Source organism: Grampus griseus (genome assembly GCF_964374135.1).
Source record: "Grampus griseus genome assembly, chromosome: 10".
In the NCBI taxonomy this organism is placed as follows: Eukaryota; Metazoa; Chordata; class Mammalia; order Artiodactyla; family Delphinidae; genus Grampus; species Grampus griseus.
The window spans coordinates 31103465-31174496 of NC_139004.1; the positions used below are offsets into that span (position 1 = coordinate 31103465).

At 53.1% G+C, this 71032-nt stretch overlaps 1 protein-coding gene across 1 annotated transcript; it reads right to left on the bottom strand.

The window, feature by feature from the left end:
• Positions 1-35309: 35309 nt before the first annotated feature.
• On the bottom strand, positions 35310-53181 carry VEGFA (vascular endothelial growth factor A; the record flags this gene model as incomplete). Its single annotated transcript, XM_082663485.1, has 9 exons — positions 35310-37250; positions 39395-39526; positions 40649-40720; positions 42578-42607; positions 42982-43058; positions 43877-44073; positions 47250-47298; positions 50309-51085; positions 53173-53181. The coding sequence occupies 9 exons, from the start codon at positions 53179-53181 to the stop codon at positions 37229-37231; spliced, it is 1365 nt and encodes a 454-aa protein (XP_082519611.1). The 3' UTR covers positions 35310-37228.
• Positions 53182-71032: the final 17851 nt, after the last annotated feature.

The following is a 71032-nucleotide window of genomic DNA, read 5'->3' on the forward strand; positions in this document are numbered from 1 at the left end:
CAGTCAATAGCTCAGGTGTGATGCTCAGGTGTGACGCTGACCAGACTGACCTTCAGGCCCCTCGCCTGGGTGGGGGTAACCACCCGTAGCCCCACTTGCTGTGAGGAAGGTGACAGCCTAGGTAATGGCCCAGCATACAGCAAGTGCTCAATAAGTGAGTGCTTATTGTTGGGGGGGGGGTTAAAGGAGAAATCATCTGAATTCAATCTGTTCCCTTACATTGGGCTAAGCTGGGCTTGTGGGCAAGTGGATTTGGAGAGAAGAGCTCTCCAAGTAAAGAGGACGGGGAGGGAGGGGGGACTGAGAAGTGGGGTGAGGCCAGCACAGATGTGGAGCAAGCGGCACTTCTGAGGTCTGTGGGTTCTGAGAATCTCCCCACCAGGCATCCTGGTCCTGGAACAGAAGTCATGCCCGTGTTTCCCTGGTAGCTCGGGCCCAGCAGCCTCGGAGGCCGGGTCTAAAGCCCTATCTAAGGTACACAGCGTTATCTCCATTCCCCTCGCCCGGGGAGCCCAGGCCTCCCAGTGGTCCTGGCTCCCACTGCTTCGTTAACGTTTACCGTCACTGGAGATCGGCAGGCACGCACAGAGCGGGCGCCCCCCCCCGCCCCCACCTGGAAACGAACGCATCCCTGTGAGCCCCTCCCACAGCCAGGCGGGCACCAACGGCAAGCCCCTGCACCCCCCGCTGGCAGCCCCGGCTCCTTCAAGCACAGGGAGGGACAGTGAGACAGATCACCCAGATCTCACTGTCCAGCCCCCACGTGGCTGGTGCAAATCAAGACGCGCTGTAATAGGTGTAGAATGCGTTCAGATTGTGAAGGCTTAGCCTGAAAAACTAACATTGATTATCTCAATTAGTTTTCATCTATTGATTACCTGTCGATAATATTTGGGGATATATGAGGTTCAATCAATACATATAAGTATATAAAAGCTATTATTAAAATTAATTTCACCTGTTCATTTTACTTTTTTAATGTGGCTACTAGAAAAATTCAAAACACAGACATGACTCATTACAATTCTATTAAACAGTGCTGACCAAGAGCATTACAGGAAATATATCTTGGAGGCTGTACCCTTTCCCTCCTGTCAGAACCGGCATAGGGTCACACCACCTCTTCCGGCCCCTAGAGCCTGTCCCGCCTCCTGCCATCAGATTGGGGTCCTCTGAGGTCAGGGGCCAGGTCTCTGCTCTCTCCTCCTAGCTGTGCCTAGACAGCTGGGAGGAGCGCAAGGTGGCAACGTGGGAGCCGGCCATCCACACCCTCGGCCAAGTCAGTGAGGGCGTGGCCCAGGGAAGGCCCTGCCCCCAGCCCTGTGGCCTGCCATAATCACAAGTCGCTCATCTCATTCCGCTGGTCTTAAGAGGAGGCATCATTTTCCCAAGACTTTGGATGCAGTCATTCAGCAAGTTGTGGAACACACTTGGCTTAGAAACGGCTTGGAATGTTCACAAATGGCAAAATGTCACGGGGAATCCACAGATAAATGTAGGAGAGGTCATGGCACACAGTCTGTCTCCTTTCAGCCTCATTCCACCATTTTTTGACACACAAACCCTTCCCAGGAGGGCTCTTCTCGGAATGGATGATGTCCCCATGTCCACTCTCTCCCAAGCTCAACAGTTTAGCTCTTTACCCTCACAAAGCCTCTTTTCCAGGTCCTCACCCTCTATGCGCCCCCTGCACACGCTCACCATGTCTCCCCCTCCACCCTCCCCAGCTGAATCTGATTCACTTCGTGTGCTGTGCTCAGCGGGTCAGTCACCTCCCTCGCGCTGAATATGTCCATTAACCCAACCTATAACTGCCTTGCTTTTCAATCACTACACGTTACTGTTGACACATCATGAGTTGTCAACAAGTCTCCAAGTCTTTTCCACTAAGTCCCTCTGCTGCCTCCCACTTAGACAGTTGGTGTTGGGGACCCCAGTACAGGGCCTGGAAGATGCCATCTTGTACCACTGGATGCCTCGTGGCCACCTGCTGCGGCCCTTCTGGGTCCTGATTCCCTCACTGGTGCTTCACTGCTCTGGTCAATTCTAAGGTGAATCCTTCAGCCCGGTTGACTTCTCAGTACCATTTGGCACAGTTGGTCACCCTCTTATGAAAACCTTTTTTTCACTTGATTTTCCAGCCGTCACACTCTCCTGGTTTTCCTCCTTCTCCCCTGGCTGCACCTTCTCAGCCTCCTCCACTGGCTCTTTCTCAGCTTCCCAGCTCTGTAACGTTGGAATTCCCCACGGCTATTCTTTGAACCCCTTCTCGCTTCTCGTCCTTATTTTCACACACTCCCCTGGTGAACTCATCTGGATCAGAAGCTTTAAATATTATTTATAAATTAATGCCTCCCAAATTTAAATCTCCTGCCCAGACCTCTCCTCTGAATCCCAGACTCACACATCCATCTGTACATTGTCATCTCCACCCGATGTCTAAGGGGCATCTCAGACTTAGCATTCCATACCTGACCTTCTGATCGCCCCACTCCCACCAACATGGCCACCCACAGGCCGCACCATCTCAGAATTTCGGTCCCGTCAACTCCATCCTTCCAATGGCTCAGACCAAAATCCTTGCAGTTACATTCAACTCCTCTCTCTCTCTCCCATCCCTATCCAATTTGGCAGCAAATCCTGTTGGCTCTATATTGAAAACGTATCCAAATCCAACCATTTCTCTGTCACTTCCAATCTGGTTCAACCCACTATCATTTCTCGCTCGGATTTTTGCAAGAGCCTCATGACTTTTGCCCCCGCTCTTTGGATTACTACAGTTTCCCTGCTCTGCCCTCCCCCACTACAGTCTGTTCTCAACCCAGCAGCCAGAATCATCCTATTAAAATCTAATTCAGGGCTTCCCTGGTGGCGCAGTGGTTGAGAGTCCGCCTGCCGATGCAGGGGACACGGGCTCGTGCCCCGGTCCGGGAGGATCCCACATGCCGCGGAGCGGCTGGGCCCGTGAGCCATGGCCGCTGAGCCTGCGCGTCTGGAGCCTGTGCTCCGCAACGGGAGAGGCCACAACAGTGAGAGGCCCCCGTACCGCCAAGAAAAAAAAAAATCTAATTCAGATTCTAGCCCTCCTCTGCTCAGACACTTCAAGGGCTCCTGCCTCACTTGGAGTAGACGCTGAAGGTCCTCACAGGGGCCCCCAGGCCCTACAGGACCCAGCTTCCCTTTCCGTTTCCTCCCCATCCCCTCCACACTCCCCCTCATTCTCTCTGCTGCAGCCATGCTGGCTACTTGCAGCTCCTCCAACACCTGAGCTTGCTTCAGCTTCCAGGGCTTTGCGACCGCCTCCCTCTCTGGATAGCCTCACGCTCCCTCCCTCCTTCAGCTCTCCGCTCAAATGTCACCTTCTGAGGCCTCCCCTGACCACCGCATCTGGAACTGCCACCCCAGCCTCTGGCACTGTTTATCGTTCCTTCTCACTTAATTTTTCTCCCTAGCACATTTTTTTCTTTCTAATATACTATATACATTTCTTATTTTGTTACTGTCAGTCTCCTACCACTAGAATATAAGCTTCAGTGGCGCAGGGGTTTTTGTCTGTTTTGTTCACAGCTGTATCCTTGACTCCTAAAAGAAAACCTGGCACATACTACATGTTCAATCAATATTTGTTGAATGAACAAGACAGGACTAATAACAGATTCCCCTGCCCCGGTTGGCATCCATTGGAAACTGAAAACTGTCCTCTTCTAGACCTATGTGGGTTCATTAAGCAATACCCTTGGCATACGGCCTTCTAACACACTACATAATTCACTTAATTTTTCTGGTTTTCATTTATTGTTCATCTTTCCCTGTTGAACATAATCTCCGTGAAGGATTTTTTTTTTTTTTGGTCTGTTTTCTTCATTGATGTATACCAGTGTCTTAGAGGAAAGCCCAGCAAATAGTAGGCCCTCCAAGAATGTCTGCTGAATGAATGGATGACCATTTATCCAGCCACTGATCTGTAAAACCACTTCAGGATCCAGCTCTACTTCCCCATCTTGACCCTCAAAGTACTTGAGAGGCTTTATCAAGAACTCTGCGGAGGGGCTTCCCTGGTGGCGCAGTGGTTGAGAGTCTGCCTGCCGATGCAGGGGACACGGGTTCGTGCCCCGGTCCGGGAAGATCCCACATGCCGCAGAGCGGCTGGGCCCGTGAGCCATGGTCACTGGGCCTGCGCGTCCGGAGCCGGTGCGCCGCAACAGTGAGAGGCCCGCGTACTGCAAAAAAAAAAAAAAAAAAAAAAAAGAACTCTGTGGAGTTCCCATACTTCCCACAATTCCCACATCTTCCAGTCTCCAATCTTCCTGAGAGTCAGAAAGTCCATTAGTCAGAAATCTTAATATGAGAAAAGTCTATGAAAACTAGAGTTTTCTTCTCTCTGATTACCCAACACCAGTAAGACCTGAATGTTTGAAAACACACTGTTAGCCAAAACACGGGGCAATAGACCCTCTCATATGTTCAAGATGGGGACACAAATCGGCACAACTCCTATGGAATTTGACAACTTGATGATATCTATCAAAAGTAAACATGCACGTATTCTTTGACCCAGCAATTCTACCTCTGAGTGTTCATTCTATAGAAACACATATGTATCACATATATCAAACATTCAGGAAGTGACATATATGCAAGGTTATTTGTTGTAGAGATGTTGACGAGAGAGAAAGTCTGGGGACTGTGGGGGACTGACTGAATAGATGATGGGGCATTTGGACCATGGTTACCCCCAGGGCGTTAAAAAAATGAGGTAGCTCCGTATGCACGGCTGTGTAAAAATCTCCAAGATATATTGTTAGAGGAAGAGAAAGATTTAAAAATGACAAGTGAAATATGCTACAATTTGTCTTTTTAAAAGGTTAAGTAGGTAGGTAGGTGGATGGATGGATACATACATGGATAGATAGATAGATAGGTGAATAGATAGATAGATCGATAGATAGGTGAATAGATAGATAGATCGATAGGTAGGTGAATAGATAGATAGATAGGTGATAGATGGATAGATAATATGTATCACCAATGGTAACACTGGTTGCCTTTGAGGATGGGAACTGGGAGGCTAGGAGTCAGGGGTAAGAGAGAGACTTTTCACTGTATACCCTTTGGTACTTTTTGAATTTTATTCCATTTTATTCTGATCTATTTCTCAACACTCTTGTGTGGTTTTTTAAAATTTATTTATTTATTTTTGGCTGCATTGGGTCCTTGCTGCTGTGCGCGGGCTCTCTCCAGTTGTCGCGAGCGAGGGCCACCCTGTGCTGCGGTGCGCGGGCCCCTCACCACGGTGGCCCCTCTTGCTGTAGAGCACGGGCTCCAGGCACACGGGCCTCAGCAGTTGCGGCACGCGGTCCCAGCAGCTGTGCCTTGCGGGCTCTAGAGCGCAGGCTCAGTAGTTGTGGTGCATGGGCCCAGCCACTCCACCGCATGTGGGACCCTCCTGGACCAGGGCCCGAACCCGTGTCCCCTGCATCGACAGGCAGACTCCCAACCACTGCGCCACCAGGGAAGCCCAACACTCTTGTTTTTAATTGGCCTGACACACTAGTCACGGTGAGCCCATGCTGGCTCCTGGAGACCCCTTCCTTTTCTAAGTGCCCGCAGACCATTTATTTCCCAGTCTACAAGGATCCTGGCCCAGGACTGCCCTCCGCTGTGTAGCTGCATGTTCTGACCTCCTCCTCTTTTTGAAACTCAGAACCACATTTCCTCTTTACTGCATACCCATGCCTTAAACTTCTTCCGAAGGGGCCAAATGGACCCAGCAGTCCCGTTCACAAGCTTCCTTTGTGCCTGAAATGACATTTTATGCGGGGAGACCTCCGACACATCCCAGGAGAAGCTGGTAGGAAGAGCTTGTCCTGCCTCCAGGGCCCGCTGGCCTTCTCTTTCCTCTCCCAGTGTGTGATCCTGTCCTCTGGGTCTGAAGGCAGGTCTCCTGGTCTCTGGAAGAGGAGCAAAGCCCAGGAGCGCCACCCTCTAGCCACACCCCGCCCACATTCTGCCACCAGGCCCAGCTGCAGCCTCTTTCTCTCTTGGTCTCCCCCAGGCTCTGGTCCTGGCCAAAAAAGCTTGAGTGGCCCCTAGTATCTTTCACAAAGTTCTGCCAGTTCTTGTCTTCCAGGCACCAGCTTTACAGGCCTGCAGTCCTGTCTCATATGTGCCCTTGTCTTTTCTGCTCAAGCCTTCCCCAAACAGGAATGTGGCAAAGCCCATGCTGCCCGCTGTCTCTTTGGCCACGTCTCCTCTTCCTTCATCAGTGGAACATAAACCAGCCTGTGTGTGATTGCACCGTCTGATGTACATTTTTGGGAGCTTCCAAGCCCTCTTGAGATATCTTTCCCTCCCAGAGATTCATGCCATGGGATCCTGCCTATCTCATCGCTGAAATATTGTCAGGCTGACTTTGGAAAGTCTTACTACAGGCCCTCAGCAGCTCTCATCAGGATGTTTGCAAGAACGTTCTTGTTTCAGTCTGAGCTCCTCCCAATGTCTCTCATCCATTCTCCGCACCGGCACTGGGTGACCTTTCTGATGCACAGCTAACCAAGCCCCTCCACTGCTGAAAGCCATTCAAGACCCTATGGGATAAAATCCAAGGTTGCCGCATGACTTACAAAGCCCAGCATGGTGTGGTTTCTGGTCACCTCTCCACCTGCACCTCCCACCTCTCTCTCTCTCTCTAACTCCATCCTTTAACTAAATATTTAATTGTGCACACTTTCCTGGACTCACTATGTTATTTCACATCTTTACGCTTCTTCTCCTGCTGTCCCTTCAAAAGAGGATGACCTTCCAACTGTTCTCGATAGGGGTGCTCAAGACCTCGCTCAGGGGCCACCTTTTCCAGGGAACTTTCCCTGACCCTCCCCTCTCCAGGTAGGGCTAATGCTGCTCCTCTGGTTTCTCTTTGCTTCCTGGGCTTGAACTTGGCTCTTGTTACACATAGAAGACACTGCTCATTCTCCCTAACAGCCATACCCCCTACCCCTTCCTCCTTGCCACCAGAGCCCATACCTTTTCAGGTGACGATGTATCCAGGCCCAGAGGATGAATCAAGCTTCATCTAAACTATCATGAGCATCTTGTTCCCAGCCACCTGACCTTCACTTTCCCCGCCTCCCTTGCAGCATCCCCTCTCACTCCCAGCCAATGAGTCATGAGAGGTCGTTTTCTAAGGGGGCTTCTGGGGAACACTTTTCTTCCCTGATAAGAATACAGCCTCATTACCTAGAGATTGTCATACTGAGTGAAGTAAGTCAGACAAAGACAAATATCATAAGATATCTCTTATATGTGGAATCTAAAAACAAAAAGGTACAAATGAACTTATTTACAAAACAGAAATAGAGTCACAGATGTAGAAAACAAACCTATGGTTACTGGGGGGGAAGCAGGGGGGTGGGGGGGAAGAGGGATAAATTGGGAGACTGGGATTGACATATACACACTACTATACAGAAAACAGATAACTGATAAGGACCTACTGTATAGCACAGGGAACTCTTCTCAATACTGTGTAATGACCTATATGGGAATAGAATCTAAAAAAGAGTGGATATGTGTATACACATAAATGATTCACTTTGCTGTACAGCAGAAACTAGCACAACATTGTAAATCAACTATACTCCAAAAACAAATTTTTTAAAGAAGAATAAACCCTATTTTCTCCTTGGTCTTTTTTTCTGCTTTGAATGTAAATGTAAGAGGCACCATAGCCACCAACTTGCAAACATGAAGCAACAAGCATGTGGACAAAAAGTTAACATGTTGAGGACGGCAGAGCAGAAAGAAAAAGACAGAGGTTTTTTTTGGTTTTTGTTTTATTTATTTATTTATTTTTGGCTACGTTGGGTCTTTGTTGCTGTGTGCGGGCTTTCTCTGGTTGCAGCGAGCGGGGGGCTACTCTTCGTTGTGGTGTGCGGGTTTCTCATTGCGGTGGCTTCTCTTGTTGCGGGGCATGGGCTCTAGGTGCTCGGGCTTCAGTAGTTGTGGCACACAGGTTCAGTAGTTGTGGCTCGTGGTCTCTAGAGCACAGGCTCAGTCGTTGTGGCGCACGGGCTTAGTTGCTCCGTGGCATGTGGAATCTTCCCGGACCAGGGCTCAAACCCGTGTCCCCTACACTGGCAGGCGGATTCTTAACCACTGCGCCACCAGAGAAGTCCAAAGCCGGAGTTTTTTATAACATGGTTGAGTCCTTCCATCATGCCTGAAGTCACCTGCCCCCAGACTTCCTGCTGTGTGAGACTGATAAATGTCTTTTTTGCTCAAGTCACTATCCATTGTGAATTCTATTACTTGAGATCAAATGCACTCCAAACTGCTATAACATGGTATATGAAAATGCTCTTGTTGGACCCTGTCTCCATGACTAGATGGTATGCTTTTTTTTTTTAACATCTTTATTGGAGTATAATTGCTTTACAAGATGGTATGATTTTGAGGGCAGGAATGGTGTCTTATTCCTCTTGGTGTTCCCAGAGCCTAACACAATGACTCAAGAAATGATGGTTCAACTAAACTGAACCAACTTCCCTTCCCTATTAGGAGTAAGGGACAGGCTCACCTTTATCCCACATTTCCCGTGTCGCTGTCACTATGCCAACCCACTCTGTCAACCAATCCTCCTGCCCCCATTCACCTCCCCCAACCCTCTGAGAGATGAAATGGTCCCCAACACCCGTTAAGAGCTAGTCAGATGCCTGGCGAGTCCTGGCAGATGAGGTCCCCCTACCCCTGTGTCCCGCCCTGGGCCAGGTGGGCGCTGTGCATCAAGAAAGCACCATCGGGGCTTCCCTGGTGGCGCAGTGGTTGAGAGTCCGCCTGCCGATGCAGGGGACGCGGGTTCGTGCCCCGGTCTGGGAGGATCCCACGTGCCGCGGAGCGGCTGGGCCCGTGAGCCATGGCCGCTGAGCCTGCGCGTCCGGAGCCTGTGCTCCGCAATGGGAGAAGCCACGGCAGTGAGAGGCCCGGGTACCGCCAGAAAAAAAAAAAAAAAAAAGAAAGCACCATCCCATCCCTGTCCTTCTGCTGCCCCAGAAGCCCCACGGGCAGAACACACCCTGTTAGCCCAACCAGAAGGTTCCTCCTTCCCAGTGTCTGGATCCAGATTCCTACTGCTTCGGGGTATCTCACCTTCACTCTCTTTAGGAATAGACGTTCCTCAAAGGCAGAAACTTGGCCTTCAGGATGGAGCCCAGCCTAGCCAAGTACAGTAGACACCTCAGTAAAAAAGAGGGCACTGCATCAGCCACTCCCAGCGGAACTACCTACTGCTGCCTTTCCCAGGGCTTGGCGTGGGAAGATGAGACGTTCCAGAATGAAATGCCAGCCTTGCCAGCTCATTATTAACAGAGGCACAAAACATACCTTTTAAACCTAATCGTGCCGAGCATTTAAACCACTGATGGCATTTCATATTGATTTCCAAGGGCTCGAAATATGTGTATCCAATACTGAACACAGAATTTACCTTCCGGTTAAAGGTAACAGAGCGTCACCCTGGGGACAGCTCTCCCCCTTGCCCACATTCTCACCTGGTGACCAACCTCACCTGGGGCCTCAGCCGATAACCCTGCACGGCCTCCGTGAAGCCTGCAGACTGATGATGCCCATGGCAGGGAGGGCCCGAGACAGCCCCCCCGCCCCGACCCTGGGGGAGCTCTCCAACATGCCCATCCCTTTCTGCTCCCACCAGCCAAGCCACATGTGTCCCAAGAACCGTTTTGTTAGTCCCTAAATCTGTCTGCCAGTTGTGCTTGTTATTGTAATTATGTAATTTAATCAACTATGACACAAAACAATGAAATATGACTGTGAAAAGAAAGAGTTTTCTTTTTTTATTAAAAAAATACAAGTTGAATGCTTTGGAAGTTTTGGTAATAGCAAACCACTGAAAAAATAGCCATTGAGTCAAATGGGAAAAAGACAGACTGTAAAGAGTGGGACTGGCAGGCTGGGAGGGAGTGGGGGGGAGTGGGGGGGGGTCCAAACATCTGGAAGAATCCTGCCCTTGATTGGTTCTTTTTTTTTTTTTTTTTTTTTTTAAGATGTGGACCATTTTTCAAGTCTATTGAATTTGTTACAATACTGCTTCTGTTGTTTATGGTTTTTTTAAGTTTATTTCTGCCACAAGGCATGTGGGATCTTAATTCCCTGACCAGGGATCGAACCCACACCCCCTGCATTGGAAGGCAAAGTCTTAACCACTGGACCGCCAGGGAAGTCCCCTTGATTGGTTCTTAAGAGGTATGAAGTTCTCGCTCTACTTTAAATAAACCAGAACTGGAGCTCAGAGAAGACAAGAGTGTCAGGGGTAGTTTATGCAAGAAAGGCCATTCAGCACTCAGGAGAGCCTGGGCCCAGGGGAGGGGGCCTCAGCCACACACCTGAACGCAGGCAAATGTTAGCGCATCCATGAGTCTCCAGTTAAAATGACATATTTACCCTTCATACATCTAATTATTTTATGATCCCCGTGCTAACCAGCCAACTGCAAGCCTTGATGTTATTAGATAGGAGGGCTTCATTGTTCCAAGTATAAACCCTACAGCAGAGGGCTTATCACTCTGCACCTCCATTTCCTCATGGATTATATTTGACCTGTCTCGGAGGGCTGTGAAGATTAATTGGGAGAGTGAAATAGTTAGCAAATCGCCCAACACATAGGAAGCACTCAACTCACCAGCCAACCAATTAAGCAAGTCAGAAACTTTGTAACCACTTCCAGCACCTCCCTCTCCCTCACCTCCCAACTCCTTCTACCCAGCCCATCGTCGTAACCCTGCCAAGTCCACTGCTAAAAATCTCCTGAGTCTGTCCTAGGAGCTCCAGCCTCATGGCAACCACCCCAGGCCAAGTCACCACCTTGCTAGAGGACAGCACCAGGTCCCTACCTAGTCCCGCTGCTTGACCTCTCATCCCAACCCAGAGTCCAGCCTCCTCCAGCAATGAGGGATGTTTTAAAAACACAAATCCGGGGCTTCCCCGGTGGCACAGTGGTTGAGAGTCCGCCTGCCGATGCAGGGGACACGGGTTCGTGCCCTGGTCCGGGAAGATCCCACGTGCCGCGGAGCGGCTGGGCCCGTGACCCATGGCCGCTGAGCCTGCGCGTCCAGAGCCTGTGCTCCGCAACAGGAGAGGACACGACAGTGAGAGGACCCCGTACCGCAAAAAAAAAAAAAAAAAAAAAAAATCCCACACATCCGATCATGTCACTCCTTTGCTTAAAACTCTTCAACAACTTTTCAAATTCCTTCAAATGGCTGAAAAACCCCTATACACACACACACACACACACACACACACACACACACATGCATGCACTCAGAGCATTCCAACTGTGCAAGCCACCTGTCAGCTCCTCAGAATGCACTCTGCCCCGCCTGTCTCAGGACCTTTGTACATACTGTGCCTGCCACCTAGAACAGTCCTTACCCCTTCTTGGCCTGGTAAATGGCTCCTCACCCTTCAGGCCTCTTAAATGCCATTTTCTCAGTAATGCTTTCCCTTTCACTTATACAAAACTTATTTATTCGGTACCTTCTACATGCCAGGCACAGTTCTAGAAACTGGGAATACAACAGCAAGCAAGACAGAGAAAATCCCTGCCCTCCTCAAGATTATATTCTAGTGGGAGAGAAAGATAATATACAATTAAATACTATTTTCAGTTGGTGGTAATAAAAGCATCTAATCAAAATACAATTCATTTTATTATCAGAAGAAATAAATGATTAGAAGACATGATTTACATTTTTAATTGTTTAAGAAAATTGTTTCAATAAGGCATTTATTTTGATATATATCAAATATATGATACATACATGTATACATATATATAACAGGGACTGTTAAAATTTAGTTCTAGAATGTTTTTTGTTTGTGTAATTTGGAAAGTATATGACCCCAGCATGTTCCCTCAATCAAAAGATAAAGTAAAATACGATGGCACTGCTCATGGCTATACACACATGAACACACATTCCTAAAAACTGAGATACAGAGCCCGTTACAGGACACAGGCTCACACAGGTACATACACAAAGATACACCAGACTTGAAACAACACACACACACACAAACTGACAGTCATAAACACACAGAGACCAGCCCCCAAATGCCAGCCCTGCCTGCTGGAGGTGTGATTACCAAGGGTGACAAATTTCCCCCCCTCCTAAGTCATCATCATTCAGATGCTAATCAGCAGCTGGGGTGGCAACGGGAGGCCCTAAATTCTACCCCCATTCCCAACAGTTACCCAGAAACCCGACTCCCAGGCAGAGGCTGAGGTTAAATTAAAATGAAGAGAGATCAAGGTACCTTGTAATTTTGTGGTCACTCTCTACACTGACCTCTGCTCAGCCCCCAAGCCCAGCATCAATACCAGTCCCGTTCCCAACACAGACCACCCCACTCAAGGCACAGGCACCCATGAGCACACACTCTACCCACACTTCACACCATCCCCGTCCTCACGTCCCTGCACACACACTTACAAACCACACACTCCTACACAAGCCCATCCCACTCATATGGAGATGCAGGTCAGCCACCAGGCTTCTCGGAAGATGGGAACATCTGGGGTGTGAACCCAGGCTCCACGCCCTCACATACCCGGTGCCCATGACCTGCCTTCTCTCCTCACCATTGCCTGAAAGTTGTGACTCACTGCTCTTACACCCAGAGCCACCCAGGCAGGGCCCAAGCCAGTCTCCAAGCCTCCCCATCGTCCACTGGCACCTGACCCACCAGCCACACTGCTCGCGAGCATCAGAGGAAAGGCCAAAGTCTTCAGGGACAAGGTCCCTCCTGAGTGGGTCGGGGCAAATCACAGGATCTGAGGTGACGTCAGGGGATTCGGGACATCAGGAGCCCAGGGAGGGCTGATCCCTGGGCAGAGGGCACAGCTGACTGCCCAGGTCCAAGTGGGCCTGGCACCCTGGGGCTCAGCTGGCCGTGACAGCAGGGCCCAGTGAATAGACGGCAGTGGGGCAGCCCACAGAGAAGCCTGTCCGATTGCCACTGGGGAATCATCAGGGATGTCCCTCCACCCTCGCACTAGGGCTTGGCTCCCAGGTGCCTCTGGAAGTAACAACAGTGCCAAGGAGATGACCGCAAGAGTCACCTCTTAGAGTCTCTGGAAGGAGACAAGACCAACACCCTTTCAGAACGTCTTCTCTCTGATTCCCTGGTTCCAAGAGAGAACCAGGCAGCTGGGAAGCCATAAGGAGAACAGGCACAGAATGGTTCAGGCCCTTCCATGGGAATAGAACAGCCCTGAGACTCTGATTCCAGGACTTGGGGCAGGGGATACAGAGGAGAAAGAAAATGGGGAGAAGCAGCCCTCTTCCAGCTCCCACTCTCCTGAACTGTCACCTATCCCACCCAGCCCCTGTGCCAGCCCAGCCCCAGGCTCCCCTTTAGGAAGTACTGAGAACCAGTAGTTTTCCTTCCTAGGGGTCCTTTCCAGAGCGACAGGAGACCAAGACCCAGCTGTACAGCAGGACAATGGAGAACAGGACCAAAAGTGTCAGGAAGATGCAGCAGGAGAAACTAAGGTCGGAGTAAGGAAGGACTGCCTGGTTGACAAAAGACAATTTAATTCAGTTAATAAATACTATACGAGCAACAGCTCTGCATCGGGCACTGTGCGAGGTGCTGGGGCCACAGTGATGTAGGGAGTGTGTTCTCTGCCCTCAAAGAACTGAGACTATAGTGAAGTAATAAGAACATCCAGCACCTATATAATGTGTATGATAGGCTAAGCGCTATTCTCAGGGTTTTTACACATCATATGACTCTCATAACCAGTCTTCTAAACTAGATACTATTTTTACTCCCATTTCAAAGATGGCAAAGAGGGGCTTCCCTGGTGGCGCAGTGGTTGAGAGTCCGCCTGCCGATGCAGGGGACACGGGTTCGTGCCCCGGTCTGGGAAGATCCCACATGCCGCAGAGCGGCTGGTCCCGTGAGCCATGGCCGCTGAGCCTGCGCGTCTGGAGCCTGTGCTCCGCAATGGGAGAGGCCACGACAGTGAGAGGCCCGCGTACCACCAAAAAAAAAAAAAGATGGCAAAGAAACTGAAGCATAGAAGGGTTAAGTAACTTGCCCAAGGCTGCACAGGATTCGAACTGGGCACCCTGGCTCCAGGGTCTGTGCTCCTCGCCGTCTTGCTCTCCTCCTCCTGTTGGCAGTAGCAGGCTGTCTTGTGCCCATTTCCCCATAGTACTGGGGCCCCTCATCTTTCCCAACCCCACCCCAGCCTGAATCATCTGTCATCACACTTAGGTCATCTTCACCCAATCACCAAACACACACTGAGCACCTGCTAGGTGCCAGGCCTCGTGCTGGTGCTGGGAATGCAGCCCTCAACCAGGCTGGAGTCTGGCCCCGGGGAGCTCTCTGTCCCTGGGTGAGGTCAGCCAGGTAAACAGAGCATCAATGTGGGAAGACAGGTCTAGAGGCAGCGTAGATATGGGCCACTCTGGAACCCCATGTGAAGGAACCACAATGACAGCAGCAAGAACTACCAGCATTTGTGGAAGTTTAAAATCCTTTGTGTATCAAAAGATACTATCAACAGAGTAAAAAGGTGACCCACAGAATGGGAAAAGATATCTGCAAGTCATATATCTGAGAAGGGATTAATACCCAGAATATATATACAGAACTCCCAAAACTCAACAACAACAACAAAAACAAACAACGCAATTAAAAAATGAGCGAAGGACTTGAACAGATATTTTTCTTCAAAGAAGATATACAAATGGCCAATAAGCACATGAAAAAGTGCTCAACATCACAGATCATTAGAGAAACACAGATCAAAACTACAATAAGATACCACCTCATACCCATTAGGATGGCTGCTATCCAAAAACCCCAGATCATAAGTGTTGGGGAGGATGTGGAGAAACTGGAAATTTCGTGCACCGTTGGTGAGAATGTAATATGGTGTAGCTGCTGTGGAAAGCAGTTTGGCGGTTCCTCAAAATGTTTTAAAAAAAGAATTACCATACGATCCAGCAATCGCACTTCTGTGTATATACCCAAAAGAATTGAAAGCAGGGTCTTCAAGAGATATTTGTACACCCATGTTCATAGCAACACTATTCATAAGAGCTAAATCATGGAGGCAACCCAAGTGTACACGGATGGATGAATAGATAAGCAAAATGTGGTCTATACATACAATGGAATATTATTCAGCCTTAAAACGAAAGGAAGTTCTAACATATGCTACAACAGGGATACACCTTGAGGACATTTTATTAAGTGAAATAAGCTAGTCACAAAAAGACAAACGCTGTATGATTCTACTGACTTGAGGTATTCAGCATAGTAAAAATCATAGAGATAGAAAGTAGAATGGTAGTTGCCAGGGGCTGGGGGAGGGGTAATGGAGAGTCGTTCATAGGGTCCTGAGTTTCAGTTGGAACAGATGAAAAGTTCTATAGATAGATGGGGGTGATAGTTGCGCAGCAATATGAACGTTCTTCATACCACTGAACTGTACACTTGAAAATGGTTAAGACAGTAAATTTTATGTACGTGTATCTTACCACAATAAAAATAATTAAGTAAAAGAACTAGAGGCAAACCATAACTGCAATGCCAGCCGGTCCGAGGTAAGAAAGTTTGCCCGAGGCATGGACAGGAGAGAGGCCACGGAAAAAGCAGCCAGAGGGAAACCTGGGTGTGGGTTAGGGCAGAGCTGGCCTCTGCCACCAAACCTCATTATGTCCTGTCACTTACTCGCTCGAGGGCTGTTTCCTCATCTGTCTAATGGGATTGAAAGAAACCTGCTCTGCTGAACCCATAGGAGATCGCATGTGCAAAGGGCTTGGGAAAGGATAAACAGGCAGCTTGCTGTATTTGAGACAGGGGACAACCGTTGAAAGCCACAGCCGGGGATCTAGTGGAAGGCATTAGATTTATACACCTGGAGAAAGCATTCCTGAAGAACTCTGTGAATAAATGTAGGACAGGAGCGCGAGCTTGAGACAGAGCCTTCCCAGAGGCAGGGACAGGCCTTTGCACAGAGGGCTTTCCCGTGAGGGTCTTCTTGTCCATCCCTCTGCCTCCTCCAGGCCTGTCCTAATCTACAAGCCCCTCAGAGCCCCTGCCCCTGCCCCTGGGGAGCCCCCGGGGCTGCAAGGAGGCCACAGTCACTTGCAGCCATGGAGCCCAAGGCAGTGACAGGAGGATCCAGCCAGGCTGAGCGCAGGGTTCCCCCCCCCTCCCCCCCCGCCCCGGGGAGGACAAGAAGGAGAGACATGAGCTGGATGGGTAAATCTCGAAAGCTTTCCGGAAGCCTGGCTGAGCCAGCCTGGCGAGGAAATAGCAGGGCCACAGCCCATCACCCACAGTGGCAAAAAGCATGGAACGTTGACACAACCCAGGCCAGGGGTCAAGCCCCACTCTGCTCCTTGCTCTCTGTGCTATCTTAAGCTTTCTAGTTTTCATTTTCTACTCTGGTAAAAACGGGGGTGACATTTGTACCCTTCTCACGGGATTGTTGTAAGGAATACAGATGAATCTATATACTGTCCCCAGGGCCCCATGAAGTTATCATTATTATTACTTGTACGCTGCTTCCCAAGGCTGGGGGGTGGGGTGGAACAGAGATGAGAACGGAAGGACTTAGGGTGTTGCTGGGTCAGGACTGGGCGATGCTGGGGCACCTTCAAGTGTCTGCGGGTGAGGGTGAGGGGACCAGGGGCCTGCTCAGCTAAGGCCTGACCTCCTAAGTCCCAGACATGCCCCTCCCACCTATGGGAATCCCAAGCCCGGCATGTTTTTTCCTCTCCCCAAAAATTGCTCTCCTGTCAGTGCCGAGGGGCAGCACCCTGGACTTTACCCTCCCTTCGGGGCTTACAAGTTCCCTGGGCTGTTTGCCCTTAAAGACCCAGGTCCCTCCTCATGGCCCATGGCCAGCCAGGAAAGGAAGCAGCCCCAAGAGGAGGCATTCAAAGGAGCCATCACCTTCCTCTTTGGGTCTCTTCTTAGCCCCGCCCTGGGCCACCCCTCGGTCCCCACCTCCTACTCAACCCCACACATCTGGGTCTGTTGGTGACCCAACAGGTAATCATTAACCTCAGGGAGAAGTGCTGGCCCTTTAAGGCTGCCCTGGGAAGAGATGACAAAATCACCCCACTGGACTTTGTGCCCTGAGGCGGCTGTAGAAAACAAGGCCTGGGAGCTACGTGCAGCCTGCCCAGGCAGGCCCACAGCCGGGCAGTCCAGCCTGGAGAGCGGCTTTTCCTGGCCCCTTTCCCTTTCCCTCTCTCTCCCCCTGATAAGCTTGCCCTGCCAGTGAATAATGGAGCCAGGCTGTGCACTCGGGTCTCCAGGACTCATACTCTTGGAGATGGGCATCCCTCTGCCCGAATTGTGAGGCTTGGTTCATATCCCACCTTCTTCCAATAGGTGTCTCAGCCTGGATCACCCTTTTGATGTCCATCTGTCACTGTGCGAGAAGGGGAGCCCTGGTAAGGGCCACCCATCTGTGCCCAGCACCCAGCCCAGAGCCCAATGTGCCGACCCAGCAAAGGCACCGGCCTAGCGAAGACAAGGGCAGGTGGTGATCTGTGGGGGAGGAGCCAGGACCCTTGGGTTCTGGACCCAGCTCTGCCCTGAGCCATCAGGGGCCTCGGGAGTGTCTCTGCCCATCTCTGAGCCCAGTGTGTCTGCCTGCAGGCGTTGGGACTTCTCATTGCCAGCCAGTGGCCGTGGCTCTGCAGCCCTCGGGTGGCGATGATGGAGCAGGTGGTGCTGATGCAGGGGATGGCCTCCACCCTCCTCTTCCCTGTGAACCAGGACCACAGGTGGGTCACAGGCATATCTTGGGCTAAACAAGATGGGCAAAAGCTCTCTTAAATGGCTTACACCAGATGTATGGTTGTGTAAGAATCTTTCAGACTTCAGGGAAACTTTCTCTGACAGCCCCAGCATTCGGCCCCAACGCTGAGGCACTGCTCCGGTAAATATCTCACCTCCGTGAATGCTTTGTACCTCCTTGAGGCCGGGAACTGTATCACCTCTGACTCTGAGAGCCAGAGTAAGCCCAGCGCCTGGCACATCAAAGGCCCTGGGCAAATATCTTTTGAGTGAATAAATGAGTAAGTGTCAATGGTTTTAAAATATAAGCACTGCATGCAGGGGGAGCCCCAGATCGGAGTGATGATGTGCAGGTTGGGCCAGGCTGGGCCCAAGCTCTTTCATCAAAAAGCTAGGTGAGCTTGAGAAATAATCTGAGCTTCCTGGCCCGACTTTGGCCCAGATTCTACAGGCCAGTTAGTTGGTGAGCATCCATTAGGGGCCACATGGGAGAATCCAAAGACATGGTCTCTGCCTTTGCAGAGCTCACTTGTGGTCGAATGCACCCCTCTGAAATAATCTGAGAGCAACAGCAAGGAGAAGGCAGGATGGGATAGATAGACCAAAGGTAGGAATGGGAGGGTGATAGAACAAGGTGGAAGCAATCCCAGGAGGCTTCCCAGAGGAAGTGAGTTTGGAACTACCGTACAGACCCAGGACATGAGTCTCATTCATCCATTCATCCAACCATTGAAACAGACATAGTTAATAGCCAGGCCCTGATGATATAATAGCAAATGAGCATAGCCCTTACCTCAAGGAGCTTACAGCCTCACTGGGAAGCTGGCATCTAAACTCAGATGACCACACAGTCTGAGATGTGACCTGAGATATAGAGACCATGTACCCGAAACTGGAGGAAGGGGGAGCCTCTTGGGAAGGTCAACTGTGAAGAAATCCCCACCAGTGGATCTGAGCTTCAAAGGGAGCAGGAGACGCAGGTAATGAGAAGGGGCAGGAGGAACCTCGTAAGGCAAGAGGTACCTGGCAGGTAAATGAGGTTAATGAGGACCTCCTGTTTCTCCAGGTTCTTGGCGACCCCACCTTTGACCAACAATTTCCTGGCACTGGCTCAGGCTGCCAAGGGGGACAGAGGGGGAGGAAGAGGATGGTAAACAGCAGGTGAGGTCAAAGGTGTCTCTGGAAGGCAAGGGGCACATTCCGAAAAGTCTCCCCAGCCTCAGGCCTGCAGCGGAGCCCAAAGTCCGATAGCAAACCCACACCTGCATTCCAGACATCCAAAGAGGCCATAAATACCTGAGAACCCACCAGAAAGGATGCTTTTGGCTGCCCGGGCATTCCTCCCTTTCCCCACTCCACAGCTCAGTTCCCCTAAGCCCCACTTTCTCCAGGAGGCCCTCTGGACTCACTGGAAGGAGCTGAGGATTCCCCCCCTCCCCGAGCATGACCACCGCCTCCTCTTCTCCCCTCTCTTCACTCCCCTTGGCCCAGACTGGCCGGTGGGAACCCTAGAGAGCTTACCGTATGCAACCCTCCTGGGCAGTGCAAGAAAGCCCTGACATTTCTCAGCCAGCAGCCAGATCTGGGGTCCACTTTGACCCTCACAGGCTGTGTGACCTTGGGCAAGTTACCAAACCTCACCAAACCTTGGTTTTATCATCCAGAAAATGGGGATGCTGACAGGAAACCCCTTCCCAGGGCTTTTGGAAAGAGTAAATGAGAGAAAGTATGTGAAATAAAATTAGGCATTATTGTTCTAAAGGCTGGATGTAACTAGAGTTCACCCAAACTTCTAATGTGACTGATGAAGAAACTGAGGTCCAGAAAAGACCTGAAAAAATGGAAGGACTGGGTATTCTCCCCTCCCCCTCTTTCTCCTATGATTCATCTTCTTAGTTCAGCCTGGCCTTCTAAACATGGGTTCCTAAACTTTAGGGGCACAAGTTCCTTAGAGAAAGAAACGAAAGCAAGGACTTTCTCTCCCCAAAAGGCGTTCATCGACATACCCCCAACTCTGTGCAGGTAGTTACAGGGGATTCATTGCCCCAGATTGGAGATCCTTGCTCTATTACAGAGCAGAAAAAGAGAGGCTGTCACAGTCCCCAGGGAAGCAGGAAATGACAAGGGGCAAATCCTGAACTTTGGGGAGCAAACCTCACCCAAGGGTCCCCCAAAGCTGATCCTCAAGGCCCTGGGAAGAAAGTCCTGCCTGAGCCCCCCCTCCAAATCGCTCATCACCATGTCCCTTACCCCAACCCACTCATCCCCTCTCAATCCACTAAAACCTCCTGAACTGGTCAATTCTGGTCCTTGAAATTCAAGCCGAATCTCAGAGACCATCTGTGCAAACCTCTTTATCTCTCCAGTGAGGACTACAGACAACAAAATGTATACCCACTTGCTTGAAGTCACCCAGATAATCGGTACAGGGGCCAGGCTGCCTTAACCAGCTCAGTCCCACAGGCAGGTGTCAAGGACCTACTCTGGGTTCTGTGCCCTGCTGGCAGGGGTGGGGCAGCCAAGAATTGATGAGTTGTGACTGGATTGGCCAAGCAGGCCTAAAATCCTTGGAATGAGAGTGCAAACAGGTTACCAGGCTCCTGATTGTGTAAGAGAGCTTGCAAAATCTCTAGCAGTTCAGCAGAGGCAGAGTTGGAGCATTCATCCATTCGACAAATATGTATTGGACCCCAAGCACTAGACATGAACGTACAGTGGTAAATCACCTGGACAACGTTCCTGTTTTCCTGGACTCCTAGAGAGGGACAAAGATGATAAACAAATAAACACATCAAATTAATTCAACTAGAGATAAATGCTATAGAGAAAGTAAATACAGTGAGAGTTGAACAGCTCAGCAATGTAATTTACATTGTGGGGGGAGAGGTGTTCAAGGAAGGCATCTTGGAGGAGGTGACATTGATCTGAGTCCCGAAAGGTGAGGAGAAGGCATCCACACAAAGGTGTGGAACCAGAATGTTCCAGAAGGAAGGAACAGCAAGAGCAAAGTCCCTAAGGCAGACATGAATCTGATATGTTCAGGAACAGAGAGGTCAGTGTGTGCAGGGGGTGAGGGGCCCTCTCGGGGAGGTTGTCAGGAGGCAGATGAGGAGGATAGACTTTATGGTGCACAGGGAGGGTTTAAGCAGAGACAGCATGATGCCATGTGTGTGGTGTCAAAGCTCATCCTGGCTGCTGGGAGGGACAAGAATTGGAGGGGCTGGAGGGGGACCAAGAAAGCCATGGAGCCAGGCCAGTTGGTGGGAAAGGGGGAGCAAGGGATGGAAATATCTTTGAAGTAGAACAGGCCCCAGGGTTGCTGATGGATTTGGATGTGGGAGATAAAGCAAAAGCGCTGATCAAATATGAATGCCAGGCTTCAGGCCTGGGCAATGGCGGTGATGGAGACACCATTTACAGGTACAGAAAGACGTTCCAAGGGAACCAAGAGTTATGAGCTGTAGACCTGGGAAAAAGCTCAATGTCCTTTGCTCACAAAACCTGTCGTGTTTGCAGACGTAGAGAACAAACAAACGTATGGACACCAAGGAGGGAAAGTGGCAGGTGGGGTGGCGGTGGTGGGATGAATTGGGAGATTGGGATTAACATATATACACTAATATGTATAAAATAGCTAATAAGCACCTGCTGTATAAAAAATCAATAAAATTCAGAAAAAAACCTGTCCCGTTTGAATGTGCTTTATAACAGTGTGTCCACATGACAACAAAAGATAGAGCCTTTTAAAGGATTCAAAGGAGGTTGTGACAGATGGGGGAAGCAGAGGCCGGGCTCTGACAATGGCCAAAAATGTCCAGAAATGTATCAATCATGAGTAGAATTTCAAAATTCCTTTCCTTTTGGGTTTTCCACACAGCGAGGCAGACGGCCAGGCTTCTCCCCTGGGGCCAAAGGAGAGTGGTCAGGGACAGCAGGGCTGGCAGGGAGGCCTCGCGCCCAGCGTTTGTGGTCCTTTAACTCTTGCTCACTCTCTCATCCCATCTTTATATTATGGGAACAGTGACATTGGATTGTGACTTTTTTTTTAAAATAAGAGTTCCTTTTTATTGGAAAAAAAGTATCAGCTGTAATCATATACAAAACCACACTCTGTGTACCACGTTCTGAGGGAAACGTGGGCATGGACCCTGCAGCCAGAGCTCCCACTGGAAGCCTCCCGGACTACAGGGTTCCACTGACCACTGCCCCTGTGCCTATCACTGCAAACCCCAGAGAAAGACCCAGCAAATTCCTTCCTCCAGGGATTCTAGTTGGGAAACTCAGCCTCTTCCAACTGTGTATCCCGCAAGGCCCCACTGAACCCCAAACCCACAGTCTTACCCAGCCACAGTCTCAGGCCCAGGCTCATCCCGGCCTCTCTCCTGGGCCTCTGCTGACCTCGGCCACATCCTTCCTCTTTCTCCCCCATCCCAGTCCCTCCTCCATGTGGTCCTTCTTTCCTTCTGATGAAGCTGTCATATGTCTTCCCTCCTGGCTGGTCTAGCACCAGGCCACCTCCTCTAGAAAGCCCCCAGGGGTTAAGCCTGCTGCCACCACCATCCACCTAGATGTAGGGTTTCCAGCCTTCCTTTCCTTTCTGCTCTGTACGCTGGTGTGTGATGACCCTGGAGAGTGTGTGTGTGAGAGACAAGCCTGGAAGAACACATCCCCTACTCAGGATGGGGGATCTTAAGGGGTCTTGAAGCGACCAGTGAACCCCCTACCGCTCTCTTCCTCCAGAATCCCCCCTTTATGAGCCTGCTCCTGGCCCTGCCTCTCACTCTCCCTAGGCTCTGCCTCAGGTCCCTTCCATCGAGCTGACAAATATTTACCAAGTGCCTATTCTTTGCCAAGCACGTGCTGGGAGGGCACCAATGCGTGGGGGCATGGGGAGTAGGTACGTAGTCGAGATGGAGAAAGACAAAATCTCTCCAACAGGGATGGGTGCTGTTCACTCACTCGACAAATTGAACACCTATGATGTTTTGGGTGCTGTTCCAGAAACTTAAGATATAGCAGCGATCAAAACAAAGATAACTGTCCTTGTGGAACTTAAACCCTAGCGGGGGAGAGAGACAATAGACAAGGCACCTAACGAATAAATACCATTTTATAATGTGAGAAAATTAGAAAGTGGTTGTGCTTAGAAGAAAGAGAGTAGGGTAAGAGAGATGAGCGTGTGGGAAGCATGTTGCCCTTTTAAATAAGACACTCAGGGTAGGCCTCCGTGAGAAGGTGATGTCTGAGCAAAAACTTGAAGAATGTGAGGTAGGGAGTCCTGCAGATATCTGGAGAAAGACTATTCCAGGCAGAGGAGAAAAGCTGTGCAAGGTCCTGGGCAAGGAGCAGGCCTGATATGTTTGAAGAACAGCAAGGAGGCCAGTGGGGTTAAAGCAGTGAGGAGGAGAGGAGCTGAAGGTGGGGCCAGGGAGGAAACCAGACTGGAAAGGGATCCTGTAGCACCTTGAAGGCCATGGTGAGGAATTTGGTTTTTACTCTGAGGAAAATGAAGAGCCATTGCAGGGGTTTGACTCACACTTTCCACATTAAATGGTGTGATTGACAGACAGTGATTGGGGCGGGTGTGTGTGTGCTATTTATTTATTTATTTATTACCTAATGAGGTCAGGGAGTTCTCTCTGAGGAGCAGCATCTAAGCTGGGGGCTGAAGGGTAGAGCGTGGACATGCCCACCCTTCTATCCCCTCCTCTTCCTCAGTCTGTCAACCAGGGAAAAGCCTTCTGTGGTCCAACTACCCCTCCCTCATCCTCTTTCCCTCCCTCCCTCTCCTCTCCCATCCCGTTGCTAACCCTCCTTCCCCTCACCTCTTTTTGTTTTCAGCTTCACCCCAAGGAGATAAGGGCCTCTTCCTTCCCACAGTTCTTAGAAGACAGTTGTAAAAAGCAGAAGGAAAGCCTGCAGCAGGCCCTTGGCAGAAGGGAGGGCAGCAGATTACAGTGTCTGGTGCTGGCCGCTCACCCTGTAATCATCAGGGTGTCTCGGGTGCACAGGGACCCTGGGGCATGCGCCTGCCCGGCCAGGACTCCCCAGCCTCAGCCAGCCCCTCCCCAGGCCCCCACCTCAAGCATGGGGGGGGGCATCTTTTGGGCCCTGGCCTCAGTCCAGCCTTCAAGCCCTGACAGGGCAGAAGCTAAGAGGAACCACCAAGCTTTCAAACAAAACCCCTCATGGTACAGAGGGTGAGAAGGAGGCCCTGAGAAAAAATTGTGCAGCTCTAGGTCACATAGTAAGAGTCAAACCCAGGACACTGTCCACACCCCAGACTGTCTCATCCTGCAGCCCAGGCCTTGGGCTCAAGAAGCCAGTCTTTGGCACTCCCTGTCTCAGACAAAGAAGGGAGGGCTGTCATGGGCAGACATCGTGATCTAAGGGCAGGGCAGGGAGGCGCACTGCCGGACACCAGCTCCAAGTGGCTGGGAAAACTCTTTCCCATTGAGAGTGACGCTAACCCCGCAGTTCTGGGAGAACAGGGATGGCTCTGCCCAGCTCTGCTCCCACCCCACTGGAGGAACATGGCCAGCCAGTGGGTTAAAGGCTCAGGAGGAAAAGAAAGCCAATTGGCCCTCTTGTCATCCCCAGCACAGGGGCCTGGGTTCAAGGCCTGAATGAGAGCCTTCTGTCGTCTAGGAAAGGGGACTCGCAGTGTCAGCCTCCTGGGTCATCTGTCTGTCTGAGAACAGGCCCGGCTCTTCTTGGTTGTCACGTGCCACGCGTGGCTGTGGCCTCCAGCACCTGAGTCATCTGTAACTCATTGCCCTCTGCTCTTGGTCTCAAGAGGTCTGGGCCAAGTGGACTTGGCATGGGGATGGTAAGACCTGTCTGGTATCCCTGGTCCAGGCCTGTCCCTCCCCCTCCCTCCACCCTGTTCGGAGATACAGGAAGGGCCAGACCACAGGCAGAGGACACAGTGTGAACACACCTCTGCTCACAGAGGACCCAGAGTGGCTCCTACCAGATCCCTCCCCAGTTCACACACACAGACACACACGCGCGCGCGCACACACACACACACACACACTCACGCACTCATGCTGGGTGGCCCCACATGCCCCAGAGCCTCCCTCTGGCTCAGAGCCTGGGCCTGGGACTTGGGCTCTGCTGTTACTCCCTAGGTGAACTCAGGAAGGATTCCTCCCCTTTCTAGGCCTCAGTTGCCTCCTCTGATTCTGGAACTCCCCGATCTCCAAGATCTCTTCCAGTCTGTAATCTAAGAAGGGACTTTCATGAAGTGATTTCAGACCTGTGGTCAGCCAGCAAAGGGAGAGCTGGGAGGGTGATGGTGGCCACCGCTAAGGGGGGGACTCCTTCCTGGTACCTTCCAGATCCCACCACACCTAAGGCTACAGGCAAGCAAGGGAAGGGACGGTAATGCCCTGGCAGACTCTTCCCGAACAAGCTGGCTGACGGCCTCCAGGGCCCCTCTGCAGCCACCATCCCCAGGCCTGGGAAGGAGCCTTTCACAGGGCTCCCCCTCAGACCGGGGCTCCCTGAGGGCGGGGCCGCGCCTCCCCTCAGACCGGGGCTCCCTGAAGAAAGTAAGGCTGTGTCTCCCCCTCAGTTGAGAGCCCCATAGGTCAAGAGCTTTGGTTCCACTTTTTTTTTCCAAATCAAATCTTCCCCTTCTTGCGTGATCCTGACCCAACACCAGAGCCAGTTCCCCTTTCTGCCGGTTTTACGATACGTGACCTGGATCCCAGGGTGACAGCTCCCACAGGAACAGAGATGAGCAGTGATGTAGCAAATCTGGAGAGCCATCTACCAGGTCTTTTGCATCTTCCACCTGTTTTACCTCAAATCATCCCAGGAATGTGGGTCACACCTAGATCGCATTCCCCAGAGGAAAGACAGGGCAGAGTTTCAGAAAGCCAGGGATTTTCCAGGTCACACAGCATGGGGTCCCTAGCTCCTCACCCTCTATCTGTGGTGTCCACGCACCCAGACCCTGCAACTCCTGCTGACGGCCACCTCTCCCACCCCCAGGAAGGGGTTAATGAGCACTAGGCCTCGCAGGGTGGAGGGCAGTTGGGAAAGTTAGGGAGGGAGCAGTGTTTCTCCACTTGGCCAGAGCTTCAGTTTCCCAACCCAGTGTTACTGTGGGGCAGAGACAGGAGCCAGGCAGGCGGGGCACCATCACGCTGCAGATCCCAGCACTGTCTCCTGTCTGAGTGGCAGAGGAACCAGACTAGCCCCTGAGGGCTCTTGGCCCGGAGAGGCCTGGCCTCTGGGGATGGGGACCCAGGCCCAGCTGAGGCTTCTACTTAAGAGAGCAAAAAGGAGCCCCAGAGAGGAGGCTGCTGGCAGGGCTGGTATCCATGAGGTGGAGAAGTAGCGGACACCCTCTTCTGGGTCTCCAGTTGCCCATCCCACAGCCTCTAAGAAATTGCCTTCCCGACATTTTTGTTTTACCATAACCCATGTAAAAAAAGTACATCCTTCATGGGACTCCCTGAACACCTATGCACACACACATACCCCAAGAGTTTCAAGAAACAGTACTTAGCCTTATTACGTGCAAGCTTCTCTGAATATTTTCTACCCTGTTCTCTTTCATATTTTAGAAAAAGCATCCTGCTGGTTGCAAACCATCCCACTGACCTCATGACCCATTGATAGATGACAATTTGCAGTTTGGAAAACACTTCTGTAAGCTCACCAAGCTAGATCCATCGCCATTGCACAGATGGGGACACTGAGGCCCAGAGGGGAACCAAAGCCTTCCCAAGGTCACTGGGCTGGTCAATGACGGAGCCCCAGCTGGAGTTCAGGTGACTCCCAGGGAAAATTTTCCTCTGTAAGTTTCCAGAGCCTGGGGGACTTCTTGAGATAGCTGCCTGCAGAAACAAGGCTGGGGGCAGGCAGGATTCCCGCTGGCAGACCATCAGAAAAGATGAGATAGACGTTTGCTAACCAGCAGGCTCCCCTAGACCTCCTCCAGGTCACAGCGCTCAAGGCCATATTGAGCCTATGTAAAGGTCAGGCTTGCCGGGTTGAGGGGTGGGTGGCGGTGGGCAGAATTCAGTGCCTCCAGAAAGGTCCCGGCGATGAGGGAGAGGGGAAAGGGAGGCTCCCAGTCTGAGGAGGGAGACACAAAGCCCCTCCCTCTGGGAGCCCCCACCTGAGCGGGGAGACCCTATCTCTGCTGCGGGCAGAGACTGAGGACATATCCAGAATGAGGGCCCGAATTCCATGTCTACACTGGGAACCTCTCTGGCAAAGCAGCGAGAAGGGTGAGGAGGAAGAAGGGAAGCATCGAGGCACCTGAAGGAATCACCTGAATGCAAAGGCCAGCCACTCCCTCCAGGCAGCGTTGCCAGATTAAGTATAGGATGCCCAGTTACATCTGAATTTCAGATAAACAATGAAAGTGAAAATTTAACCTGTATTTTCATTTGCTGTATCTGGCAACCCGCCTCCAGGACTGTCCCTCCTCAGACCCAACGGATCAGGTTGACCAGGGGCCATGAGGCCCACCTGGGACTCACGGCAGGAGAAACTCAGGGTTCTAGGTACCCGGTACTGATCAGGGGATCCCGTCAGCCTCCAGCAGGCAGTCCTCGAAACCCACAGACACTCCCGGCCCGAGCAGCTGCCTCTCCCCCAGCACCCGCGCCCGGAAGTGTGGCTGGGATGGGGAAGGCCCTGGACAGCCTCTGGGGTGGGCATGTGGTGGTGGCCAAGCGAGAGCCAGCAGCTCCCTTTGCCCCTTCTCTGCAGCCCCACCAGGCCAGTCGAGATAAGACAGTCTTCAGGGAAACTTCCTGTTAGGCAAACGCCAACGGCCGGGCCTGGCACACCACCGGCATCTGGAGGCCGTTTCTCTGAAGTCATGGGCCCTGGGGTGCGGGGAGGGTTTTAGCAGCCCTGAGTCAAGTTCTCTCCCCCACCCTCCTTCCTCCCTGCACCCCCCAACACGCCACCCACACTTGTGGCTGTCAGTGTGGCCACTGGGGGCAGGCAGTGCCAAGGGTATGGCTGCGGTGGTCCCACTGGCCTCACCGGGAGGGCTTTCCCTGAGCTCCCATAGCCTTTGTGGCCAAAAACGTCCCTTTCCCCAGACCTAGGAGGGGAGCTAAGTGCTGGGTCCCAGGCCCTGCCTGCACCTTATTACTAGGAGGAAAGGAAAAGTTGTTTCTATTTCCCTGTGGGTTTTTACACTGGCTGTTTCCACATTCCACACCAACCAAGGGAATAAACTATCTAAACTGCTGAGCCTTCTTTGGGTACTATAGATCAGCCTCAAGAAAGCAAGCCCAGAGTGGCACCCCAGTCCTCAGGGAGCACCCAGGCTGAAAAGAGAGAATCCATCCCTGCCCTTGGGGACACTGACAGAGTGACATGACTAATATCCCCTCATTCATTCATTCAACAAGCACTCTATTGATTGAGCCCCTCTTACGTAGAAATTACTTTATATTCATTACGTAATTTAATCCACAGTAACACCTGGGGGATAGATTTTACCACGCCCACGTGACAGACCACGACAATGAGGCCCAGAGAGGTCAAGCAACTTGCACAGGGTCACAGAGCCAGAGAACACTATCGATGTCAAAAGTACAGCCCAGCTCTGTCTGATCCCAAATCCTCTTCTCCTACACCCTGTGGCCAGTCACAACAGCGACAATAGCTGACCCTTTGGGAGAACTCGCTACATGCCAGTCACCGCCCTCAGTCCGTCCACATTTCTCCAGGCCTCAGGTATCATGGTACCTGTTTAATAGACAACAGCTGAGTCTCAAAAAAGTAATTTTGCCCCAAAACACGTCTAGAAGTTGTCAGGGTTGGGCCTGTGTTTAGGGTTTGGGTTTTGGACATCAGGGACCCAGAATTACCCGTCGGGATTTGAACCCAGGCAGTCAGGCCAGGCTAGGCCAGAAGTGACCCAGTGTTATCATTTCTGTGGCTGCCAGATAGCAGGTTATTAATAGCTGCGAGGTGTTTATTATTGCTGAACAGTCAGCAGCTCCCGGAGGGGAGCGCAGGGTCATGGGACTCCAGCCAGGTCAGCCCCCCTCCCACCAGCCCCATGGGGGCTCATCCTGAGAAGCCGGATCGCTCAGCTGGGTCCCACAGCCCCGGGAGACCTTACCCAACCAGGCGGCCACCCCGTGACTGGGAATGGTGACCCCTGTCACACTTGTGAGTGTGCGAGCTGTGTGGATGGTTCGTGCGGAAGGAGACCTGTGACCTGGCGTCTTGCTCCGGGTGAGAGGAGGCGGTGAGGGTGTCTGCCAGGGGCTGGCCTCCCCACGGTTCCCAGCCTCAGGGGCCCAGCAGGCCCTGAATCCAAGCCCAGCATCCTCTCTCTTTCTCGAGCTGGACAGAGAGGAGCAAGGGTGGAGCAGCTGGGAGGGAAACCATGGGGAAGGAAGCAGAGACACCTGGGGTGGGGTTGGAGATTCTTCTGGAAGCCAAAAGCAAACAGATATGCAAACACCCTCTCTGAATTATTTCCCCGGAAGCCATCTTCCTGCTGCCTCCCTGGGAGATGGCAGCTCCCAGCTCTCAAAGTCCCAGGGAAAGCATTCTTCTCCCTGCCCCATCCCAGAGCCCCGCTCCCACCCCACCTGTACCACAAACCTTTCCCCCAGAGATCCTGGAGCCCTCCTGGGAGGGCTTCTGCGATGGACACTCCTGAGGGCCTGGGTTACCTGAGTCCTCAGCAGGGGAGCAAGGATGTACACTTGCAAAGATGGGTATAAAACCCAGTCATGGTATTTTGGTTTAAAAATTAAAAAGTGAGGAGGGAGAAAAACAACCAAATTATACTAAAGTAAGAGAAGAAAAAGGCATTGACGTGGGCACTAGAAATAACAACACAATTATAGTGACCATTGTGAGCACACCCTACATACCAGGCACTGTACTGGGTACCTTCACACGTCAACATCACTTCCTTCCCTCAAGCTCAAGGGCAGGTATGATTGTCCCCATTTTGGAGGTGAGAAAGTCGAGGCCCAGAGAAGTAATTTGGCCAGCGGCAGACCCAGGATTCCAACCTAGATCTGTCAGAAGTCCTGGTGGGGCTTAGGGCAGCCCAGATCAGGCTCTGCAGAGGCAGCAGGCAGGGTGTTTGAGGAGAAGTCCCTAAGGGCTGGCCTCAAAGGCTATCACCCCACCTCCTGGGGACTTCTGGCCTCCGGATGGCTGCACCCGCCGCAAATGGGGTGGGAAGTGGGGACACAGTATCCCCACAGGGAGCCCAAGGAGGTGATAGAATGGGGTTCTCAGAGGAGACAGGCAGAGCCCCAGGAGGGAGGTACGTGCTGGCATCTGCCCCACTTGGAGCCAGACCTATGGAGCACCAGGGGATGCGTGGGGAAACATCACGGCCCAGCCACCCTTGGCTCATAACACATAGAGAGAAAAGTCGGGCAGGGACTGCAAACGTGCACTGGGAGGTGAGGGAAGCTTGCAGGCCCCCAAAGGGCTCACCAGGCGCCAATATTCCATGATTCCAAACATCTACAGCAGCCGAATGAAGGCGAGGGGGCGCCTTCCTGAGAATGGCGTCCATCTTAATCAACAGAGAAATGTCTGGTGGCAGGGATTCTGTCTCCTCCCTCAAACGAGAAACTCTGGGAAGGCAGGAAGCACCCTGAAAGCAAGGACCCTGTCAGCCGCCTCAGACTGTGAGCTCCCTGAGGGTAGTACTTATACTTTCTTCACTAACAGACTCACCACCCAAAGACAAATGCAACCTTTGAAAATCTGTTTCAGCTCTCGGTCCTCTGGTCCGGAGGGGACCCAGGCCCGGCCTTCCTCCTATAGGCCCCTAGGCCTGATGGGTCCTTTTCCTTTGAATCCCTGTTCCCCTCAGTTCTAGCTCATCCACCTTTGGAGTCACTCCCATCTCCTCCTCTGCAGATGCTCAGCCAGGCCCTATCTTTGCCTTGCATTTTCCCTTTCCAGGAAGATTATGAATATTCACTGATTCCTTCCCTGCCCTCCCCTGTTCCCCATGTCCTGATGGATAATGTCCTGTGGATGCAGCTGAATTATCTTCCTCCCAAGAACTCCGAGGCCAACCTGGTGGGGCCTCCCAGAGGTCATCTCGTCTGGCCCCCATCTTTAGGCTAAAGCCAGCCCCGGTAAGTGAGAGCCCATTCTGCACCAGGGCATAGCCCATATGGCTGCTAGTCCATAAATTCTGGAGGTTGCGAGGGCGGAAGGAAGGAAGGAGAGGACAAGATTCCATAGCCCTTTCCTCCAAATCCCTTGTGCTTCTCTCTCTGCCAGCTCTTCTCAGCCTCTAGCCTCTCTCCCTCATGCTATAGATGAGGCCCACTTTCTTTTGGTGAGACTTCAATAAAACTGACTGGCTCTCCTCATTCTAGAAATTTGGACAATACTTTGTCCTGCCTGGGTCAGCCCTTGCCCTGAGTCTTCCCACCAAGGCAGACTGCTGCTGGTCTCTGACTGCTTTATAAATATCCTTCCTTCCTGGAACATCCCTCCACCCGCTGAGACCATCATGCTAAGACTTATGGATGGGAAGGGACAAAGGTCCTAGCCCCAAAGAAATGGCCATTTAGTTAGATGGTTCAGATATGATTGGTGAGTAACAACTACCCCAAAACATCATAGTCTGAAACAACAACAGCCATATATTTACTCACAACCCTGTACATCTGGGCAGGAGATTGCTTCCCTCCTTTTTGTGTTGTGCAAGAGTGGCTCACCTGGGGCTAGAGAATCCAAAATGATCTCACTCACACGTCTGGGGCCTCAGCTTGGGGTGGTTGGAACAGTTGGGGGCAGCCTGAGCCCCTCTCTTTCTCTCTACGTGGCCTCTCTCTCCAGCAGGGTAGTTGAACTTCCTTACAGCATGGCAGCCGCCGGCTAAGAGGGAAAAAATGGAAACTGCAAACTCCCTCAAGGCCGAGGCCCGAAAGTCCCAGAACATCTGTTCTGCCACATCCTCTTAGTCAAAGCAAGTCATAAGGCCAGCCCAGACTCAACAGAGGAAAAGTAGACTCTTTTTCTTGCAGCACGCAGACGTAGGGGTGGAAAGCGCTGCTGGCAGCCATATTTGGACCCAGGCCACCACAACGGCACTAACACGTGAAACTGATCCAGAATCACCAAGTTCTGTACGGATCCACCCAGCCTCCTTACAGGAGGAAAGAGTAGGCTGTCAGCTTCCTTGGAGAAGAAGTATACAAAGGCCTTTGGGGCTGTGGCCAGGGTAGGTTGCCCCTTAGGAAAAGGGGAAAGGGGCTCAGGCTGGGCAGAACAGAGTTGAGAAGGAGCGCTATGTCTCCAGGGAAAACAGTGGCCAGACCAGAGGGGAGGGTGTGAGTCCCACAGAGGGGAAAAAGGCTGGGACAGCTTGGCACTGAGCCTTGAGAGGTCCTTTGGGAAGGCTGCAGGGGGTGTATGAGCAGGTCTTATACAACTGGGGGATGCAGCATGTTCGTTTTATCCTTCTTTTTCTCCAGAGTCTATTTAAAGACTGTTTCTGTCTTCCAAGGCTGCGTGTTGCAATCTCTTCCATCTTAGGTTTCAGATCTTCTACTGACGAGCCCAGGCCCTAGAGACATCTCTTGCCTCGCCGCGCTTGGGGAAATATGGATTTCAGCCCTGGGTTTGGCCACCACCACATCCTCCCCCGTCCCACTTTTCTTCTGCCTGTTTGTATTCAGTCTAGACGATTCATTTTTAGTTGTTGATGTTCTGCCCTAGCCTGGGGCAACTGTGGTGAGGTGGGAAGAGCACTGGAATCGGAGTCAGGAAAGCTGGTTTAAATTCTGGCTTGGCCATTTTACTGGCTGTGAGTCGATTCGGGCAAGTTATTTACCCTCTCTGACCCTCATCTACCAAGTAGAAATAATGAGCCCCGTCCCCAGGGTGGCTAAAAGGAGGAGACAGGGCCTGGCACAGGGGAAGAGGCCTCTCTGTCCCTCATCCCCACCACCGACTCTGAGTTCCCCTCTCCTCACCCAGCCCTGCTCAAGTCCCCACCTGTCAAAAAGCCTGTCTACCCACCACTCCCGCCAGTGCCAGCCATCACCTACCTCCGTAGTCTTGGGATAAAACAAACCCTCAGTCACCAGGCTTCAGTTTCAACAATGTCAGTCAGATAACAAATGTTTATTGAGCATGTCCCAGGCACGTTCTAGGAGCTGGAGATACAATGTACAACATTGAACAAAACAGATAAAAATCTCTGCCCTCACATTGCTTGCATTCTAGTAGTGGGGGAAATAAGAGGAGGGGTAAATTTTAAAGCAACACGGTCCAAAACGGTAGGCACCAGCCTCATATGTATACTGCATACTTGACATGTTGCTACTCCCAATTGAGAAGTTTGATAAAAGCAAAATACACATCAGATTCGAAGACTTAATACCGAAAAACATAAACTCTCTCATTAATCATTTTTATATTGATTCGATGATATTTTAGATATGTTGGGGTTAAGTAAAATATATGATTAAATTAAACGTCACCTGTTTCTTTTTACCTTTCAACATCTGGCTCAGAGAACACTTTAAACTACATACATGGTTCATTCACATCATAGTTCTATTGGACAGACCTGTTCTAGGGTATGTTAGATGGTGGCATGTGCTATGGGAAAAAAAGGATGGTGAAAAGAGGACCCCGAGTGCAGAGGAGCCCGAGGGCAGGGTGTTGATTGTAAATGCAATAGTCAAGCAGCCTTGCTGAGATGGTAACAAAACTTAAAGGTGAGAGAGCCACGCATGCCACATCTGGGCGAAGAGGACTCTAGGAAGAGAGGACCGCACGTGCAAAGGCCCTGAGGCAGGAGCGCACCCGCGAGGAACAGAGAAGCCAGTGTGGCTGGAGCTGAGTGGTCAAGGTGGGGTCAGAGGTCATTGAGTTGGGGAGATCAAGGCAACACAGATGGTGCAGGGCCTTTTAAGGCCACCGTATGGACTTTGGCTTCTTTCGCCGAATAAAACGGAGTCTGCAGGGTTTTGAGCCAAAAGGTAATATGATTCAGCTCACATTTTAACAGGCTCACTCTGGCTGATGAGAATGCAGGAGAGAGAAGAATCTGGAAGGCCAGTTGGAGGCTCAGGCAAATATTCCCTTGGGATGACAAGAGCCCCGACCTCACAGGTCTTGTGGATCGTGTTAACCAGCGGAAGAGCCACAGGTGGAAAGCGCTTGGAAAATGAGCACTTAACTAGAACCAAAGGTTCCTGCACGAGGGCAGGAACCTCGCCTCCCTAGTCCCCCCCCACCCAGTGTGGCCAGGAGAGGCAGGGGGTGCCCTCCCTTTTCAGCCACCGAAGTCACCTCTACCCTCCTCAGGGTGTCTCCCACGGGAGGATTACAACCACCTCCCTGCAGAGGTGCTCCCTGTTTAAAACCCCTCACGTGCTGCTCATCCCCAGGTCATAGGCTCTTGGCACCATGGGTGCGGCAGGCAAGGGCTATTCCTGCCTCTCTCTCCCACCTTCATCCCCTCACCCACTCCCTGCCTGAGTCCTCCCTCCATGCCTTTGCCCACACTGCCCCTTCTGCCTGGAATGTCGGCTTCAACCCTTCCACCCGCCCCTCCATGTTCTGTCTTCTCCTTCACACTCTTTAAGGGGCAGCCTAAAGGTAACATAATGAGCAGACCTCCCAGACTCCACCACCCGCAATCCATCCCCACTCCCAAGCTGGATCAAATGCCCCCATCGTAATTTATGTATTTTTCTATTTGTGGATTTATAGTTCTGTGTCTCCTCACCCACCCTCACCAGATCCTTGAGGGGTGGAATTGTGTCTTATTCATAACGGCATCCCTTGCCCTGGCACGATGGCTGGTGGCCCAATAAATACGGTTTGAAGGAATAAAAGAGGCTAGAGAAGTGGATTTGGAAGCACTGTTCAAAAACGCCAAAGACCCAGACAGCTTCCACCTTCCCCGGGCCTGCAGGAGAGCTGGGCCTACGCAGCAAGGCAGGGCAGGGAGTCCCCTCAGGGGCAAGTGGAACCGTGGGCCCACCTTCCAGAGGCTCAAGGAACTCCAGGACTACTACGTAAAACTAATTTATACCCTGGGGGTACACGCCCCACACAAGCACCCCCTTCCCATTCCCAGCCCCCTCCTGTCCTCTGGGAAACAAGCTCAGAGACATGGCCAGTTCCTTCTCTGACGAGGGCCATTGCCTGGATCACACGACTCCTGAAGGCAGCTCTACTCATTGCAGGGCCCTTGGCTCCTATCTAAGGAGCTGTCTCTCCCTCCCCCACTTCCACAGATGGCAGAAGATGAACGAGCTCCCCCAGGACGGGCCCAGCCAGAATGGAAAGACTCTGGCCCCCGGCACAATGAGGTGGGTCACCCCGTATCCTACACGCTTGGAATCCCTTTCCCAGACCTCAGGCAAATGCCATGTTTCCCATGGGAGGAGGGAAAGGGGGCAGGAGGAAGTCTGGAACAAAGATTCAATGGAGAAGGAGAAACCAGGAGGAGCTTTGAGATCAGAATTAAATTCTTTAATACAAAATGCTTTTTTTTAAGATATATCTGTATTTCTTTGTTGTTGTTTAAAAATAAATATGTACTACGGAATATCTCGAAAAACTGCACTAGAGACAAAGATGTGATGTTAATATCTTTTTCCCCCACAATTATTACGGATAAACAGTAGCACCAATAAATAAATGATAACAAATATTAAAATTAAAAAAGGAGAGAGATTTAGTATGTAGAATTCTCTATTTTTTCTTGTTTTGTTTTTACATATAAAAAAACAGAATAGCAATGTCTATCAGAATCATATATACATAAACATATATATATATATTATATATATATACACAAACACAAGTTACCAAATATATATATAGTATGTAGATGTATATTGAAACCTTATTTCAAAGGAATGTGTGGTGGGGAGCCAAGGGAAAGGGGAGGGCAGAACTGAGTGTTAGCAAAATTAAATATCTGCTCAGGACAAGCTGGTGACTGTCACCGATCAGAGCAAGAGAGATTGGAAACAGGAATTTTATACACAAAGACCAGTACAAATAAGAGAGAGCGAGACAGCAAGAGATGGATCTCATAAATAGTTGAAATTAAATATTAACCAAGAATACTGAAAAAAACCCTACTCTTTAATTAAATTAACTGTTTTAATTTCTAATTAAAAGGGCATATTAAATAACTACCATATATAAAACACTTCTCTTTTCTCTGCCTCCAGGGTGGGCACCGGGACCCTGCCCTGTCTCTCTATGCCGCAGGAAGGGTCGGGTTGGGGGACGGAGGTGGGTTAACCACTCACACACACACAGCCAGGTCTCCTGGGGGGACAGAACTAGTGGTTTCAATGGTCTGAGGACATCGGGCCCTCCTGGGCTGCGCCCCGGGAAGCGAAGCTGGGAGAGGGCCAAGGCAGGAGGCCCTTCCCTCGGAGGATGAGCTGCCACTGGGCGGCCCTTCCTCCACCAACGTCTCTCTTCTCTTCGCCAAGGCATGTCAGTGGCCTCCTGGGCATCTCGGAAGCGGGTGAGAGGAGGTGAAGGCTGCCCAGACTCCTGAATCTTCCAGGCAAGTGCCCCTGGGGGCAAGATGCCCGTGCAGCACGTGGAGGGGTTCTCCAAAGCACAGCAGTGTCCCGAGGCTCCCCCAAACTCCTGGTCAGAGCGAGCATCCTCGTGCCCTGCACCTGTTGCCTGTCTTTCTGTCCGTTTGACTCGGGATAGAGGCTCGGGGCCAGGGCTGGGTTTGTCGGTGTTTCCAAAAGCAGGCCAAATTTGCCCCCGTGCCCTGGCCTTGCGCGTCCCCCGGCAGGTGAGGGGACCCCGGCTTCCCTAAGAGGGATAAAAAGATGATGCCAGAGTCTCTGCTTCCATCCTCTTCCCTGTCAGGATCTGGGTGGGGGCGTTCTCCTCCCAACTCAAGTCCACAGCAGTCAAATACATCCAGTGAAGACACCAATAACATTAGCAATGTTAATTTAAAAAAAAAGAATATATATATTTTATATATATATATAAAATATATATATTTATTTTTATATATTTTATATATATATATAAACGCATGTATGTGGGTGGGTGTGTCTACAGGAATCCCAGAAATAAAACTCTCTAATCTTCCGGGCTCGGTGATTTAGCAGCAAGAGAAATAAAATGGCGATCCAATTCCAAGAGGGACCGTGCTGGGTCACCCGCCCGGGAATGCTTCTGCCGGAGTCTTGTGCTCCAGACCCAAAGTGCTCTGCGCACAGCCTCCTCTTCCTTCATGTCAGGTTTCTGGATTCAGGACTGTTCTGTTGATGGTGGTGGTGGTGCGGGGGCAGCGGCTATGGGTCATTCTGTGTCAGTCTTTCCTGGTGAGACGTCTCGTTCCTGAAACTCTGAGGGAGGCTCCTTCCTCCCACCCAGCTCACCGCCTTGGCTTGTCACATCTGCAGAGAACGGGAAACAGAGGCTGGGGGTTAGGGCCAGGGGAGGAGCCCCGGTGGGGAGGCCGCAGCCTCCCCTTCCTGCAGCCCGAGGCCAGCAGGGGAGAGGACAGAGAAAGCGCAGTCCTGCCTCTGGGAGAGTGGCAACTACGTCCGGGGCTCCCAGTCTGCCCTCTGGAGATTACAATCTAGCTGAGACAAGACAAAGGCAGAATGACATCTCATCACAAGCAACAAATGAACACGTCCCAAAGAACAGTCCCTAGTTGACATTTAAGAGCTGATAGGTGAGCAAAGTTGGACCAAGTTAATCAGCAAAGCCTCCCTGCAGAAGGAGATGTTTCAGTGCAGTCCCTATGGTGCTGGTTTGGGGGAGTGAGTTGGGAGAGCAAAGGATAGGGCCTGTGCAGAGGCCAAGCAGGCCAGGAAGCTGGGGAAGTGAGGCTCCCAAGAGAGGCGGAGCCAGCAGGGCTTGGGGCCCTGGGAAGGTGAGAGACACACCTCCCCTCACCATGCCCACCGTCCTGGCCTCAGCTGCAGGCCCCAGGTACCAGGCTGCCTTACCTTTCCAATATGCTATTTAACTTAGGGTCGGGGAGGCAGAGGGGACTCCTAGAACTTTCCCATCATGCCCCTGCACCTGGGCTGCTTGCCTTTTACCCTCCCCACTTGAAGAGAGGTCAGAGCAGGCCCTGCCCTTCTGAGAGCTTAGGAATGGGGATCCTAAGCCTCCTGTTTGAGGACTGAAATTCCCCCATACAGCCAGGTGAGAGGATGGGTTCGGGTAACTTCAGTTAGCCCCCAGGTCACTGCAGACATCCCCCTATCCCATCACTGCAGAATGATCACCGTGGTAACCCTAAAATGGCAAATCCCTTATCTTCTCGGAGGTCCCTGGGAGATGTGGAGACCCCTCAGCCAGCCCTGGGGTGAGGCAGAGCCCCCACCCCAGCACTAGTGTACACTTCCTGCCTTCACGTACCGCCAAGACAGACAGAACCCACAGTAACACCCCCAGGGCCTGGTCCCCAGCCTCCCTGACACGCACAAGCCACAGGAACACGGGAGACGGGGGAGAGAGCTACACTCCAAGGACCCTGTTAACCAATGAGGCATCTGGACTAGCCGGGGGCACCCTGGCCCTGCCCGGGAATCCCCATAAAAGCCTCTCCTTCCTGGGTGAAGCTTACGCTGGCCCAGAGGGCTCCCTGCCTTTGAGCACAGGCCAGATGAGTATAAACACCAGCGAGGCATCAAAAGATTGCCAGCCACCTGTCACGGCCCCGTGCTCTTGCCCTCACCCCTGAACTCGGTCATGTATTCACTCACGCACTTGACACTTCCTTGGTCCCTGGTGTGAACAAGGGACAGAGGCACAGATGCCTGGGGTGGGAGTGGGGGGTCACACAGATGAATAAAACCTAGGCCCAGGTGTGAGGAGCTCACGGCCTGACATTAGGAGAATGGGTGTGGCTCCACCCATCCCAGGGGCATCTGGAAATAGGTGGGCTGTTCGGGGTTGTCGCCGTGATGACTGGAGTATTAAGCTATCTAGCGTCTCCTGATGTTAAATCTCCTATCTGCCCTAAACCAACAGGCAGAGCCCACGCCCTCCAGGACCCCAGTCTGAGGATGAACTCAAGCCCTGTCCCCAAGGAGAGACACTGAGGGGATGAGAAACCCAGCGGTGCAGACCTCAGAGGCGGTGGCGAGGCCCCCAAGTGTTTGCGCTTTGTAGAGGCGCATCCCCCCACGCCGGGAAGGGCCCTTCCTATTAGCAGCAGAGGTAGGAATCACGACGTCAGAACCAACAGCCACTACGAGCAGGACCACAGGACACAACACTCAGCCTGCGTCCACACCACCACGGGAAGCCACACTGGCCTGCCCACTCACGCAACCAGGGCAAGCTCTGAACTGGCCCTGGCGGGCCGGCCAGCACCCGCTGCCCAGCGCAGGGGCCCCGCGAGCAGAGAAGGCGGCAGTCACCAGGCAAGCAGCTAGAAGCTGAGCAAGCAGCTGGCCCCTTTCAGGTGCGCGTTCGCTCGCTCTCGCTCGCTCGCTCGCGCTCTCTCTCTCTCTCTCTCTCTCTCTCCCCATCTCTGTGCAAAGCCCCTCTCTGACTTGCTCGCCCTCTGGGAACCAACCTGCAAGTACGTTCGTTTAACTCAAGCTGCCTCGCCTTGCAACGCGAGTCTGTGTTTTTGCAGGAACATTTACACGTCTGCGGATCTTGTACAAACAAATGCTTTCTCCGCTCTGAGCAAGGCCCACAGGGACTGCAAAAGGCAAAAGGAAAGACATCTAAGCTAGAGCGTCAGCAGAGAGAGAGAAAAAAATCCATGCAACACCCCCGACCACGTCAGCAGCTGCACCCCACCCAGCTCACGGGCCCCACACCCTTCCACGCCCTGGAAGGGTCCGACGCCACAGCGGAAGACAAGAGAGAGCGGCGGAAAGAGGCAGCACTGGCTAGGAAGCCTGCCCGCAGGAAGAGGCGGACGTACACGGGCAGAATGCAAGGACGGGGTGCTGTAAGGGGCAGCGCTGTCCCACGGGCACAAGTGCAAGTCTCGGGCCACAGGGCCCCAACGGCTACCACCCCCGGAAAAGCACACCTTCACTCTCCACCTGCTGGGGATGGCAATCGGGGCCACCTCCTCCCTGTGTGAAGGCTCATGCCCAGGCCCCTCCACCAAAGTGGGGGCTGAAGCAGGGAGTGACGGCAGGCTAGGCCCAGAGGCAGGGTCCACAGGCCAGGCCGCTGTGGCCAAAGGGTCGCCCACAGCCTCAAACCCAGAGGAAGAGGCCACCCTACGGGAAGGCTTCTGTGGGTGCCATGGGTTGGGCTGGAATAGGGGGCTCTCCTCCAGAGGCCCCAAGTCCACAAGGAGGGGCCGCAGTGGTGTTTGACGCCACATCCTCCTTCAGCCAACAACGAGCTGCCTCACCTCATCCACGCCCCTTCCTCACGCCACGTCTGCCCTCCCCACCCCCACCCCCCAGCTTCCAGAGAAGTGCGGAAGCCTAGAGCAGTGGAAACCAGTTGGGTGAGCAGGCATCAGCGCCCGGCACCCGTGCCAACATGGGCCCGCCACCAGTGCCCAGTGGGTGAGGGAAAGGCGGTGGGTGCCCAGCCAAGCCAGAGGCCCCTCCCTGAATCCTCCAGGCCCACTCTGCCCACCCGCCCACCCCCAGCCCTGGACCAGCAATGCCACCACCACATCTACCCATCGGTGCCAATTAGTGGAGTGAGAGTGAGAGAGAGTCACTAGGGGAGAAGGAGGATAGGAGCCAGGGAAGGGGAGCAGGAGGGAGGCAGGGTTCCAGGGTCCTGCAGGCGGGAGTTTGATTGGGGGCTGGGAGGCTCCAGGAAACGAGACAGCGGTGGCACCACGTACGCGCTCCAGGATTTATACCGGGATTTCTTGCGCTTTCTTTTTTGCCCCTTTCCCTTTCCTCGAACTGATTTTCTGGAAAATAAAAAAACAGAGACAGACAGAGAGAAAGCAAGGGGGTAGGGGAGAGGAAAGGAAGCAGTGAGGAGGGCAGGACACAGGACACGCTCCGAGGCACGAGGGAGAGCTTGCACACGTGCACGCACACGGGATGGGCCGGGGCGGCAGGCACTCAATGGCGCCTTCTTCTCACTTTACCCTTGGGCGGAGCGGGGGGTGGGGGGGGCAGCAAACCCAGCTCCTAGCAAGGCTGTGTGTGTGGCGGGGGGAGCAGAGGCTGGGTGGAGGGCACTGGACCCACAGGCCTCCACGCTCATGGTGTCTCCTGGTTCCAGGCAGGGGGCAAAGCCTAGGGGGCAGGCTCTCTGCCCAGCATCCCTGAACAAGTCTGACCCTGAAGGTCAGGGGCCATAAGAGGTAGGCCAGAGTTTGGGGAGAAGGTCAGAGACTTGACTCGATGGGGGGCGAGGGAAGGGGGTGCAGGCTGTACTCCAGGCACCTTCTGCCTTCATTTCCAAGTACCAGAGCGAGGGGTCCCTCCAGGGGCCCTGCCTCTGTGAATCTCAGTGTAGGGGAGCAGCTATCTTGGGAGCTGGCGCAAAACCAAGGGTGGCACACGAAAGGCGCCAGCCAGCCCGGCCATAACCTGGGCTGAGAGGCGGGGCCCCAGGCAGGCGGCAGGGTGGGGTGGGAGTTAGGGAGGCGTGGGGAGGGGGGCCTGGGCGGCATTTGGCGAAGCGTCCTCTCCCCAGCCTGTCAAAGCCTGCTACACCATCTCACCAGACTCTCTTCGGAGACCAGGCGAAAGCCCACTCTCCCTGTGGGCAAGGCAGGCGTTTGGGGAACAGGCAAGGGCGGCAAGCTGAAGCCTGTCCCCCTCCAGGGAGCCAGCCCTCTCCACACCCGCCCGGCCCCAGAGAATGCCCCTCAGGATGGCTGCCACGTGGGACAAATGAAGGGGAGGGGATGCAGGAGAGGGGCAAGTCTGTTCCCTCTCGGGAGAAAGCTCTGGAGGAAGGAAGGTCTGCATTCACACGCGCACAGACACACTCTCTCTCTCTCTGAGCCTCCTGTCCCCAATCACTGCTTAGCAATCCTGAAGTTGGGGACTTAGGGAAGAGGCAAGGGGTTGAGGCCTAGGGGGCTTCAATGTCACCAGAGCGTTGGGGGCAGACAGGACGATGGGTGGGGGAAGGGCAGAGGTGCTCTCTCTCAGTCTCTTCCCCTGCAGGCTCTCTCCCGTGCCAGCCGCTCGCCCTGTCTTGAAGGATCACCGCTGCCAGACCTCACCCCCTGCTCCATCCTGACCTGACCCTCCACACTGAGCAACTGAAAGCCTCAGGAAATGGCCAACATTCACCTCTTTCTCCCCGGCCAAGGCGGCTGAGCGACTCTGGCCTGCCTCACTCCCGCAGGAGGGCACGCACCAAGAAAACACCCCAGCTGGCCCCAAATCCAACTGCACCACCACTGCAGCCACCAACGAGGCCATTTCCTCTAACACACAAAAGCTGGCCTCTCTGCCACCCACTCCCTCTCCCTGCCATGGGTGACAGGAGGCTAGAGCAGGCCCGGGAGCCAGCTTCCACGACAGCCCCCGACACGCCAAGACCGCAAGTCCTGGCCGGGAATGGCCCGGAGATGCATCGTCTCTTCCAAAGGAAGTTCCAGGCACCAGGCTGGGTTTTGTCAGTTGTTCTAGAGCCATAATCCTGGAGTTTGCTCCATCCCACTGCTGCCACCACAAGTCCCCATGAAACCAACTCTCAGACCCAGTGAAGCCATCAGACCCCCCTGAGAGAGGAAGCCAAGAGCCCCAAACCAAGACAACCACCAAGTAGAGGGAGAAGAGGGAAAGTCACGGCCACTTACTTTTCTTGCCTTGCTCTATCTTTCTTTGGTCTGCAGTGGGTAGAGAAAGAGAAAAGAACAAAACAGAGAGGAGTTCAGATGGTGATGGTAACGAGAATAATAATAATAATAATAAAAACTTAACATAGTATTTATGATACATCACTACAGTTTTAAACTCTTGACATATAAGGACTCATTTAATCCTTATAACAATGCTAAGCAGTACATACTATTACTGTGCCCATTTTACAGATGTGGAAACCGAGGCACATTGAAGTAATATCGAAATGCCCACAGTTACACAGCTGGAAGGTGGAAACGGGCCAACAAGTGGAACGTACTTAACCCTGGCCTAGAGTGGGCCCCCTGAATTCGTTCACCAGCCATTCACTGAACAAATGACTCCGTGACTCCATCCTTACCTGCATTCACATTTGTTGTGCTGTAGGAAGCTCATCTCTCCTATGTGCTGGCCTTGGTGAGGTTTGATCCGCATAATCTGGAGGAAAAGGAAGCAGATCACAGCGGTTAGTGACCCAGCCAGCCATACCCAGGCGGGAGACCCCATGGCTCCTGCCACTCAGCACCCAGGGGTTCTACAGAGCAGGGAAGGGTGGCGGAAGTACGGGGGGACCAGGGGCTCTACCAGAAAGAGCCTCAGGCCCCCCCCAACTCCCCCCACCCCGCTGACCTCGAGGAGCCCCTGCTTCTCTTGAGGGCAGACATGGCTGCAGGGTTGGCCAGGCTGGGAATTTGGGTCCTGGGTTCTTGCCACTCCCCATCCCTCCCCTCCTCTTACCCCTCCAGGCCTCACCCTACCCCCAGTAACTACCCAAGAGCCACCCACCCCTCCCTGGGGTCTCAGAGTTCCCTCCAGCCCCAACCAGGCTGAGATGTGCCCCATCACCAGGCAGTACCAAACGACTGGCTTTTTAAACTCTCCACAGACCAGGCTCATCCAGCTTCCCAAACAGAGCCCCCAGGGAGGGAGGGCTCTCTCCCTCCTAGAGAGGAAGGGAGGGGCTCCTGTCACAGGTGTCATCCCCCTCCTGAGCTCAGGGGACAGAGGTCAGGGAGGAGGAGGAGGTGGTCGGGGCTTGCTGGAAACCTGGGCTCAGAAATGCGAGCATCTTTTTCTCCAAAGAGGGTAAGACCTCCGCATCTCCCCTTGACTGACTCAGGGGCGAGAGGTGGGCAAGGCAAGCCTGGCTCCTCCCTTCAAGAGCTGCCCAGGAGAGGGCCGGGGACCACCTGTTGGCAAAGCCTAATGCCCCACCCACCCACGCGGCCCCTCCCCCGCTCCCCACAGGTGCCCACCTGCATGGTGATGTTGAACTCTTCGGTGGGCACACACTCCAGACCCTCGTCATTGCAGCAGCCCCCACACCGCATCAGGGGCACACAGGACGGCTTGAAGATGTACTCGATCTCATCGGGGTACTCCTGGAAGATGTCCACCAGGGTCTCAATTGGACGGCAGTAGCTGCGCTGGTAGACGTCCATGAACTTCACCACTGCATGGCAGGGGGTGACACATGAGCCTAGCAGGTCACGTTAGAGGTGGCCGGCCCTTCTCTCCACCCGCTCCTGTCTGGAAGAGGTACCCACTACCGTCCTTCTGAAAATCTAACTTAAGTCTCTTGGCTGTGGCTGAAGTCCTCTCCTAGCTTTCCACCACCAACACTGAGAAAGGCCTGTTTTTATTCCAAAGATCACATGGCACTGTCAGGTTCGAAGGGAGTCAGCCTGCACATCTGATCCCCTAGCCTCGCCAGGACAGCCAAGCCAATCCCTAGGTCAACCGTGATGCCAGAGGACAGTCTGAGTATGAGTATACCTGTTGGGGGTCTCTAAGCTTCCCGTGAAAGGAGGAGCAGCCAGCTTGGCAAGCTCACTCTCCATTTCCCTCCAACTCCCCACAGCGGCTGCCCTGCCGTTAACCGACAACCACTTACTGAGCACTTCTTATGTGCTGGGCACTGTGTACAGGAGTCCACAGATGCCACCCCAAACAATTCTCCCGTCCATGGTACTCTGAGGTTCTAGTAGGACCCCCCGTTTTACAAATGGGGAACTAGAGGCTTACAGAGGCTGAGTAACTGGCCCCAAGGCCACACTGCCAGTAAGTAACAGAGTTAAAGTCAACTCTGACATCAAAGCCTTCCCAAGCCAACGTCCTGTGAAACAGAGGGGAAGCATCAGGGGGCACTTTGCCACCTGCCAGACCCCCTCCCCAGACTCGGGCTGAGGAGGTGGTGGGCACTGGCACAGGGGCTGGGTCTGCCTGGAAACAGCAGGTGGCTATGGGCGGGAACACTGTGCTGGCCCTGCCAGCCACCGATAACCCCACCCAGGAGGGCAAACTGCTTGCATCATGGAAAAAACGGTGCCGCCACTGCAGTCACGGAGCATTTCTAGAAGCTGATCTGGAGGGAGACCAGGGTAAAGACAACTTCCCAGGCTGGCCGTGGAGCCTGGGGTGCACCGGAGCATGAAGGGGTAATTCTGGGCCACAGAGGTAGGGCCCCTGAGAATAAATAAAGTCAGGACTCTGAATGACTACTCCAAATTGTGGCCTGGCCTGCCACTCCCCATCAGCCCTCCACCACCACCACAGAGCAATCCTGTCCCTGAAATGAGTTTCCCCTGAACAGAAGGGAAGCAGCAGCATCCAGCCAGCGAGGAAGCCTGGGCTCTGGCCAGGACTTGGTGTGACCTTGGGACAGTTCCTCCCTCTCTAGGCCTCAGACTCTGCACATCTGTGTAAGTGGGTTGGGCTGATCTCTAAAGACACTGAAACAGTGGTTGAAGTATAGGGTTCTGCCTTCCATCTCCAGCCCTAAGAACAAGCGCCCTTTTCTCAGCCCAGGAGACACAAGGTTAGAGCCCCACCAAGACATCTGAAGGGCATACCCCCAGCTGCCTCTTCCCAGAGGCCACAGCTGAGCCTCTCCTCACTCCTCCCTCCAGAAGGGTGAAGGAAGATGAGCCTGGGTGCTGGGGAGGGGGGTATATATAGTGGATTAGGGAGAATGTGAGGAGCTGAGGGGAAGTGGGGAGGCTGTACGTGTGAAAACAGGAAGGAAAACACTGGGGGCTCCCAAGCCAGTCCTTGGCCTTGCCTGAGGTCTCTGCTTCCCCACCCAGACAATGGGCACAGAATTCCCCACCGCTACAAGGGTTAGGACCAAGCATCACCAAAAAGAGTATAAACAAGACCAGGGATCTGAAGAAGTCCTTTTGTAAGCCAGGTCTATATTGAAGAAGATGACTAATCAAGAATTCTTGCCCTGACACTGCGTCCTGGCTGGGGCTAGAGGTGGCCAAGCCTTCAGGGCCACAAGGACAGGACGGCAGAACAGTCTGGCCTGGGTCATGGCAGTTGGTAGCTGATGGTAAAAAGATCCAGGGTGGGAATTCCTTGGAAAAGCTCCCTGGCATCCTCAGGGCCCACAGGAGGTAGAGGGGGGTGACTTCACCGCACCCTTCGCACCCCAGCCAACACCTCCAAGGAAAGCTGTCCTGCTTTTGCTCAGGCGTGGGCGCACATACACTCCAACTTCAGGCTTCGTGGTTTTCCTTATTTCTCTAAGACAACCTTTACCCCAGCAAACAAAGACCATTTGTCTTGCCTCTCCCAGACCTCAGAGAGAGACCAGTGGAGGCTGAGGCAGGGTGGGTGCACCCTGGGAGCGGAGGCCTGTCAGTGGCACAGGTGGGGAAGCCAGGCCCTGGGTCAAGGAAAGGGCTCCTGAGTGAGGAAGGAGGCAGAACTGGCCAGGCGTCACCACCAGCCTGGGGAGTAGAAACACTGCCCCTGGCCACCATCCGGGCCACTGGATTTGGGTCAGGGAAACTCGCCTGGAGGAAGACCCCAGGGTCGTCCCTTCTCAGAGGTGGGGAGCTGGGGGAGTGGCACATCGGGCTGGAGCAGAGGCCACATTCAGTAGTGGGGAGAGCCAGGGCATCCCTAGAGAAATGGGAGGATCTGTACTCCAAACCGCGGCAAACAAAAGGCAGGCAGACTCAGGCTGGGCAGAGGGGCGGGGCTCCTGGGAGCTACAGCCAGCCCTCTGCTGGACCAAGAGGGAAGTTCACAAGCACCCAAACCTACTCCCCAGGAGGGCAGCGGGAGGCTGTAGGGCTTTCTCTCTCCACCCCCAAAGGAATGCCAAGTGGGGGGAGGGAGTTCCATGAGCCTGGGCCCTCTGCACCTCCAGCTCATACACAGCCAGCAATCTAGACAGCAGGGGTCACAGCCTCTGCCACACAGACCCCACAGGTGGAATCTGGCTGGGTTGGAAGTGACATGGAGTATCCATCCTCCCCTGGGAGCAGGGGCGACAAGGGACACCTCCCCTGACACCTGGGATCCTTGAACACTATTCGTCTTCCTGGTCTGTGCTCGCAACTCCCTCTCCAAATAAAATTTTACTGGAAAGAGCAGAAAAAAAAGACCACAAGTCCTATTTCTAGCCGTGGTCTGAGTAGTACAGACAGAGTGCTCCAGAATGGAAGGGTTAATCTCCCGGAGCTCACCTTTTCCTTTCTAGATCCCCAGATTCCTGTGCCCCTTCCCCACCCAAACCCCAACAGACCTGAGAAGGAACTAGGCCTTCCCACCCATCCCCTGGGGGATCAAGGGACCCCCCCCATCCATGTGCAGGGGTGGGCGTGGGGGGGGACTTACCTTCGTGAGGTTTCTGCTCTCCTTCTGCCATGGGTGCAGCCTGGGACCACTGAAGACAAAACAAAGAACGAAGAATGGGCATGGGCAGAAGCAGGGATGCACAGACCCAGCCACCCCGCCCCTGCTCCCTCCTTAAGTCCCTCCCAACCCGCAGCCTCTGGCTTCCCCGGGGCTTCTCAATGGTGCAGGGCACCTCCGGGGGCTCTCCACAGCACAAAGCACCACCCCTGGACTGCTCCCGTTCTGAAGCCAAGGAAGATAAAGACTGACCAGATATTGGTGGGGGGGCTCAAAACACAGGAGGAAAACACCAGAATGCTGTGCTGCCCAGGTCCCCGCCCCTCCCCCACATTTCCCTTTCCCAGCCCTCACTGGCCCCTTGCTGAGCTAAAAGAAGTGAAGTCTCTCAGCCCCCCTGACTCCCTGGTCCAAAGCCACCGGTAAGTATTAAGGTCAAACAGGAGGACAAATTTGGACTGGGGCAGGAAGGAAGGACTGGGGGCGAGAAAAACAACATGGTGACCTTCTCCTGCTGACATAACAAATACCAGGGTGCGCTGTTGCTGTGGGGGGGGCGGTACAGAGGACCGAAGGGCACCGAGCACCCTCCCCCATCCAAACTCTTCTATCCTCAGGAATACTTAGCAAAGCCACAGGTTGCCTAGAGGGGAAAACATGGGAGGAAACCCTGGGGGAGGGGAGGGCCCCATTTTTCCCTGCGCACCCATCTCCCTAGAGCCTGAATTTATCTCCAAAGCCCCGAGCCTCGGGCTCCCACCTTGTTCCCTGGTTTCTTCTCCCTCCCGGATTGAGGGGGTTCCCAAGTCCCTCTCACCTGCTGGACACCTTCCTCAAAGGCAACCAGGGAAGCCTTTTATGCCTTAGCACTGCCCAACCCCTAGGGGGCCCCCTGCACTACCTAGGCCTGAGGCCTCTCATCCCTCCCCACCCCCACCAGATCATTCCTCCCCTCCCCAGAAGCTGTGAAGGTCAACTAGCCCAACCATGTGGACCTGACAGCACCCCGCAGGCAGAGGCTTCTCCCAGCCCTTCCAGAGGGTCTCCAGTTGTCACCAACTGCCCACCCCACCTGCCCCTCTTTTGGGGCAGATCCCGAGCAGCAGAGCTGCGCTCTAGCCCACAGAACTGCAGACTCCGCAGAGACTCTGCCTGTCTGTCTGTCTCTCTCTTTCCCACACCCCCCCCCAATACACCCCAGATCCCCAGCCTTGCCTCCAGGGCCAAGTTTCCAGGATCCCAGCTGGAGCCTCCCCTTACAGTTCCCTCAGGGACCCCCCTGGAGTCTCTGCCTCAGCCCCTCACCCATCTCCATGGCACCCCCTGGCTTCCCTCTGCCAACATTCTGCCTATGCCCTCCACTCCTCCTGGGCCCCAAAGAGCAAAGGGATCAGAAACTTCATACCCCCTCCAAGTCCAGGGGGCACTGGGAGGGGCAGTTCTGGGCGGGGAGGGGCCAGGTGCCCTTCTCTGGGGGCCTCTGAAGGTCACACTGTGGCCAGGCGGCTTCTCCTCCCCCTCCCCCCCCCTTGGAGGCCTGGAGCCAAGGCCTTTGTGCCAGGGTCTGAGGAACTCCGGGTGGCAGCAGGGACCCCAGCCCATTTTCTTCCTTCTGCCACTCTCTAAGGGGATTCTGTAGCTAAAGGAAGAGCGGAAAAGGATCCCTTAGGTGGTTTTGGGAGGCAAGGTGGGTGGGCAAGTTTGGAGTTCCGAAAAAACCACCTGCTCCTGCTCCAACGCCCATTTCACCAGAACAAAGTGTGTTTGCACGGCTGGCAGGAGCTCCCTCCAAAGGTTCGGGGAGGGCTAGTCCCACACGGCCCATGTCACAGCAAATTTCAAACCATTTTTCCAAAAAGTGTAAAGTGGTCTGAGGACCCTCTTTAAACCCTCCCTTAGGCCACCCCCATAGAAGCTAAAGCACAGCTCACTCGGAAGTGTGGGGGAGGGGAGGGAAGCAGACTGTCACGAAGTCGGGACTTTAGGTTGAGTCTCGACAAAGCACCCGGCTGGGCCCAGGCAGCCCGACTCCTGACAGCGATCATTCTTTCCCGGACTCTGGGGCCGGAGAGAGGGTAGATGGGTCTTCTCAGCAGAGGGGAATAAAAAATAAAGAGGTGGCAGGGGCTTCTCTTCGAGCAGAGAGGAAATGGGGAAGGGACGTTAGGAAATTCCTCCTAGGAGGGAGTTAAGGGCTGGGGACAGCGGGAAGGAATAGGGGTGGTTCTCCGGGTCCTCTGCAAGGGACTACCTCGAGAGGTCACCTTCCCGCGGAGGGCAGGCGGGGGGAGGGGCGCCGCTCGCCACCCCGGGTTCCCCGCTCGGGCCGCCGCGGCTCCGGGAACACGCGGCCGGCCAGGCCCGGGCTGATGTAATCGGCTCCGCGCCGCGCGCGCCCGGCCGGGCGGGGGAGGGCGGGCACCGAGCGGGACGCGAGCTGGGACGGGCGGGGGTGTTGCGGCGCAGGTGGCCCGGCGGAGAGGGGGGGTCCCAGCAGCAATCCACCCCAAAACTTTTCCCCAACTCGAGGCGAGGGCCGCAGAGATCGAGCGGCAGTGACAGCAAGCCCCTCTCTCGCCTGCACCCTGCCGTCTCCACGCTCTCTGCCCTCCCCCGGTCCAAGGTCCGAGCACCCCCACCCCCGCCCGCTGGGCTCCGGCTCCCGCCCCCGCTGCCCGGACTTCCAGTTCGTCGGGGACCAGCGGCCGGGAGCAAACTTCAGCCGCCAGCGGCAGCGCAAGCCCAGCCCCCTCAGCTGCCTCCTCCGGCTCCCGCCCTCCGCTGGTCGGCCCAGATCCTACGTGCGGTAACTCTGGTGGGTGGGCAGGACCCGCGTGGGCGGTGAGACTCTGTCCCGGTGTCCTCCCACCTAGCGCGCGCCCCCTCCCCCTACACGTATGAAGATAGAGGCGAAGCCGCGCGCCTGGTGCCCAAGGACCCGCGTGGGGCACTGAGCCCCCACGCGCGCACTCGCATGCACGTCCCCAGCCGGGAGAGGCGCTCGCAGCGGCCCGCGGCGCCAGGCGGGCACGGCGGCTTACCTTGGCATGGTGGAGGTAGAGCAGCAAGGCAAGGCTCCAATGCACCCAAGAGAGCAGAAAGTTCATGGTTTCGGAGGCCCGGCCGGGGCCGGCGCGGCTCGCGCTCCCTCTCCGGCTCGGGCTGCGGGGCGGCCCGCTCTCCTCGGCGCCCAGGCGGGCGCCTCTTCCTCCCGGAGCCGAGGCCCGGGCCAGGGCCTGAGGCGCGCGCGCGGCTGGAGCACTGTCTGTGCACACAGCCGCGTCACCCGTCCATGAGCCCGGCTTCCGAGAGCCGAGTCGCCACCGCGGCCCCCTCTCCTCTTCCTTCTCTTCTTCCTCCTCCCCCTCCTCGGACTGCGGCTCCTCCCGGCCCGAGCTAGCACTTCTCCCGGTTCCGCTCGGCTCGGCTGCCCCGGCGCGGACCACGGCTCCTCCGGAGCGAGAACAGCCCAGAAGTTGGACGAAAAGTTTCAGTGCAACGCCGCGAGCCCCGACCCCCTCCACCCCGCCTCCGGGCGCGGGCTCCGGCTCCTGCCCGCGGCTAGCCGCCGCGTCCACCGTCGGCCGCCGGCCGGGGAGGAGGTGGGCGCTGGGGCAGGGGGCGGTGTCTGTCTGTCTGTCCGTCAGCGCGGCTGGTCCGACGTGGGATCCTGAGGGGGAGGGCTCGCGCCGCGCTCTGGCGGTCACCCCCAAAATCAGGTCACTCACTTTGCCCCTGTCCCTCTCGTTTCTCGCTCGGCAGCGCGCGCTCTCTGACCCGGTCTCTCTATCTTCCTCCACTTCTCTTTGGAGCTCTTGCTATACCTCTTGCTTCTCTGCTGGTTTCCAAAATCCGAAGTGATTTGGGGGAGTAAAGGAGTAATCTCCCCAAACGGTCGGCCCGATTTAGCGGGGAATGGGAAGCAAAAATAAATTAAAAGGGGGAAAGAATACGGTTTTTTCCAAAAAAAATGTTTCAGAATAAAAGGAGGAGGGTAAACCCTGGATAAATGAATATCAAATTCCAGTGCGGAGACTCCTGGCTGGTGACCCCGCTGGTTCGTCCGCCTCGCCGATGCGTCTCCCGACCGAGCGCCGCTGCCGCCGGCTCCACTCGCCCCCCGCGCCGCGGCCTCCTTGCAGCCCGGCTGCCCCAAGCCTCTGCGCTCCTCACCGCTATGAGCAGACTAAAAAGAAGGCCTGGCCCCGCCCCGACACGCCCAGGGGCGGGAACAGGCCCTGCCTCGGCTCCTTGAGTCCGTCCCCTCCGCGCGTCTTCGGCCCCTGGCGCTGCCTTCGCCTGGGGACCCCAAGCGAAGCCTGGACCCCCACCCACACCAGCGAAGCGAAACCTCGACCCCCCACCGAGGTTCACAGCCTGAAAATTACCTATGCGACCCCCTTTGCCCGGAGACACACACGCCCGCGCGGTATTTGGGGGGAGGGTACAGGAAAGTGAGGTTATGTGCGGACAGGACTCGAGAGCTATTCCCTCTATGCTGGGAATATTGGAGTGGGCAGGGGTTTGGGGGAGTCGGAAGGGGACTGGTGGAAAGAGGGACACACAGATCTACTGGAATCCTGGGGTGACCCCTGGCCTTCTCCCCCGCTCCAACACTCTCAGCTACCCCCCCAACACACTCACACGCGTCCTCACTCTCACGCAGATGCTGCTCTCCCTCTCCCAAGTTCACCCAGCTTCCCTGTGGTGGCTGAGCGCCCCCTAGTGACTACCGTCTGCACACCCCAGCTCCGGTTCAAGAGGCCTCAGGAAGAGGGTTGAGGGAGATTACCCCTGGTATCCCCATTTGTGACCTCTCAAACAGTGGCATGTTTGGGACTCAAATGGCCCCATGTGCACAGAGCCCAGTGCTAGGCACAGAGGGCATGATGTATCCATCTGGACACTGTGCCCTTCTGGAGCCCTCATCTGGCCTGCTGCAGCCCACAGGCTGGGGTGACTGGGGTCCTTTGGGAAGTGTTCAGGGAGTCTCCCCTGGGGAAAAGTATTTGGCACCGTGTTCGTGGGGCTGAGAACAGGAAGCCGTGTGGTTCTGGGGTTAGTCAGTGGCCCAGAGGGAAGAGGACCTGTTGGAGCCCACGTATGCACTGTGGAGTCTGGCAGAGCCCAAAGGGAGAGGCAGCTGGGCAGACAGAGGCCCTTGTTCCTGCTTCCCGCCCCCCCCCCCGAGATGCTGCCAGGGAACTGAGGCCAGGGGGCTGGTGGGGGCGGATGGAGGCCAGGGCCTCAGTGATGATTCAAACCTACTCACCAGCACTAAGGAACGTCTGTAGGCCAGCTGCCCAGAGCTCCCACCAGGCCGGAGGCCAAGGCCTCTATCAGCCCCAGAGTCCAGGCTCACAGCTCATCTTCCGAACAGAATTGGGGAGTCCTCCTCAGCAGCCCCCAGACCTCCGGGATCCCTTGCCCACTTCTCGCAGCTGGCAGTCTCTTCTCCCTTTACCTCAGTCACCCCCGTTCCTTCAAAGCCTCCCTCTCCCCCAACTCCTCATGTCTTCCCTAAGTGCTCCCCAAGGCCCCCCAACTCACCCTTGCATACAGGAAGCAGCCTGGAAAAATTCCTGGTTGGGCTTTAACCCAGCAGCTCCCAGGCTCCCCCAGGGAACAAGGAGTGGGGGTGATACCTGTGGGAAGAGAGGGACTAACCGGTCTTATTATTCATCCAGATCTGGCCAGGGCCTGGCCTGGGGCTGATGCAGCCTCTGTGAAGGCCTGGGCTGAGAACGGGAGCTAGGCTGAGAACAGAACACAGCAACTCCTCAGCTCATGGCGCTGTGGTTTGGTGGGGGTGACAGGTTATCCCTTTAGTACCCCGGTTCCACAGGAGTGGTGTCCTGAGGCCCTAGCGAGCAGAGGGGCTGGCTCAGCCGCCACCCTATCGCACCCTCTCCATCGTTCATGCCTCCAGTCCCGTCTCCACCACCTGGCAGGCTCCCCAGCAGCAGGGACAAGGTCTTTTTACAGTTAGTCTCCACCTCCCAGGCAGGCCTCCTCACCAAGGCTCCACCCTCCAAGATGCCACGTGGGACATGGAAGCGAAGCCACTAGACTTCCTCCTTGCCCAACCTGGTCCTCGTCTAGCACCCCCAGAACACAAGATGTGGGCACCTTGGCAGGGATCCCCTGCCTTATCCCTACCCTGGGGCCGGCAGAGCCCAGGGCAGAGGCTCCCCGCTTCACCACCGGGGGTCACTCTGGCCCCCTCCTCTGCATCCCTTCTCATCCCAGCCTTCCTTGGCCCCCGGAGAGGCCTGAAGAGGTCTTAATAAAGGACCCTGAAGTTGGGAGGAAGACGGAGGCGTTCCAAGGAGGGATGGCCATCAGTTGTCACTTAATAGCCACAAGTCTCTCCCCTACCTGAGCCAACCATTCCCCATTCAGCAAAGTGTGTTACAGCAACCTCTGTGAGCTCTGCTCAGGAAACCAGGGGGATGAGGGAGCAGAACTGCAGCCTTGCCTGAAGGGTCCTGAGCACCCTTCACTAGGGTGAGGAGGGGTCTCCCATCTCCACCCTTCATTTCACAGCCACAACCTGGTGGTGACTTGGGGGTGGGGGGTTGACTCTGGGTCCCATCCCCCAATATGATGTCACCAGCTTTCACATTAATACGCTGTCATGGATCCAACCCCATGCGTGATCATCAAACTGAGAGCCCCACGCTCCTGGGTCTTCAAAAATGGGGGCCAGAAACACACAGAACAAGAACACAAGTCAACAGCCATAAGACCACATCACATCTCTATAGCATCTTCTCCTTCCATGGACTTAATCCCCTCCAACAAACTTGATTCCACTTATCCTCCCTCTGCAGGCTGCTTCAGGACAGGGACTATCAGGGCAGACTTTCCCCCAGAGAATTCCAAGGGTACAGAGGGACCCAAGGTCACCCAGCAACATGGCAAGGAGGGGTGGGGGCGTGTGGAGCAGCGAGCAGCCCAGACAGAGGTCACGCTGGGCCCCCTCAGCGGCAACCTCAGCCCCACTCAGAGGGCCCCACCTCACAGCCAGGGCAGCCTCGGCCTGCGGCTCTGTAGTAGTTCAGAAGGAGCCAAAGAGGAAGGGGAAGGTGTTCCAGGTGAGGGTGAAGGGGAGAGAAGGGCAGAGGTGGGTGGAGAAGAGCATGAAAGGTGTCCAGAAGCCAGCAGTGGCCCCAGACAAAGGGAGTAGTGATCAGGCCCAAGGCACAATAGCTGTACTTTGTCCTGATGTCCTGACACCTCTGATGTTCAGGGTCGCTCTCCCTGTGTGGGTGGAGGCTGTTCCCTGCTTGGGTAAAGAGGCAGAGCCTCTCTGAAGCTAGAAGGGAGATGGGGGAGAGAGGCGCTGAGTCTCACTGTTGTCTAAACATTTCTCCAAGTGGTTTCTCTGTGATGGAAGAAAGGTGTCTCACTCACGCCATCCCCCAACCCCCAGGTGCCTAGCAGGACACAGAGCTGATCCACAGCAAGGGTAGGAATAGAATCTGTTGAATGGAAGGAGAGAGAATTGGTTTGGTTTCCCTCAATTCTCTCTCTCTCTCTGTCTCTCTGTCTCTCTCTCTCTCTCTCTGTCTCTCTCTCTCTGTCTCTCTGTCTCTCTCTCTCTCTCTCACTAGGTCTTTACAATAAAGCAATGGGAAGATGAAGCGAAAGCAAGGAAGAAGGCCCTCTTTCTCCAGTGCCAGTATCATGTTCCCATCTGGTTTTGGAGGTCTGACTTGGAGTAATGATGCCAACTGGGGAACAAGATTAGGGCAGAGGAAGCCCAGGAAGAGGAGCCAGTCAGGAAAAGGGGAGGGAAGAGGGAGAGGAAGCAGAAGGGGCAGGGTAGGGTCACTGTCTGAGGGAGCACCCCTACCCACAGCAGCCCCAGACCCATCAGCCACGTCTCTGCCCCTCCTTCACGGGCCTCAGTTTCATCCCCGAACACCAGGCTGTCTCTCTGGATCGCTTCTCCCCAACAGCCCCAGGCATGTCCACTTCCTGACACCCCAAATTTGCCATCCCTCAAAGTCTGACCCCCATCCTGCCCACTGCTGCGTCTGTTCACACCCTCACCCAGTCTTGGAGGGAATCCCTCTGCTGGGAAGAAGGTGGTGGCAGAGGTGGCAGCTAAGGACCTAAAGCTGCATTCTCCCTCCCCACCTGGGCCATGCCTGGGAGCCGAGCTTTGTTCCAATTTGTGGATCCTTCCCAAAGCCTGACAGGCACCAGGCACTGTGCTAATACTATAGAAGATACAGGGGCACCTAAGTAGAGCAGTGGAAAGCACAAGGACTCTGGATCCAAATGGACCCAAGTGGTACTGCCACTCCTTAACTGTGTGACCTTAGGCAAGTTAATCAACCTCTCTAACCCACAGTTCCCCTCATCTGTAAAACAAGAGTGAAAATACCTGCCTTAGGGAGTTGTTGCACACAGACAGCTGCCCACAGCTACCCAAGAAGGTAGGATGGGAAGGAGACCCTGAGAGAGGACAAAGTGTCAGGAAGGTACTGAGGCGGAGCAGTCAGACCGGCTGGAATGGGCATCAGGAAGGGCTTTCTGTGCGCGGTAGCTCCGGACATTTATTCCACAAGCAAAAAAAAAAAAAATTTTGGCCACACCTTGCAGCTTGCGGGATCTCAATTCCCCAACTAGTGGTCGAACTCAGGGCCCTGGCAGTGAGAGCGCCGAGTCCTAACCAGTGGACTGCCAGAGAGCTCCCTCCACAAGCAAATATTAAACTCAGCCTATGAGCCCTGTTTTGGGCTGGGCCCTGGGGCTACAACAATGTAGAAGGGGCTTCCTGTGTGCGGGAGAACCAAAGAGTACACTGAAAATAGAAACTCTCTGAAGGGGCACATGATTGCTGGGAGTGGGAGAAGGCTTCCTGGAGGAGGTGACACTAAAGTCTTGCAGGAAGAGCAGGAGCCTAGTTCACTGAGCGGAGTGGGGATTGGGAACAGGCAGGGAAGTGAGGTCTGGGAAACGCTGCTGGCTCACCCAGCTCTCCCACTGCTCCTCTGGGTGACAGAGACTTTGAGGCTAGGCAGAGTAGGGAATTAGGGCTTCTTCAGAAACATTCCCAGCCGAAGTGCAAAGGGACAATGCTGCTCCCTCAGGGGGTGAGCCCCACACTGGTTTCCCCGCCTTCTGGGACAGCACGCCTCTGCCAGAGTATTTAAACAAACAAGCAGACACTAGAGGTAGGTCCAGCTCGCACGCTGAGCACTGCTGTTGATGGCCCCAGGGGTGAGAGGAAGAGGGCAGAGGACACCAGCCTGTGACAAGCTCAGGGCCACTCAACTGGGGCAGAGCTCTAAGCACAAAGACCTTTCCTCCAGCTCTGCCCCCTTCCTATCCCCACCTGGTGCCCAGAGCTCTCCTGTCTGCCTGCCGCACACATGTGGAGACTGGAAACAGCCCTGGGCAAAAAACTCAAATGTGCTGCATGCTGTGTGACCTTGACCAAGTCAGTCCCCACTTCTGGACCTCAGGCTTCTCCTAGGTGAAAGAGTGAGGTTGCACTCCCTAAGCTTTAGGGCTCTGCAACAGCTCCATCAGACACTCCAACTGAGATCACTGATACAAAATGTCATCTCTTCCAGGGGTCTGTGTGTTTTTAAAGGCTCCCAGGGAGGGCAATGCTTAACTCAAAGAAATCCAGCATGAATGGTGAAATCTGGAGCGCAGCACCAAGTGGTGGAGGGGAGATGTGATTCCAAGGACCCCCTCAAATCCTAGCAGGTAGGGAACTGCTTCCTCTCTCACCTGGCAGGCCAGGACCTCTGTCCTTTTGGAAAAGGCTTGGTGAACCCTCACTGTGAAACGCCCCCACCAGCTCCCCTGCCCCACCCTCCTCCCCCGTAGCATGCAGTGGAAAAAGCCAGACAGGCTGGGCTCAATCTTCATTCACCACATCCAAGCCATGAGACTTTGGACAAGTCACTTCATCTGCCTGAGCCGCAGTTTCCTCATCTGTAAAATGAGAGTTACTGCGCTTACCTCCCAGGGTTGTAGGGAGATATATGGAGACAGTGGATAGAAGCAAAGCTCCTGGCCTAGAGTTAAGCGTCACATAATGTTACTTCCCTTCCCCTTCTCCCGTCCCTACCCCCATGTGTGAGCAAACTCTCAGAGAATGCAAACCTACTATCATTTGGCTAAAGTCAAGCAGAAAGGAATAGGGAAAACGGGTTTATCCCATCCCTCTGTGGGGAGAGAGGGGGAAGAAAAGAAAGAAAGAAAGGAAAGAAAGAAATCACACAGTGCATGCCAAAGATGACTAGGGGTGGGGGATATGTTGGCTTAGTTCCTGCTCTAGCCTTTCTTTGGAGCAACTGTGTCACCAGGTTGTCACTGAGTTGGCCACAATGTAGGTTCCTTCAGGGAAATCCTAGGGAGAAAAAAAAAAAAACGAAAGCAAGGACTCAAGGTGGCCCCCACCTCTTAGCAAGAAGGGTCCCTTCTCTCCTCCCCCAGTGACCCCCTGGGCCTGGGCCGGAAGTCTGGCCCATGACCCAGGCCCCCCAGGACGGTTCACAAAGATAAAGCCGGTTAATGATTGGCCCCCTGAGAGGAGCCGCCCCACCATCCTGCCTGCCTTTGCAGACCCAGAAGTGCAGGGCGGGCCGTGGGGAGTGGGGGAGACTTCCCCTCAGCTTCCAGGAGCAGCCTGCCCTAGCATCCTCGAGATAATCAGTGAAACGCACAATTAGTCAAGGGGTATCCATGTCAGGAGAACATCGGACCGATTCCTGGAAGCCCTGGGCGTCCTTAGAGGTGGGGCAGCTGCGGGAGGGTGTGGGAGTGGGCAGATACAGCACACCCAGTTTTATCTGCCTCGTTGATTGGAATTTCGTTTGGGATTTCGTTTGAAGAAAAGGCTTCTCTGCTGAAGAAGTATGAAAATCCCTTCACTGGCCAGATGAGCAGGAGGCCAGGGCTGTCTGAAGCCAGCCAGATCTCTTGACTCATAGCTCAGCCTCATGGCTGCCTCTCCAAGGGCCACTTAAGCACTTAATCAGGACCCAGCCTTGAGCCAGGCACCTTTGGGATGCATAGGGCTTCAGCCCTCTGGGGAGCCAGGCAGTGCCAGGGAAGGGTGCTGGCACTAGGTGTCTCGTGCATCTGCAGCAGGTCAGCTTCCGGGCCCAGGACTCCATCGTTTGCTCCCCCTTCCCACGTAGAGGGACTCGGCACTTCCTCATTCCATGTAGTGCCCTCCAGAGAGCACAGCCTGCGTGAACCATGCCCCACTGGGGTCCCCTGGAGAGATGGCTCTTTCCACATTTCCCCATATGCCAGCACACTCATTCAGACCCATCTCCTTCCAGAACACAGCTGGAAGCATCAGGAAAAGTAAAGTAGGGCAGCTCCAGGCTGCTGGGCCTGCCGCCAGTTTCCCCAGGTCCTAGGACCTGGCCCGGGTCTGCTCCAGCTTTGGGACACAAGCCCCCTCAGTTGAGGGTGATGGCCAAAATATTTAACACCCATTATGGCCCAGGCACAGTTTACATGGAGCTGGGGGCATATGCTGAGCCAGACATAAACCCCTCATTTCTGGATTGTGGGGAGGGGCAGGGGACTTAGGAAGGGACTAGGGTGGCCAGAGAGGCATATGGGGGACCCAGGGGCTGGAACAGCAGCTATTTACCAGTCAGGTGACCGTGCCGGGCTGTACCAGCTGAGCGCCTGCCCTGCCCCAGTCTCCTCTCAACTCTAGGCTGGAATGTGCTCTTCCCAGCCTAGAATGAGGACTGTCTGGGGCCCTGATCTGCATGCCTCCATATCTCCTCCGCTCCTGGGAAGATCAGGGCGCGGTTCCCCCCATGCTCCATCCACAAGTGTAGCCCACACGCAACATAGCAGGGACCTCACCATTCATGGGTTCCAGCCACTATCGAAAAAGGGCAGGTACGCCAGCCAGAATTCCCAAGTGCCCAGATTATGGACAGTTATGAGTAATCAGAGCATTTTCCTTTCCCTCCTTGTCTCTCTTTGCTTGCATAGCTCATCTCTCCTCATCTCCTTCTCTCTCCACCCTTTCCGCTCCCATTGTCCCAGGGGACCTCCTGGCCAGTTCTGTTAGCTGAGTGCTCCTCTGGTCTGTCAGAAGCCTCAGCTTCTCAGAGCCCCCTGGGAGGTGACCGTCCCCCACTTCCCATTCACTGTTGGGGGGCAGGCTGGGCAGTGGGGGACAAGCTAGGGGAAAGGATGGTCTTCACATCTCCCCAATTCCCACTGGCCCTCCAGGGACTATGGGAGAACTGCAGAAGGGACATTTCTGAGGAGATAGGATGTGCCCCTGCCCATCAGGCACCAGGGTTGGTGGGGTGGCAACTGTAGGGGCCAGACCCGCTCCGCCAAGCCCCCGGTGTGACCTGAGTCTTTAAAGAGGACAGCTGTAGGCACGGTGAGTCTGCCCTTCACCAGCCCCTGGCCATTGCCCTGGGGGAGCCGCCCCACCCCTCCCCCACCACGTGACCCTCTCCCCACCACTCATCCGCCAACCTCCTCCTCTCCATCTCCTCGGATCTCCAGGCTGAAGGCTGCAGGGACTAATAAACCGCGTGCAGGCGCGCGCGTGCGTGCACACACACACACACACACACACACACACACACACACACACACCACCGCCCATGGCAGAGCCCCACAGAGAAGAGAGGAGTATTCCCGGAAATCCAGCTGTTCCAGGCAAGCCAACCTGGGTCACGGCGCCCTTCCTACAGGGGCTGTGGGGAGAGACTGGGCGTCCCCTGAGCAGCCCCTCTCAATACCACCGCAGGAATTACCTTGAAAGCCCCTCACACAGACAGTGTCTCTGAGGCCCTGCCAATAAATACCGCTGCTTTTCCAGAGCAGTTCCTCAGAGACCAGGTGTGGGGCTGCGACTGGAGGTCAGGACACCTGAGTTGAAAACCAGGAACGGTTGCTGCCTGGCTGGTGACCTGGAGCAAGGCCCTGCCCACCCGTGACCTCAGTGTGTTCTCTGTAGAGTGAAGGCAAAGACTGATCTCTAAAGCCCGTTAGGGATCCCACGCCATGGCTGTGGGGAATGGAGAGGAAGCAGTAAGGATGAGAGCTGTGTACACACTGGCGTGCGGCCTGGCAGACTGAAAGAGGGGGAGGGAGGGCCGGGGTCACCATGCCAGCGCCACCTCTTAGAGATGCCGTGCAGATCACAGGAGCATAGGCGGACGGGAGGCAGAGAAGGGCTTACTCTCTTCAGTCCGCTGTCTGACCAGCAGCTGGGTTTGCCTGTTGCCATCAACCAGAGCAGGTGGTACTGCAGCCAGAAGGATTTGAGTTAGATACGCAGAAGCCTAGCACACTCATCTTCTCTGCAGGGACTTATGGGGTGATGGCAGCGGGATGTTTATCTAGAGACTTCTAGGCCCATTCGTGGCCTGGATGAAATGTCAGGGAGTGGGAGAGAAGGGGAGAGAAAGGAGAGGGAAAGACAAGGTGTTAGCTCCCCCCCACCCCCTTTTAGGGGAGGAGGTGGGTGGGGTGCCTGTGCCTCCAGTCTGGGAGCTGAAGTGGAGGAAGGAATTTGTCAGGGGTGTGGTGGGCCCGAGAGCGGGGCAGCAGGGGAATGGAATGAGAAGGCTGTCGAGTGGCGGAGCAAGTGTTTGCGGGAAATGGAGAGAAAGACCCTTCCCGGGTTGGAGGGGGTGAGACGGAGCCTCAGCCCAGGGCTCCCTGCCCTGGGCACCCCAGCCCCACTCTAGGCTCAACAGAACCTCACTGGGGCAGGGTCTGCGCCTCTGCTGTGACTTCAGCTTGGGCACGGGAGCCCAGAGCCACTGTCTGAGAGGTAGAGTGACACCTACCCAGCCTGGGCCCAGGCACTGGGGAGGGTAAGACTGGCAGTGCCCACAGGGCAGACTGAGGATAAGGGGCCTTCCCTCCCCCAAGACTGCAGGACACTCAGGCCAGTTCTGCTTTTCCTCTGGGTATCACCCCCACCTCTCACCTGGGGCCAGCTGGTAAGGCTCTAGGAGAGGGTCTGCCCTTGCTCTACTCCTGGCCTAGCCCTTGGGCAGGTGGGAAAATTCTGAGACTCATTCCATAGTCCCTCCTCCTCCTCTGTCCCAAACCCAAGAATCTCTGGTCTCCTGAGTGAACTGAGGCTGAAAAACCACCCAAGAAGTCCCTCTTTCCCTCTATCCACCTTCCTTTTTGCTGCAGTGAGGACCAGGTAAGGAGGAGTTTGAGCAAGAGAATGGGCCAAGCCCTGCAAATACCTCAGCCAAATAATGAGCAATCTGAGGTGAGGCCCGGGTACCTGGATGGGGGCCAGGCGAGCAGATGTGCTGCTATGCGTGTGTGTTACAAGGAAGCTGGTCGGCCACCCAGTTCCCTCTAGAAGCCCAGGTCCCCAGCTCCCAATCTTCCAGCCTGGAAAGAGTTATTAAGTGATTCCACGCCTCTGTCCGCTCTGCCCCATCCTCCCAGGCTCTCTCCGCATCACCATCCTCCTTCTTCTCTGTCTGTCCTACCTAAGCAGGAGTTGAAGGTTTCTCTCACTACCTTCCCGGGTCCGTCCTCACAAAGCCACCTTGGGACACATCCCTCACCTCTCCTCCTCTCCTGGCCTAAAGCTCTTCCAGAGATTCCTGGCTGTCAGAGGACAGGGCCGCAGTTGTCCCCACCCCAGGGCTGACAGGCGCAGCCTCCAACCTCCTTGAAGCCGCCCAAGGGGAAGGTGAGGAGCGGAGAGGAGCTGTCCTGCTGCGCTGGCTGGGTGCAGGCTAGGGAGCCTCATCGCTGACTGGCTGTAACCCAGGCAGAGGTGAAGGGCCTGGAACCCCCTTCTACCTGAAACTACAGCACAGCCTCGCCGGGCACTTCCAGCAGCAGGGTTCAGATGAAGCTGTTGTCTGACTATGGACACCTTCTGGACATTCTTGGAAGCCCAGGGCCCCCTCCTCAATCAGGACCCCTCCTGGGTGTCTCACCCAGTGCCACCCCAAGCCTCTAGAGGGCGCGGGAGAGCAGTGCTTGACTTCCCTGCCCCTGGGGCATACCCCGGTGGCCCTCAGCACAGGCCCCTGCAACCAACCAGCTGCCCTACAGCCTGCCCCTGGGGGAAGGGCCCCATGCTGAAGGCTGCGCAGCCAGACGCACTGTCTAGGGGCAGGAGTGTATGGGCCAGGCCTGGGAAGGGGACTGTTCAGAGGATGCAGGGACAAGTGGGCTACGGGGGATGCTAACAACCGGCGAGTGTGAACGGTGGAAAGATGATCTGAGACCAATCTGAGATTATTCTCCTGTTCATCTGGGAACAAAAAGGAGGGCTGTGGCCTGGGCCCTTGGAATTTCTGGCTGACCTGGGAGTAACGAGGGGCTTCTTGGCCCACAGAGCAAAGCTGCAAAGCTCCCCACCCCCATGCAGGATCAGAACTAGGGTGAGGCAAGTGAAGCAGCAGTTAGGGTACACAGTTTAAGGAGGTGCTCACGCTCAAGTGCAGGGTTGGCCCTGTCAGTGAGCGCCTCCATAAATACTGTACCCTCTCACCTCGTTCCCCTCATCTTAGTCCCAGCCCTGCGCTCTGGGCTGCCTGTCCTGGGGACTAAAGCCAAAGGCATATGGGAGGCAGAGGTGGGGTGGGGGAGCAGAACGGTCGCTTTTTCACACTGGACCCCTCAAAGGGAAGGACTAACCCCTAACTCAGCGAGAGGGGAGGGAATGAGGAGGGACACAGCTGTCTGTTGCCTAAGCCTAAGCCTCTGTGTCTGTCTGTCTGGTCAGTGTCTGCATGTGTATTTGTGCATCCAGATTGTGGGTCTGCCAGTTTCTAGCTCTGAGTCCTTGGGCAAGTTACCCAACCTCTCTGAGCCTCAGTTTCCTTGAAAACTTGTAATAATAATCCCTACACCACAGGGTTGTAGTGAGGATTGTAGCGAGATAATATACGGAAAGGATGTAGCGTAAGCACGTGGCCTGCACACGGTAGAAGCTAAATTAACACTGATCACTATTCCCATCGTTAATAATATAATTATTGTGTGTGGCTTCAGCTGACTTTGCAGCCTTATTTCCCACTGCCTCCCTACATATACGTCCCACTCCAGCCTGACAGGTCTCCTGATAGCCCCAGACACACATATTACTTGTTTCTTCTTCCTGGTTTATGCCCCATCAGCCATGAAGGTACAGCTCTTAAAACAAGACTCCCTGAACCGCTTCTGCTCAGTGGTCTCCCCCAAACTCCTACAGCATGAGCTGTCTATATCCCTCATGCCAGCCTCAGTTTGCTATTCCATGCATTTAGCTTTCTGAGGGTGTGTGTGTATGTGTGTTCTCTCTTCAAGCACACTTACATAGGAAGGACTGTATTTTTCCGTGGTCTGTATCCCTCCACCCCAGCCTAAGGACTAACACAAGCCTGCAGGTGCAGAGAACCACATGTAGACTCTTCGTGAATGATGATGATAATAATGGTAAATACTGCCTTTGACTGCATTCCTCCTGTGTGCCTTTCATTATCTCATTAATCCCTTAGTATCTTATTGTAAAACTACAGTTGGGAGAGTTTAAGTAACTTGCCCAAGGTCATACCACAAGTAAACAGAGCTGGGATTTCAACTGTCTGGCCCCCAAACCTGTACTCTTAACCACTATGATTTGAATAAAAGAATAAACTGAAAACCAGAATTTCCTTTTCGTACTCTAAGAAGGAAATAACAAGAAAGCAAAGTGAACTTCAGTCCAATGCTTTCAGGGCTTCAAATCAGAGTCCATTGCCGGGGGCGGGGTGGGGGGAGCGGGGGGGTGTGGGGGAGCGGGGGGGTGTGGTTGGCGATCCCACACGGTTCAGAGTGAGGCCAGAAACCTCAGTCGCTGCAGAAAGAGGCACCCAGGTAGTCTTTCCTTACTCATTAGGGTTCTAGAAAAAAATTAGCAAATGAAGTTGAAAAAATACTCATCCCAGAGTCAGAAAAATCACTTACCTTGATTGTTCAGTCACCAGAGTGTTCGAGTTGATCCCAGCTGTCTCTTAACTGTCTGTAGGAGAACCTTCTTTCCCTTTGCTGATCACCAATTTAGCTACTTTTTGATCATTAAATGGGCAACATTGGTCAGTCAGCAAATATTACATGGAGTGATCACCAGAAAACCCCTCGCTGACTGATTTTCACACGTACCCCCATCAATCCCCAGCTGTTATAGTAAAATTTGGCCATTGGGAATGTATCCCCTTCATGCCTCTGTCCTCCTTTGCTATCGTCCTTTTGTCATTCCAGGGCTGAACCACTTGGAATGTCCACGCTACATTCCTCTCCCTGTGACTCAGTTTTCTTATCTGGAAAATGGGGATAATAACGGTACTGACTCCACAGAGCTATGGCAAGCACCTAATGAGGTGACCTGTGTAAATAAAGCACAGGGGTTGGCGTGGAGTGAGTGTGTTATCAACATCTGAGGCTGTGGCGTTGTCACTTCGAGCTGGGTAGATGTGCCCAGATGCTGACCCCACTCTGGCCGCAGAGAAACAGCTTCTCCCAGCGCCCCTCCCCTCCTGCCTACTAGGATGGGTGTCCCTGGAAATCAGCCTTCTGCACTCTCTTGACCCTCCAGTCACACCTCAGCCCCCAAGAGACTTAGACCCATCATCGAACTCCACGGCTAAGAGGTAGTGGGAGCTTATCCAGTTTAACTGTACTTTTCCTGACGTGGAAGGCAAAACCTTCTGCAACCTACATGGCTTGCCCCAAATCATGTACCATTTTCTTCCAGACTACCTGCAAAATCCTATATATTCAAAACATGGAGCTTTACACACCTTGGCCAACAAATCCAAGTTTGCTCAAAACACTTCGGGACTTTATTTCTCTTTGTGAATTGACCTCAGATTTCATTGCACACCAAACAAGGAAATCAATCTCATAATTTGGTGCCACACCTTGTTTTGGACCAAAAACAAAAACAAAAAAAGAGGTGTTGTTATTACCTGCTCAGTTTGCTTACTCTTCTGGGTCACACATCTTGGCATTAAATAGCTTTTGGCTATTTCCACATACTATTCAGTTCCCAAGGATGAAATCTTGATATCGCTGAGGAAAAATTTGAATGTAATAAAGGTTCTGAAGGTAGTTCATTTGTTCATTTGCTGGTTCATAAAGTTAGTAAGTATTTCTTGATACTTTCTTATATACCAGCCCTTGTGCAGGAGGATGAAATACCATTGTAAACCAGACACACAATTTCTGCCCTTTTGGAATGGTCATGTTAGTTCCTGAGCAAAGCATACATGGTCTATGATTATGTGGAAGTGGTAATAATAAAAGCCTGTAATAATGGATTAAGGGACTTCCAGGAAAAGATGGCAGCCTGAACACCTGCATCCACTTTTGCTCTTTCCTGAAGCCACTAAAACAAAGTGAAAGGCTTTCTAAATTCTTCTTTCCTTTTGATTTTGTTTCTTAAGATATATACCCACGAGGACAGGGAGGATGGGAGAGGAGATAAAAGCAACAAAATGTTGGAAGCTGGAAAGCAGGTGGAAGAACAGTAAAGAACACGGAACAGGCGGTGGTGAAAGTCATTACCACCTAATCTATACCCCAGAATCCCCAAAAGGCTCAGGAATTGGTGACACCAGTTACCTCAGCAAGTGAGGGTGAAGGGAATTGAGTAAGTAAAGAGGACTGGGAAAGTGTTTTTAAAAAGCAGCCAGATCTGGACTTCCCTGGTGGTGCAGTGGTTAAGAATCTTCCTGCCAATGCAGGGGACATGGGTTCGAGCCTTGGTCTGGGAAGATCCTACGTGCCGCGAAGCGGCTGGGCCCGTGCGCCACAACTACTGACTGAGCCTGCACTTTAGAGCCTGCGAGCCACAACTACTAAGCCCGCGTGCCACAACTACTGAAGCTCGTGAGCCTGGAGCCCGTGCTCCACAACAAGAGAAGCCACCACAATGAAGAGTACCGCGTACCACAATGAAGAGTAGCTCCCGCTCACCGCAACTAGAGAAAGCCCGCGTGCAGCAATGAAGACCCAACACAGCCATAAATAAATAAATAAATTTTATTTTAAAAAAAGCCATCAGATCCTCAGATTCTTCCCCTACCCCATACAGCCAGGCAAAAGCTAGAGGCTACTCGCTGGTGAGGGGAAAGCAGAGGGTCCCTGACAAGGAAACCCCAGGACACTGAAGGAAGGAGTATCTCATTGAAAATGTTCACATAGTGGATGCTGAGACCTGGGTCCTCTTACCCGCTGGAATCTCAGAACACTGGCCATTGTCCTCCAGGCTGGAACCTAGAGGGTGCATCTCTGAGGAATCTGACCAATCTGAAAGGAAGAAAAGACCAAAGATACTAATACTGGGGGCTTGAAAATGAAATATTCCAGCCAGATCACCGTCGCATGAGGCTCACAGACAAGGCACACACACTTGTGCACGCACGCACACACACACAGCTTCCCACCAGCTTTTCAGATCCCCACATTTAAAAATAAGCAAACAACCAAGGCTTATGAGACATCTGAGGCTTCTAACACAAAAGGCAGAGCAAAACAAAACAAAACAAAAATTGACTTGGGGGACTTCCCTGGTGGTGCTGTGGTTAAGAATCCGCCTGCCAATGCAGGGGACACGGGTTCAATCCCTGGTCTCGGAAGATCCCACATGCCACAAAGCAACTAAGCCCATGCACCACAACTACTGAGCCTGCGCGCTAGAGCCCATGCTCTGCAACAAGAGAAGCCACCGCAATGAGAAGCCCGCACACCATAATGGAAGAGTAGCCCCCGCTCGCCACACTAGAGAAAGTCTGCGTGCAGCAAAGAAGATCCAATGCCACCAAAAATAAACAAATAAATAAAATTGATTCTTTAAAAAAAAAAAGTGACTTGGAGGAAGCCATGATCACATACCAAGAAGAAAGCTTAAAAATGACAACATATTATTATATCCTGAGCATGATAAGGAAAAATATTGCAAAAATGCAACAAAAGGGCTTCCCTGGTGGCGCAGTGGTTGAGAGTCCGCCTGCCGATGCAGGGGACATGGGTTCGTGCCCCGGTCTGGGAAGATCCCACATGCCGCGGAGCAGCTGGCTCCGTGAGCCATGGCCGCTGAGCCTGCGCGTCCGGAGCCTGTGCTCCGCAAAGGGAGAGGCCACAACAGTGAGAGGCCCGCGTACCGCAAAAAAAAAAAAAAAAAAAATGCAACAAAAGTCTAATAGTATTTTCTAAAAAGGGAACAAGAGAGAGAGCTTAAAAATCAAACATGTCAGCAGAAATAAAAACAACTCAGTAGAAGTTTGGAAGATAACGCTGAGGAAATGATCATAAAGCGGAGGGAAGATAACAAAAGGATGGAAATTTTTGAACGACTGTACAATAAAACTGGAAGACCAGTTCAGGCAATAGTAACCAAGTAGCAGGAGAACATCCAAATAGTTGGAGAAACAGAGAAACTAAGGGAAAGACACCATCAATGACATAATCTAAAAAAGAACTGAAGAACTTCTGAGATCCCAGTGCAATGGATAATTTTTTAAAATTTATTTATTTTTGGCTGCATTGGGTCTTCATTGCTGCGCGGGGCCTTTCTCTAGTTGCAGTGAGCAGGGGCTACTCTTCGTTGTGGTGCGCAGGCTTCTCATACCGGTGGCTTCTCTTGTTGCAGAGCATGGGCTCTAGGCACACGGGCTCAGTAGTTGTGGCTCGCAGGCTCAGCAGTTGTGGCGCACGGGCTTAGTTGCTCTGGGGCATGTGGGATCTTCCCGGACCAGGGCTCGAACCCGTGTCCCCTGCATTGGCAGGCAGATTCTTAACCACAGCGACATCAGGGAAGTCCCTGGATAATCATTTTTAAAAGTATTGTTTTTTCAATTTCTAATTGTTCATTACGAATATATATAGGAATACAATTGATTTTTTAATATCTACCTTGCATCTTACAACCTTACTAAAACCATTTATTAGTTCTAGTAACTTCTTTGTATACTCCATCAGATTTTCTACATGGATAATCATGGTGTCAGCAAATAATGACAATTTTACTTCTTTCTTTTCCGTCTGAATGCTTTGTATTTTTTTTTCTTGCCTTGTTGCACTGTTAGAACCTCTGGTACAATGTTGAATAGAAACAGTAAGAATAAACGTCCTTGTCTTGTTCCTGATCTTAGAGGGAGAACATTCAATCTTTCACCATCACCGTTTTTTTGTAGAGGTTCTTTATCAGGTTGTGGAAGTTCCTTTCTACTCCTGATTTGTGGAAATTCTTTTATCAGGAATGGATATTGAATCTTGTCAAATGCTTCCTCTACATCTATTAAGATGAACATTTTTTTCTTTTTTAATTAGGTAGTATGATGAATTATGTTGATTGATCTTTTTTTTTTTTAATGTTACCAACCTTCATTCCTAGGATAAATCCCACTTGGGCATGATGTGTCATCATAGAGATAGAGATAGAGATAGAGTTAGATTTGATTTACAAAAATTTTGTTGGGAATTTCTGCATCAACGCCCATGAGGGATATTGATCTATAGTTTTTCATTCTTGTAATATCTTTATCTGGTTTTGGTATCAGAGTAATGTTGGTCTCATACAATGAGTTGAGATTTCCCTCCTTTATAATTTTCTAGAAAATTTGTATAGAATTGATATTTTTTTCTTCCTTAAATGTTAAGCAAAGTTCATTAGTAAAGCTATCCAGGCCTGGAGTTTTCTTTGTGGGAAGGCTTTTAACTACAAATCCAATTTTTTAAAAATGGATATAGGTCTATTCAGGTTATCTATTTCTTTTCGAGTAAATTCCTACAGTTTGTGTCTTTCAAGGAATTTGTTTATTTCATCTAAGTTATGGGAATTATTAGAGTAAAATTACTTATAATAGTTTCTTATTATCTTTTAAGTATCTGTATAATCTATAGGGAAGTCACCACATTCATTCTTTTTTAAAAAATAAATTTATTTATTTATGGCTGCGTTGGGTCTTTGTTGCTGCATGTGGGCTTTCTCTAATTGTGTTGAGCGGGGGTGGGGGGCTACTCTTCACTGCAATGTGCGGGCTTCTTATTGCAGTGGCTTCTCTTGTTGTGGAGCATGGGTTCTAGGCGCACAGGCTTCAGTAGTTGTGGCACGTGGTCTCAGTAGTTGTGGCTCGCGGGCTCTAGAGCGCGCAGACTCAGTAGTTGTGGCACACAGGCTTAGTTGCTCTGCGGCATGTGGGATCTTCCTGGACCAGGGCTCAAACCCATGTCCCCTGCATTGGCAGGCGGATTCTTAACCACTTCGCCACCCAGGAAGTCCCACCACTTTCATTCTTGATACTGGTAATTTGTGTCTTCTTTTTTTCCTGATCAATCTGGCTAGATGTTTATTAATTTTATTGATCTTAAAAGACAGTTTTTGGTTTCATTGATCTTCTCTAATATTTTTCTGTTTCTACTTCATTAATTTTTCTCTGATCTTTATTATTTCCTTTCTTCTGCTTACTTTGTGTTTAATTTGCTCCAGTTAAAAGTTTTTAGATTTGGGAATTCCCTGGCTGTCCAGTGGTTAGGACTCAGTGCTTTCACTACCGTGGCCCGGGTTCCATCCCTGGAGGTTCAATCCCTGGTCTGGGAACTAAGATCCCACAAGCTGTGAGTCACAGCCAAAAATAAAAATAAAAGTTTTTAAATTCATTAAAAAATTTTAAACTGTAAAACAAAAATAACACAGGAACAATTTTTCATCTATTTTGTGCTCTGGAATAAACTTTCCATTTCAAAAGCTCTCAGTAGGTATGAAAACACATCCAATCATTCATTCAGCAAATATTGAGCACCTGTAAGTGTTGGACACTATTCTAGGCACTGGAGGTAGAATAGCAAATAAAACAAAGTTAACGCCCTCACTGAGCTGACTTCTAGTTGAAGGACATAAGGCGATAAATAAGTAGGCAGATACATGTATAAGACGTCAGGTAGTAATAAATGCTATACAGAAAAATAAAGCAAGGTAAGAGGGGATAGAAACTGAGCAGGCTGGGTGGGACTATTTCTATTTCAAACGGGCTCAGCAAAGGGCTGGCTCTGAACAGAGACCTTGAGGAAATATGGGAGAAGGCCATAAGATGTCTGAGAGAGCAGCAAGCACAAAGTACCTAAAGTTGGAACATGCTTGTTTATCTGAGGAAAAGTGAGAATGTCTAAATGGCAGGTGAGAGAGGAAGCTAGGGGTCAGAACATGTAAAGTCTAATAGGTGCTGTAGAAACTTCGAAGGGCAGGCACCTTCATTCCAGGCACCTTTTCTGAGTGCGGCAGGGAGAATTCTGAGATGGCCTCCCAGGATTCCTCACCCGCTGTGTACACTCCCAAGACTGTGAATATGACAGCTTTCACTCCTGTGATTAGGTTATATTATATGGCACAGTTGATTCTAGAAATGAGAGACTGTCCCAATGGGTCAGACCTAGTCACGTGAACCTTTTTTTATTTTATTTTTTATTGGAGTACAGTTGTTTTAAAATGTTGTGTTAGTTTCTGCTGTACAGCAAAGTGAATCAGTTATACATATACATATATCCACTCTTTTTTATTCTTTTCCCATCTAGGTCATTACAGAGTATTGAGTAGAGTTCCCTGTGCTGTACAGTAGGTTCTTATTAGTTATCTATTTTATATATAGTAGTGTGCATATGTCAATCCAATTCTCCCAATTTATCCCTCCTCCCCCTTTCCCCCTTGGTAACCATACGTATATTTCTACATCTGTGGTTCTATTTCTGTTTTGCAAATAGGATCATTTGTAGCATTTTTTTTTAGATCC